General features: G+C 32.9%; 3 protein-coding genes, 1 long non-coding RNA gene and 1 pseudogene across 5 annotated transcripts in view; 1 reads left to right on the forward strand and 4 right to left on the reverse strand.

Annotated features, from left to right (window-relative positions):
- LOC132636943 (sucrose synthase) overlaps positions 1–152 on the reverse strand; it is a 6,899-nt gene extending 6,747 nt beyond the window's left edge. Inside the window, exon 1 of the mRNA XM_060354042.1 lies at positions 1–152. This exon is cut by the window's left edge and continues 6 nt beyond it. The gene's annotated coding sequence lies outside the window, so the exon portion shown is untranslated.
- A 10,324-nt stretch (positions 153–10,476) lies between these two features.
- On the reverse strand, positions 10,477–17,382 carry LOC132636944 (probable serine/threonine-protein kinase PBL17). Its single transcript, XM_060354043.1, has 6 exons — positions 16,301–17,382; positions 14,371–14,720; positions 12,345–12,480; positions 12,098–12,234; positions 11,736–11,859; positions 10,477–11,029 (listed from the first exon to the last, which is right to left on the reverse strand). The coding sequence occupies exons 1-6, from the start codon at positions 16,350–16,352 to the stop codon at positions 10,716–10,718; spliced, it is 1,113 nt and encodes a 370-aa protein (XP_060210026.1). The 5' UTR covers positions 16,353–17,382; the 3' UTR covers positions 10,477–10,715.
- Positions 17,383–19,761: 2,379 nt separating this feature from the next.
- LOC132636945 (lupeol synthase-like) lies at positions 19,762–31,841 on the reverse strand. Of its 2 annotated transcripts, none has more exons than XM_060354046.1 (18): positions 31,595–31,841; positions 30,726–30,911; positions 29,787–29,876; positions 28,245–28,442; positions 27,311–27,395; positions 27,022–27,188; positions 26,128–26,316; positions 25,692–25,805; positions 25,383–25,502; positions 25,154–25,276; positions 24,731–24,829; positions 24,555–24,611; positions 23,851–23,894; positions 23,032–23,175; positions 21,861–22,038; positions 21,687–21,767; positions 20,547–20,630; positions 19,762–20,437 (listed from the first exon to the last, which is right to left on the reverse strand). In XM_060354046.1, the coding sequence occupies exons 1-18, from the start codon at positions 31,790–31,792 to the stop codon at positions 20,318–20,320; spliced, it is 2,277 nt and encodes a 758-aa protein (XP_060210029.1). In that variant the 5' UTR covers positions 31,793–31,841; the 3' UTR covers positions 19,762–20,317. The 2 variants fall into 2 exon arrangements, with proteins under 2 accessions (XP_060210029.1, XP_060210027.1); XM_060354044.1 differs by having other exon boundaries at positions 19,763–20,437; positions 23,851–23,897.
- A 3,017-nt stretch (positions 31,842–34,858) lies between these two features.
- LOC132638815 (uncharacterized) lies at positions 34,859–35,714 on the forward strand. Its single transcript, XR_009581900.1, has 2 exons — positions 34,859–35,132; positions 35,282–35,714. It is a non-coding gene; the product is annotated as an uncharacterized LOC132638815 (long non-coding RNA).
- Positions 35,715–36,012: 298 nt separating this feature from the next.
- On the reverse strand, positions 36,013–50,748 carry LOC132638014 (lupeol synthase-like; annotated as a pseudogene).
- Between the last annotated feature and the right edge of the window lie 7,497 nt (positions 50,749–58,245).

Here is a 58,245-nt window from a genome sequence, read left to right on the forward strand (position 1 = left end):
GAGGAGAATGGGAGCAAATGCAAAGAGAAAGAACGAAACTAATGAACAGAGAAATGGAAATGAAAGAGTTTTGGTTGTGAATGGTGAAGAAAGCAAAGCTAGAGACCCCTTTTTATATGCAAAAAAGTGGAGCTTGTAGCAGTGTAATTATTAGGTGAAGTATTTAATTGTATCAGAAACAATATGCTATAATGGCTTCTGGTTTAGTTGGGTAAGAAAAAAAATAAGGTGTCTAATAGACTAATAGCAAATGGACGGTCAATTTTTGTTGAAATACACAAACACTATTTGGTACTCTATGGTAAGAATGAGGATAATACATATAGAGCCCGTTTGGATTGGTTTATAAGTTCCTTATAAGCTGTTTTCAACTTTTTTGAGTGTTTGACTGGCCAGCTTAAAGTCATTTTGTACTTAGAATAAGCTCAAAAAAATAATTAAGCTCATTTGACTTAGCTTATCTAAAACAGCTTATAAGCTGAAAACAGCTTATAAGCAAAAAAAAATAAGGTGTCTAATAGATTAATAGCAAATGGACGGTCAATTTTTGTTGAAATACACAAAAACTATTTGGTACTCTAGGGTAAGAATGAGCATAATACATATAGTCACTTTAACGTGGCCTTAAATGGCAACTAAACACTTTGATTTGATAATACACGGTTAGACACCTAAACTTATTCCTAATGTGTTTTGTGGACGCCCAATGCTAACATGACACATGTATTTTGAAGATCTCCAGATGACCATTAAAGTGTTCAACTGTCAATAGAAGTCAAGTTTAAGTGTCTATATATGTCTACTGATTATATGTTTCAAAAAACAAGTAGTAGAAGGCTTCTTTTTTATTTACATTTGGTATTTGTTATCCGCATTAAGATCTGATTAAATTTATATTCGTATCAGAAAATCTCACATTAAAGACAAACTGCTCTCAGAAAAGGTACTCAATATATAAAACTTCGCTCTCAGAAAAAGTACTCAATATATAAAACTTAACTTGAGATATCTGATTAAAAATAAAAATAAAAATACTTACCACTCAACCATATGTTACAATAAATAACTCTTGGTTTAGTACAGAAAAAAATAAGATGTGGAATAGTCAATGGGTGGTAAAATTTTGTTGAAATAGGCACGCACTATTTGGTAATCTATGGTGAGAAATTTGAATATTTGTATTGAAAGTCAAAACAAACAAAATGTCAACATGGCATCGGTGCTAATGAGGAATAGAAGATTGATAAAATAATTATGGCACAATTTCAGTTTACCAAAAGAACATAACCTTTGAGAGGAGATTGTGAAGGAAAAAAATTAAGATGGAAGAGTAGTAAGTGTAGAGCGTGATCTCGCTTATTTTTCTATACTAATAATTGTAGTATTACTTTTATAATTTCTTGTCCAATTTTTGTTAAAATCTTGTTTTTTTGTAGTACTTCGATTATCATATTATTTTATTATAATTAATGCTTCTTTTTTCTTTTAGGAGTCGTTTGGTGCATGGTATAAGTTGGGATATCCCGGCACTTTGTACCATGTTTGGTAAAAGATATGAACTTATCATGAGATAAATTTATACCTTGTACCAAACAAAGTATAAAATGCATCTCATCCCAAGAGATGGGTTATTCCCTCTTATTCCACTTATACTGGGATTATTTTATACCATCTTTTAGATGGTATAAAATAATCCCAATAGATTGGATAAATTAGTTCCGGGATTATAATCCCGGGATAATTTTGACTACCTACCAGACGACCCCTTAGAATGTTGTGACATGCTTTTTATAGTATTTTATCATGATGTCTTTACTTTTGCTATTTTTTTGTCCGATCTGCTGGGAAATATTTTTTCTTGCCTTGAGAATCTATCGGAACAGCCTCCCTACGTGTCAAGGTAGGGGTAAGGTTTATATACACTCTATCCACTTATGGGATTACATTGGGTATATTGTTGTTATTCTAAGAAAATTAATTTGATTTTTTATTTTATTCTTATAATACTCCCTCTGTTTCAATTTATGTAAACCTATTTTTTTAGTCCGTGTCAAAATGAATGACTTCTTTCCTAATTTGGAAACAAATTCACTTTACAAAATGATTTACAGCCACATATATATTCAAGACTTATTTTGAACTATAAATTTTAAAAGTTTTTACCCCTTTTTAAATATTATGCTCAGTTAAATGAATTCACATAAATTAAAATGGATGGAGTATTATATTTTGTAACCACGTAATTATATGATATATTTATTCCAGTTGGCAGCTGCTGGTTTATAGTACTTCTCGGTTTTCAACCAAAACCACTTTTCTTCCCTTCTGTATTTGACACTAATCCTGTTTAATAAATGGACACTTTATCCAATTTTCATATGCCATTTGATACATAGTATAAGCTGAAATATTTTGATACTAATTTTTTATATCATATTTAATAAAAAGTATAAATTTATTTTGAGATAAACTTATACTTTATATCAAATAATAAAGTATAAAATGCATTTCAATTTAAAAGATGAAATATCCCTTTTTATCCCAAGAGATAAGATAAATTAGTATCGAGATTATAATCCCGAGATAATTTTAGCTACCTACCAAACGATCACTATAGTATAAATATTCAAATTTTTCTTGATCTGGTTTTATATATTTTGTGCTCATCATTTGATTCTTCCACATTTTAATTATTTTATTATGTACATAAAAAAATGCCAATGAATTGAACTGAAGATCTACTGCTGTGACACGTACTAATATTGTTTTAGGATACTGTAGTATATTATTGTACTGTGTTTATTTGATATTCGATTTTCTAGAGGATCTTTTTATGTAATTATTTCTAAATTTGGTCCAAAAAGAAACTGAATTACCCACTATAGTTACGGCTTCATTTGCTGAAAACAGCAACATGGTTGAAGAATCATGTATTCTTTCAAACTTTGGAATAACTTTATCCACCAAAACAAGAAAGATGAAAAGAAATCACATTATTCTTTTTGCCTCAGGGTTGAATTCAAACTATGATCTCTTATAAATTTCATCATACTTATTGATCTTTCTATCATACATTCATACTCAAATTATAATTAAATTGCATAATCACATTACACTAAGGTCGAAAGACTATCTGGCTAATATTTTATTTGAAACTAATGGCTTGGTGTAAGGTAGGTGGAAGTACCCCTACCAAGGACCGTGATGGATGAATATGATCCCTTCATTTTGAGCTAGAAATTTCAAGTTAGAATCCTGAAAATGATGTTAAAAAAAAAAAAGAAAAAAAAAAGTACAGGTCGTCTTCTCCTTTACGCGATGAGAATCTGAATTAATCGAGGTCAAAAAATAAATATCAAATTACATCAGATGGAAAACAAAAAAGTTAGGAAGTAGCTTCATATCGAGTCCCTATCAAAACCTAATAAAGGAGAAATAGCCAATGAGAAAACAATAAGTCCAAATTTTCTCACTTTTTAGTTGGAGTCAAATTATAGGTATAGAAATGTAAAAAATGACTTACTAAAGAAACTAAAAATAAACACTGTTAATACTCCTGAAAGTGACCCTCTTCCAATGTATGTTTATCCCTATTGTCGTAATACTACTATGTTTTGGCATGATTCTCGGAAAGTTGTCTGGACTTTATAATGTTTTGTGAAGATAATGTATTATTATGTGATCTTCAAAGCTCTACAATAATTTATCGAGTCAAAGTTATATCATATATGCATTGATAAGATAATAAAATACTTATATTATTAGAACGTAAATAAAATTACAAATTTTATATAATAAGCAACAACAACATCAACATACCCAGTGTAATCACTAATCACACACATAGGTTTGGGTAAGGTAAGTTGTACGCAGATGAGTAAGGTAAGTTGTACGCAGACCTTATCTCTACCTTTGTGGGGAAGAGAAACTGTTTCTGATAGATCCTCAGCTTGGAAGAAAAGAAAAGAATTTGAAGCATGGTATCAAGTAAAAATATGACAGTAAAATAGCAAGATACGAAGCAAATAAAGTAACAAGTAGTAATACACATTGAATAAAAGAAAATACGTCGATTACTAACTAATATTACTAATAAGGAGAACACTAGGCTACCTACTAAAAAGCCTAATATTGGACTTCCACACTTTCCTATGGATTATCGCTCAACTTTACCTAAGTGTCGCGAAGTCACATAACTGTTTTTTTTTTTGTAACAACAATATTATTCAACTTTTCAAATTTCAAAAAAAAACAATCATCGGAAGGAAACAACGGATATATAATGGAACTAGATCGACATAATGTTATTTCCATGGTATTTCAGCAAAATTGAGTGAGTTTTTATGTTAGAAAAAAGTTGTTTAATAACTTCATGTGATACGTAAGTAAATTAGTTGAGCTGTTCTCGTTACAAATAGTTATCTCAACAATGATAAAAGTAAAATGACTAACAATCCGTAAAATTACCCTAATAAATGTTTGGTAAGCTAAATTATAAGATAAGTAACTTGATATAGTACATGTTCTATTATATCGATAGCATAATGACTTTTTTATATATAAACAATATAATTTCTACTGGGTCGAAGTACATGAACCAATTGTACGTTGAAACTATGTGTCGTCATTTTCAAGTAGCGAAAATAAGAAAATCTATGAGCTGAGAAGAGAAAACTACCTCACTTTGATTGCATACCACATGCTATGGAATTTAGCAATTCTTCCCAATTTTAAGTTGACTGTTTTATCGATCAAATACATTATCGTCTAACAAATTGACACTTCTTTAAGCCTTACGTTTTTGGCTATTCGCACGTTATTACGTATACTGTTCACAACACTCGTATTCTATCTAAATTTATAAATTTAAACAGCAAGGGATGCAGTGAGATGAATGTAATTCCGCTACGCTTAATTAGAAAGTCTCGATTTGAGTTTGGAATTGAAAAAATACTTGGTAGGGTGCATTTTATCCTTTAATACCACCAATATGACACAGGTCCAAATTAATCGAGTCAATAAATATCAAAAATCGGATGATTATACTAAAAGAGTTTAGATTTAGACCACAAACAAGAAATATTTTAAGTTGACAGGTGTTTTCATGTTGCTAAGTCTTAACTACCATTTAGTACCAACCAACAACTAAGATTTCTTTTCCTTTTACAAAATATTAACAACACTAACTTCTTATTGGTAAAATACTCACATTATCAAGCACCAACTACCAACTAAAAGTCCCCTTTGAATCTAACATGGATGAGCAAATGGATAAGGTTCCTGGATTTAGATATATAACCCAATTTCTTCCTACTAGGATTATTTTTGTTTGAAGAAAGGAATGATAAAATGTTAAACGAGGGATTACATCATCTACAATTATTTCCATCAAATTAGAAAAGATCCCTAATAATAGATGCACAAATTCGGCATAAATCTCTCCTTTAATTTAACATCTAAATATATAAATTTAAATAGCAAGAGACGTAGTGAGATGAATACAATTTCGCTATTCTTAATTAGAAGTCTCGATCTGAGCTTAGAATAAAAGAAAAACACTTGATAGAGAGTGTTTTATCCTTTAATACCGCCGTACACAGCACAAGTCTAGCTTAGTCAGGTCAGTGAGTTAATGATTAAACTAAAAGAGTTTATAAACTTAGATCACAGATAAGAAATATTTTAAGTTAACAGGTGCTTTCTTGTTGCTGAGTCTTAACTACCAAGTACCAACTAGAAACTAAGGTTTTCTTTTTCTTTTCCTTTTTTTTTTTTTTTTTTTTTTGCAAAATATTAGCAACACTAGCTTCTTGTTGGTAAAATACTCTCATTATCAAGCACCAATTACCAACTAAAAGCCCCACTTGGAGTCTGGAATGGGTGAATAAATGGATAAGGTTCCTAGATTTATATAAATAACCAAATTATTTCTACTAGCATTATTTTTGTTTGAAGAAAGGAATTATAAAAAATTAGAGGGACTACATCATCTACAATTCTTTCCATCAAATTAAGAAACATCTCTAATAATGGATGCACAAATTCGGCATAAAACTCTATTTTTTTTCAATTTACTCACTTAAGACGATGTAAATATCTACATTCAACATGAATTAATAATCTAAAAATTAAATAATTATACGTAGTAGCATGTTGGAGAAGTGAAATTGAACAAAATTCCTTACTCTTTGCTTGGCGGAAATTTCAGTACCATAATCAATCACATTCAACACTAATAATATTTGTCAACAGTAAATTAATTAAGCAAGCGTCATGTTCGATTATGACTCGGACTCCAACCACCTTCATCCGACTTTCACCTGTGGGATATTGGTGTAATCCGGCAATTAATATATAAGTAGAACAATTATATATGGTAGGCGAAAATTAAATAGCTCTATTTATTTTGTTGTTTTTGGTGAAACTTAAATGTTTTCATTTTTTTTTAACCTAGGTGTTACACCGTACACGTAGTATATAATAAGCGCTTTTTCAATTTTTGACATGCAATAATCACCGCAAACATCATTTGTCGAAGTCTGAGGGGCCGTCAATGATTTAGCACCAAGAATATCATAATACTATATTTACCGTCAGCTAAAATATATTGTTTCATGTGAAGAAAAAAATGTGTAAAGTTAGTTGGATACAGAAAGAGATGTTTTAATTTCCTAAATTGATATGATTGCGTGGTGTCAAATTGTCTCCCAAGTATTGACAATTTAACGCAAAAATAATAATTGCTACGTCTCAATTTCAAGTTAATTCGAAGCAGTTATTCGAATTCCCAATATCTATTTTACTTCATTTGTACTGATTTCATTCTAATACTCAATAACTTTAGAAGAGTTTATAATATTAGTGGTCGTTTGGTTTGAGGTCAAAATAGTCCCGGGATTACAATCCCGGGACTAATTTATACCATCTGTTGGTATTATTTTATACCATCTGAAAGATGGTATAAAATAATACCAGTATAAGTGGGTTAAGAAGGTATAAGTTGAGTTATTCCAGCACTAATTTTTATACCACGTTTGGTACAAGGTATAAAATAATCCCGGGATAAATCTATACCTTATACCAAACGTGGTATAAAAATTAGTACCGGTATAATCCATGTTATACATGATTTTATTTGTTCATAAGATGTGATTTTATTTGTTCATAAGTTTACTTCTTTAAATGTCAGTGCCTCTTATAAAAAAGGTCGAATTCATGATAACCCCTTGTGATTGTTAAGATTTTTCACTTAGACATCTCAACTAAACCATGTTCCATTTAGACACCTAAAATAAGGCCCGACTATGTCATTTAGACATTTTTTGATGACTTGACAAGTTGTGTGATTTTTACGCAAAACAGGGACATGGGAGGGCTAAAAAAACAGTTTTTTTTTTTTTTAGTTCTTTATATTTCCTCCTTTTGCATCTTTATTCTTTTTCTCTTTCTTCTTCAACTTAATATTATACCATTAACAAAAGTTCTACCATTGCTATCTTGCTCCACCGGGAAAAAAATGAACGGCCACCATTCCCTACGAACATTGTATAAAATCAATTTCAAGAATGAATTTAGGTTTTAAAAAGTCAACAAAAAAAAATCACTCACCCCCTTCTTCTCCGGCGACCCCTCTGCCCCCATCCTCACCTCATCTTCTATCCCACCAACCCCTTCCCCTTTTTGAAAATTTCAACCTAAAAAAAGAAAAACAGATCCGAAAATTTCAACCTTTAAAAAGAAAAATAATTCTAAAATTTCAGCCTAAAAAAGAAAACAGATCTGAAAATTTAAAAAAAAAATCGGCAAACCTATCATTTTGGCGAAAAAATATGTGGAATTTGTTTAGAAAATAATTTATTTTTATTTTTGCTGAAAATTTCTTTTTCTCATAATTCATTTTTAACTATTCGAACACAAATGTCACATGTAATTAGTTAATTGGCAACTTTTCCACGTCATCAGCCAGTGTATTACACACTCTTTACATATTTGACTGAGTCAGTGAAAAGTGTCTAAATGACACACTCAAGCCCTGGCTCAAGTGTTTAAATGAAACAAGATTTAGTTGAGGTGTTCAATTAAAAAATCTTGACACCCGCAAAGAGCTGTCGATGGGTTTGGCCAAAAGAAAATACTGCATATATAGATGTTCAGTTATACAGGTAATATGGCATGGTTTTCATTGTTTCAATTTATTTTGCTAATCAATATGTGCCTTACAATTTTGTCTATTAAATAAAGAATCTGATGTAGAAAATTTTATTTGAACAGTATTTCAAGTAAAATAATATTATTCATTAAAAAAATTAACTTCTTTTTCAATTTAAAATTTATGTCCAAACACAATTTAGCTCCCAAATATTCTTTCACATGTTTTTTTTTTCTTTTCTATTTTAACCAAATATTGTCCAAATGGATCCCTCCACATGAATCCCCCCAAAAATATTGAAAACCAAAAGTTGCGTAGTCCTAAAGCAAGAGCAGTTAAATACTATTATTGTTTTTTAAGTTAAATGTGTCTATCAATGTCCACCGAATTGTCAAGTAGGAGTAGTATACTACTATTCCCATATTATGATAATTTGGAGTGTAGGAGCGGTATACTATTCCCATATTATGATACATTGGAGCATATGCAGCTAATTAATTAATTAACCTATGATAAAAAGCAGTGAACTATTTTGATGGTTTGTGACCAGTTTTAGATGATGACTTGACCAATTGACATAACATAACCGTACCGTCCACTTCTTTTTACCTTTTCTTCAATTGTTTTTCTTTTAGGTGTTTATAATTTTTTGATAGGCAATACTCACCATGTTTATTTAAGTAAAGGTTCGTCTGATATTTTTTTGGTTTCATAAGAATTTATTCGACTTATTCACTAGTATTTCGTTCATTTTAAGTAAGTGTGTGACGCCGCATAAAAATTCAAAAGAAAGCAAAAAAAGGTTGCTTTTTCTTTTTTGGTACACAAAAAGTGATTTGAAGCATGTATCAATATTCATTTTGTTTCAATCCATCTAATAATTGTCTTAGCTTTGATAAGGTTTGTTAAGCCTCAATTATAAATCTTTGATGTGATGGTAGTGTGCCAAGAGAATTGGGTATCATAATACAATAACTTGAGTTGTCGAAGATAATAGAATTAAATCAACGATTATGGATAAGCACTACAACCCATTATAATTATTTCTTCATTTTTGGCCCTTCTAGACAAAATTGATTTTACAAAAATTGCTTCGTAAAGATACTCTTTTGTGTCCTCTTTTTTGGTATAATAATAATAATAATAATAATAATAATAAAAGAAGATATAAGGATTGAAGCAGCAACTTTGCTTTTCCTTAAAACGTTGTAGCAATTGCTCAAGTGCTCGTCATTGCCAATTGAAGTTGTATCATATCTTACAATGTTGGAAAGCTTTTGGCGATGGTTCTTCTTTTTATTTTTTATTTTGTTTTATTACATAGTGGGGTGGGAGAAGGGGAAATGGGAAAGGGGATTACAATGTGAGGATTCGAAACCTCACTAACAAGATGAAAGTTCAGGTAGCCAACCAATTGAGCTACTAGATCCCTACCGGAGATAGTTCTAGGGTTTGTCTGTTACAAAGAAAAAAAATTCACGAAAATTTCTTGTTATAAAATACTAAGTAGTTTTCTTACTCATTTTTTATGTTTGATAATTAGACAGAAATACTGTCTCACAAGAGCATTATAATTTAGATAAACACTACGTGACGGAGGATGAGGTGTGGGGTGAGTTGGGAGTGTGTGTTGGTGGGGGGGTGGGGGGTCGAGGACCGAAGGTGCTGGAAGTGAGGATGTTGGGAGTGGGAGTGGGGTTGGGGATGCGGAGGGAGGAGGAAGATAATCATTATGGAATTCCCTACTTTCATCAAGAAAATAATTTTTAAGCAGCTTGTTTTCTTACAGAATATTTTTCCTAATATTCTGATCAACCAAACATGAAAAAACTTCTCTTGCCCATAAGTTTGTAACTTTTAAGGGTAGTTTGGTTCCAAATAGAGTTACTCAGAGATTGATAATCTCACGATTATAATCTAAGATTTTTGTCTGCCGTCCTATATGAAATCATAACCAATTATGAGATAAATGTAATGCAAATTTTATTCCGTGAGTAGTGGATCCTAATTCCATTAACCAAGCGATAGGTAAAAGCCAAACAAGAGCTTTTTCCATCCCAAAAATAATTACATTACACACTTGCCTGGCCAGCGTGCGCATCTCAAATATCTGAATAACTACTCCATCATATCAACATCAACTAAGGTTCTTACCATCTGTTTAAAGTCTTGATTGAAACAGTTACTCAGTACGTTTACTCGTAAAATAGTTGAGCTATGCATAAGTTAGGCCAGACACCACTATCTTTAAAAACCCCACCACCCACCAACCCCCCCCCCCCCCCCCCCCCAAAAACACAAAAAGGAAGAGGAAGAAAATCAACACAGGCTAAAGAATAGAATTTCACAAAACAACTTTGTAGGTTCCCCTATGAGACTTCATTCAAGAAATAAAGATCTCCAAAGACTTAAAAGTTATAACAATGCCAATCTATTTGACATCAATGATCAGTGTCTCATTACTAAACTAATTCCTAAATAAACAAGAAACCAAAATAGATACAGAAGGACATTGTGTCTTCCAAAATTACAGTAAATATGTAATACAAATACAAATTCCTTCTTGTCATAGGCTTTGTGGTTGAAGGGCTTCAAGAATTTCAACCACTTGACTCATGACAGGCCTTCCTTTAGGGTTCTGACTGAGGCATTGATAGGCAAGAATGGCAACTTTTACAACAGTTTTAGAGGAATATTGCCCTTCGAGTCTTGGGTCGAGTATCTTAAAGAGCTTCTTATTATGATGCAAAAGCGGACGTGCCCACTCTACAAGGTTGTATTCCCGGCTAGGTCTAGTCTTGTCGATTGCTTTCCTTCCGATGAGCATCTCAAGCAAAACAACCCCAAAAGCATATACGTCACTTCTGGCTGTTAAATGTCCTGAATAATTCAATTTTGCATCTTAATTCACTGTGTTAATGAGCGACGGTGATTGCTAAATAAGAGGAAACAACAATAAACCGAAGAATCACAAGCCATATGCAAATATGAAGAGTGATTATTCAAAAGGCATTAAAACTTTGGCTTTATGGTACTTCATAGGCGATTCTTGTTATTAGATGGATGGCAAATGTGGATTTTCTTAAGATAGGAAAAAGCGCAATAAGGTTGAAGATGAATTGGCCAAAAAATGGGACTGACCATCCTTTTTGTTTGTCTGCAATTACAATCTACGTCTGTACCTACTGAAACAACAAAGCTAACTTAGGGGTCATTTGATAGGGTGAATAAGAATTCTACTAAATAGGGTGCATTAGTAATGCGAGGATTGGTTATGCTGACATTATTTTTTATCTACTCTTTGGCTTGTTGTATTAATGAATAAGGTGTATCAGAACAGGAGTAGTATTGAATAGGGTGTATTAGAATAGGTATAATACTGGTACTGCTAATGACATGATTTACTAAGTATAAGAATAGTATTGAATAGGGTGTATAACTAGGTACTCATACATAGGTTGAAAACACTACCAAACAAGGGTTTAAATAATAGTACCAAAGCTAATACCGGTATTATTTTCTCTAATACCTCCTACCAAAGGACCTGTTAGTGTAATATTTGGTCACAAGGTACTACTAGACTTACCAGTCATGACGTATTCTGGAGCGGCATAACCAAAAGTACCCATAACACGAGTCGATACATGGGTCTGACTTCCCATTGGCCCATCTTTTGCGAGTCCAAAGTCAGAAAGCTTTGCATTAAAATCCTGCAGATCCAAATTTAAACAAAGTCAGACGTTGAAAACCCCATTGATATTTGCCCACATCTTTCTCATAGACAAACAGAAGCTTGTTTATAGGGTAGCTGAATGAAACTCGTGAAGAACTATAATCATAATAATAACTATACAGAAGATGTGCAAGTAGTATATTGTTTTGACATGACCACATCCACATGGAGCACTTAAAAGAAGAAGAAAATGCATCAGCGAAACAAAAACTCACCGCATCTAACAAAATGTTCGAGGTCTTGAAGTCCCTATATATTACTGGCATTTCTGCTCCATGAAGAAAAGCAAGCCCTCTTGCAGCATCCAAAGCAATTTTCATTCTCCTTGACCATGTTAGAGTAGCACACATTCCTAAAGTACAAGACATCAATGAGATAAGTATTTGTTTCATTCCCTTTTACGCGCATCGAGATTATTTCCACCATTACCAGCACGGACTCGCGTTCATATAAAGTACTCACTTGGAAAAAGGTGCTTCTCAAGGCTGCCAGATTCCATATACTCATAAACCAATAGTCTATGGTCATCCTCACAGCAATATCCGATCAGCTTCACTAGATTTGGATGTCGAAGCTGCCCCAAATAGTTCATCTCCGCCTGAATAAAAAAAGAAGGTAAAAAAAGAGTTTTGCAATTTCCCTACCATATTCACGGCAAACTTTAATAGCGACATAAAATTTGAAGTAACATGTATTTTGGCAAATCTGGTCAAATGACACACTTTTTCATAAAAATCTGGTTCAGAAAATGTACACCCGTCAATAACTTCCTTTACGTACACTCTCTTCCATAGTTTCCAGAAGCATGCTTACCACTCAAATGAAATCCGGTTGACATGAAGTGATGATATCTCCCACTCAAGTTTCCATTGACTACCAGTAATTTGACATTTTCTATGCAAATAATTTCAACATTAATGACTTCATATGGAAAAGGAAAACGAAAAAGTTGACCAGCCTGTATAATTCACTAAAGAATCTTGAAATTTACTACATAGAGTAGTTACACAAATCGTTTAAGGTCATTGGCAAGTGAAGAAACGGGAAAGTTTTTGGAGAAAAGAAACCATCATTTTAACCAAGCCCAACTAATAAGATATTATTCATTCTGGACCAACTGTTGGGGCCATAGGTTTTGTCCCGAGGGCTTTAATCCAAAAGGCGTTTCAACAGTTGAATTCCTAACTCGCTCTTTATGGCCCCTGACTTTCTCCTCTCATTCCAATGTAGAATTGGCTAAAGCAGGTTCTACAGCAAACCTCCTTTTGTGGTCTACAGTTGTTACACTCACACTCCACTTTTTAGGGATTCAATGTCCTCATGATATTTGCCCCACCACCGTGCCAGAGGTAGCGGCTTTGATACCAGTTCTAACGGCTCTGGCCCAACTGCCAAGGTATTATCTGCTCCAACCCAACCTTTCGGGCCTCAGCATTTTGTGCTGAATTCAACAGTTGAATTCCTGAATCGCCATTTAAGGCCCTTACTTTTTCCCTCTCATTCTGATGTGTAATTAGCCTAAGGCAACTTCACATCAAACCTCCTTTCGAGTTCAATCACCAGTAGCCCGTGAGCTGTTACAATCATGCTCTAATGTGAACAGTGTAGAGAGCAGAAAAGAAAAGCCTTTGAAGTAGTGGAAAGCTCATTCCTTGACATCAAGTTCTCTAAACAGAATTTTCGAAATATGCAATTCACAGGATAGCTTACTAATATAAATGACTGGACTGACGTTCACAGGATAGCTTTCCGAAAGTATTTACATTATTACTTTCCATCAGACAGCACAATTTAAGGCCAAAAACTTTTGAAAGATTTGAAAATGTAAATCATAGCAAAATGGAAGGGTGCAGGCTCAATCAAGTAAGTCTTATGCTTCAAAATGAAATGTCATGAATCTCCCCAAAAGTTGGTGAATCTATATTGTTTTTGGCATAAATCAGGCATTATGTGTCCTTCACAACGGCACAATTGCTTCTCTTTTTTCTTCCATCTTTCCTTCATCACATGCTTTTGGGGCACGGTTGGTTGGAGGGAAGATGGCACAAGAAAAAGAGAGGGTGGCAGGTAACTCTTTCCAAGTACATACTAAACTATACCGGTGCATGTAAAAAAAAAAAAACAATAATCAAAGAATCTAATGACATTATTCAAAACAACATAATCCCTCTGTCTCAATTTATGTGACACTCTTTCCTTTTTAGTCAGTCCAAAAAGAATGACACCGTTCTATATTTAGTAACATTTCAACTTCAAATTTCTCATTTTACCCTTAATGAGATGATTTATAGTCACACAAACATCTATGGCTAATTTTAGACCACAAGTTTTAAAAGTCTTCCTTTCTTTCTTAAACTCCGTACCCAGTCAAACACCTTCACATAAATTGGGTCGGAGGGAGTACCATGTATAAATTTCACATAAAAATACAAACTAGAGCAAGAAAATGATCAAGGCTGTTAAACAAACAAGAAATCGAACCACCTACCAGCCACTCTCTATCACCCTGAAGACCTTCTGGATCAAGCTCCTTAATGGCAACATAAGTAGTCTCGTATCCCGGCCTGACATGTTCATCTATAACTCCTTTGTAGACAATGCCAAACCCACCTTCTCCCAAAACCTGAGCCGGTCGAAAGTGCTGGCTAGCCAATTTCATTTCTTCATACTTGAAGATATCAAGATCACTAATCCCTGGATTCTGCTGCAAGTCCTCGACAGTTTCAGGTATTACCATAATGCTGCTTCTTCGTCTAGAGTCATGTCCCTCGGGTGTATTTAACTTCGGTTGAATTAAAGGATTTCTCTTGGTAGGATATGAACCCACTCCACGGACAACTGCGAGTCGAAGAATTACAAGATAAAATTAATTTTGTTCTGTTAGCATATTAAATGGGCTGTTGCTCATACATATTTTTCACTTTATTTGGAAATTATGAAGTTGGAGTTGAAGATGGAGTTGTGTTTGGTTATACTTTTTGCAAAGGACAGAAGAGAGCACTTTTCCAAATTTGACTTCCAACTTCAAGTCGAATTTCGAAATTTTATAACCAAACCCTACTTCTGAAATAAAGTGAAAAATTTATTCCGGAAAAAAAAGAATAATTCCCATGGCCAAACGGACCTTAAAGTTTGATTCTCCCTATGCAAAGCAATGATAGGCTTGTTTTAACATGTTACTTTTGGAGATCATACATTTCAAAAGCTGTAGAATTTGTCACACTGTCATAGAATATGCATTGCCTAAATGCCTAGCATGTAAGATCACTATAAGTAAAAGCCAGTGGTAATAATTCAAAAGGCGGATGAAGGATTTGAAGTTTATGGTTTCCTACAGCGAAACACTTATAGATATTTAGTAGATTTCTTAATACATATACAAGTTTGGACAAAGGTACTAGGTTCACGTAAACCCATAGATTAAATTGTAGATCACATGGTTATCATTCAGTAAAAACTTGAATCTTTATCCATAGTTATAGACTTTATGATCAGTATCAAATTTAATAACTCAAAAAATAATGAAACTAAATGCTCAAGGTAATTAAGGTTAAAAAAATAGATTAGATCAATAACTTTATCATAGTGCATTACCAGCACTGCTAATACCAGTAACGCTAAGGGAACGTTTGGTATGAAGTATAAGCAAAAAAAGTCTTGAGATAAAAATTTGGTACCACCTTATCACTTGTTTGGTTGCTAATTCTGGGATAAGTTATCCCAGCATTAAAAATAGTACCGGGATAACTCATACCCATCAGAGGGTTGGAATAATAATCCTGGGATAAGATAAAACAGAGAAATTGACTAAAATAGCCCTGAGGGGAAATTTTAGGCATTTTAGGCTAAATAGGGTGGAAGGTATTTTTGTAAACAAACAACTTCTCAAAAATTAGGCAATGCATGTTATTTCTAATACAACATACCAAACAGTATATCGAAAATAATACCAGGATAACTAATCCCAACATTATTTGTCAAACGAACCCTAACTTCACTTCAAAAATTTCATTAAGAGCCCGTTTGGATTGGCTTATAAGTTGCTTATAAGCTGTTTTCAGCTTTTTTGAGTGTTTGGCTGGCCAGCTTAAAGTCATTTTGTGCTTAAAATAAGCTCAAAAAAATAATTGGGCCAATTTGACTTAGCTTATCTAAAGCAGCTTATAAGCCAAAAAAAATAAGTTAGACTACCAACTTTTTTTTTTTTTAGCTTACAGCTTATACGCATAAGCCCATCCAAACAGGCTCTAAGTAGCATCACAGGCAAAACATACCAGATATTAAACATACCATATGCCATGGACCCCAAAAAAATAGTTTTAATCTAGCACATTAAACAGTTTCCAATTATCAAAATCACAAAACTAATAAAAAAAAATTATTTAACACAAATAAATTTAAAAAAAAAAATTGCTTACTCCCTGGTCTTTGTCCTGCTATATCTTCTTCAACACTCTGGCAAGAACCCATGGAATCTAAGCTCCACTTTAACAATACATTCACATTTTAACAAAATCACATAAAAAGTAAAAAAGATTAGATTTTTAAACAACCCCACAGACACTACTTAGACTCTATTTTTAACTCTAAACACAAATATGCAACTTTCCAAACTTACAATAATTAGAAAAAACTGAGAAATCTACAGAGCAGAAATCCAAGAAAAAAAGAAAAAGAATGTATTTTTTAAAAGTATTTCTATTTGGGGTTAATTATTTTTCACTAAAGATTAGATTTTATTTTTTTTAACTATCATAACCTTTTTGTGCTCACCCAACACTTCTAGTTAGACCCCATTTTCAGTTTCCCCTAAAACTTCCAGAAAAAGCTATTTTTGGAAATTCCAGTAGCAAGAAAAACTGAGAAATGCACACAACAAAAATGCAAGAAAAAGGAAAAAGAAAGTGTTTTTGAAAGTATTTCTTTTTGGGGTTAATGAATTTTCACTAAAAATTAGATTTTTAAACAAATACAACCTTTTTTTGTTCACCAAACAGTTCTACTTAGACCCCATTTTCAGTTTCCACTAAAACTTCAAGAAAATGCTATTTTTGGAAATTCCAGTAGCAAGAAAAACTGAGAAATGCACACAGCAAAAATGCAAGAAAAAGGAAAAAGAAAGTTTTTTTTTTTAAGTATTTCTTGTTTGGGGTTAAAGATTATATTTTTAAACAATTACAACCTTTTTTCAGTTCCCAATAAAAAACCCCTAGAATCTAAAATGGTAAAAATGAAAGAGAAAAGAAAAAGAAAGTTTTTTTTTTTTTAAGTATTCTTTTTTGGGGTTAATGATTTTTCACTAAAGATTAGATTTTAAAACAAATTACAACCTTCTACTTAGACCCCATTTTCAGTTTTAGACTAAAACTCTCCAGAATATGCTATTTTGGGAAGTTCTAGTAGTAGCAAGAAAAACTGAGAAATGTACAGAGCAGAAATGCAATAAAAGAAGAAAAAGAATAGTAGTAGGAGTAGTACTTTTTGTTTTGTTTTGTTTTGTTTTGTTTTTGGTGTTAAAAAAGAGTGTTTAGTAAACATTTGGCCCTACGTATGATGAATGATGAGAGTCCGTGGTTGGTAAGAAAAACATGTTAGTCCCTCCGTTTTAATTTATTTGTCTGATTTTAATTTAATAAAAATTTAAGAAGATAATGATAAAAAACACCATAGGTATTATTTTTTTGTGATTTTTTTTGTTTGAAGTATCAGATATTTGTGTTTCCTACTTAAACTATCACCAATTATTTATTAAAACACACGTATCTGATGGTGTGTGGTGTAGATTCTCTTTTTTTGTTTGTTTATAAATGGTTTCAAATGGGATAGTTAAAGCAATTAATTGGAAAATTAAAAAAATTAAGCGATAATGATCAAAATCACATCTGAAGTATCATTTTTTGCGAGTTTCTAGCACCGTCAAGATACTAGTTGAAGTATGTTTTAATAAATAATTTGTGAGTTCAGGTAAAAAATACAAAATTCAGATGTGTTTTGAGAGATAGTTCATGTAGGAAACTTATAAAAAAAATGATACTTAAAGTGTATTTTTTATCATATTTTATTTTTAAAAATAAAAAAAGACTTTTTTAATCCTGTAGTTGTTAGGAGTAGATTGTAGTTGTTAGAAATAGAGGAGTTGTCAAGAAAATAATCTTTTTAAAACGGATTAAAGAAAAAAGCAAGATAAACAAATAAAAATCAAAGGCTATAATGATTAGTGCTGTCACATTGGCTTTTGCATCTCAGATTGTACAATTGCTTTCTCTCTTTATTTTTGTATTTTTTTTATTTTCTTCTGGCATTAAAGATGATGTGGATGTTTATTTATTTTATTAGAGAAAAAGACACATCAAAGATTATGCCGGAACACTACCTACCTCAGTGTCGATAGAAGTCTCCAATTCAATTCTTGAAAATAGAGTGAAGAAATAGCACGGTTTGCCCTTCAAATATGTTTACATTAGCGGGATATAATTTTTTTAAGGACATGGGGCATAAGTGTGGAATATGATGATGCGAATAGACAAATTTATACCCCACAAAAAAATTGTTTGTCATGAGGGACAAAAATTAAAGATCAACACAAAATAGGGATATATGTTTCAATATTTTTTATAGAAAGCATTTTACCTTTTAAAATGAAATTTCTCGGCGTAATCCGAATAATCGGCCTTAAATGAATATCAAATGCGGAATGAGATTTTTTTTTTTGATGACATAATTGGTCTTTTATGTTTGCATCTCAGGTTGTACCGTCCCTTTCTCCTATTCTTTCCCCTAAAAATCCAAAATGCCTTCGGATCTGTTATTAGGAAAGATGTCGACGTTCATTCGAGATATGACATAATTGATACTTTGTTTGGGAATAAGCCTAATACTATCCTGTAAATATAACACTAAGCATATTTAGTCCTTTAAATATTTGATAAGCTATGCTATCTTATGTTTTGATGATTTGACAAATCTTAAGGAATCAGATATGATTAGGTTCACCTGTTGAATTTGGTATATTTCATGTGTTGATATGTTAACATGCTTCTTGAAGAATCAGATACTATCAGTCACTTTACACAAGCTATAGGATATGAAGAACCACATATGTTTTCAGAGGGACCAAATTCAGCTATTACTTGGTCAATTGTACAACTGTAAAGCTGCTGACATTGTAGCAATGCAGCAATACATCAGCAGAGTGGCTTGACCAATGGTCCAAAGTTTATGGGCTGTCATCTTCACTCTTTCTTTCTACATATACAACATCATGTTGAAGTGAAAATTCTTCTTGCACAATCAAATTACTCATAACCTAAGTGCAAGTCTCCACCTCATGAGGTGCTCTCAAGAACAAAGCTCTAACGAACAGAAGGACCAGTTCTCACCACTGAAGATATTTTAAGTCCTTAGGTTTGTTTGAGTATTTGTCTTTTGTTCTATAAATTTGTAAAGCTACTCTTCTCTTTTAAGAAGTTGTTTGTAGGTATTTTGAATTCTCAGAAGTTGTTTGTAGCTTTTGAGTGGTATATTAGGCTAGAGTTAGTGTAGGTGTATTAGTTAAATTCTCAGAAGTTGTTTGAAGGAGGTTTACCTACTTAAGCTTCTGAGTGGTACATTAGGCCAGGGGTTAGTATAGGTGTATTAGTTCGCTTGGCTAGAGGTAGTCAAGAGTTGCTTACAATAAGGTGTATTGTAAGGGTTGAGGGATTATGTGAGTTAATTCCTAGGTTGCAAGAGTTGTAATCTGAAGTTGATCGGTGTTAGTGGAGTTGAAATCCTGCGTGGTAGGTCGTGGCTTTTAATACCTTGAGCACGGAATTTTCCACGGTAAAATCTTGTATGATTTACGTAATCCACTGCATCAGAGAACTGATAGACAACTAGGTCTCTCATATACTGTTTGGTGAATACACAACTTCTAACAATTTTACAACCAATGACAATTTTGATCTCCAATAATTTAAATTCTAATTCCATTAGATGACAATAACGTGAATGAAGAAATAAGGATTAGCAACTTGCAATTTAAGGGTGAAAATCAAGTTTATCTTGATAATGGAGTAGCTATTGTTGTATAGCTAGAATATATGTTACTCTCACCAATGGCAAATTCAGATTTTTTACCTTACGGGTGCTCAACTATTTTTAATTTAAAGATTATTTTTGAGATTGGGTGCTCAGTTAATATATTTTTGAATTACTAATATTTTTATATAAGTAATAGTGTTTTGACTCTAAGAATAGTGGCGCTTGAGAACTCATAACTTAAATCGTATGTCTGTCATTAACTCTCACACATATTATGACACATTTTCAAATATCTACGTGTATCAAGATATACATAAGAATAAAACGAAATAATTTGATATATTACATATTTTAAAAGTAAAACGACTCCTTATTTTATTGTGCATATTCATATTATTTGATAAGCAACCATATCAAATCCCCTTTAGTTTCATAAGACGTTTGTAATATTCACCAAGAGCCCATATTGGGAAGATATTCCTATATGATGAATAGTTCAAGGTGCAATTTTTCATAAATGCACCAGTTATTCCCTGTAAATCATTAAGAACAAAGAAAATTGTTGGTAATTATTTAGAAATCAATAAAAAAATGCATCAATGGAATTAAATTTTGTGCAAATCCTATCTTTTAATCTTTTACCTGTTGAGGAAAGTCACCATCTTCCATTTGTGAATTTATTAACAATCTTATTCCACGATGTATTGGTGTGGGATCAATTTCACACTGAAAAAACAAAAGAAGATATTATTGCAACATTAACAAACACAATATATTTCTTACCTTTTCATCTTGATGGAATAAATATATAGGTTTTATGCTTATTTTGAACTTAAATTGTACGTAACATATTTTGTGCAACTAAATGTTTTACTTTCCCTTTATTTATCATGATTATATGAGACAAACCAAAAGAAAACTTAATTTTCTTTGTCTTAATAATTCTTATGGATCAACTTGGACTACATGTGCATCTAAATTGTCTCCCACTTTTAGATATAGGCTACACCCAAAGTAAAGTTTGATTTACACAAATAGCTACTTTTGTGCCCTATACTTAGAAATTTGACATTTCTTTCAGAGTTAGACAAGTGGCCTAAAATTTGAAAGTGGTCACTATAAAATTCAAGATTAATATTAAGACCACGGGTTTTAATTTGAAAATGTGGACGACTTAATTATGAGAATAAGGGGTCGTTTGGTACGTAGAAAAAATTATCCCGGGATTATAATTCTGAGACTAATTTATCCCATCCTTTGGGACTAATTTAGATAAAATAATCCCAGAATTAATGAGATAAGATGGGATATTCCATCTTTAAGTTTGGGATGCACTTTATCCCACAAAAGTGGTCACCTGGTGTAATAACACAAATAATAACCCTCCAATATATATATATATATATATATATATTCAGTCTATTTTGTCCAAATTTAAACATGTTACTTCCTCCGTTTCATAAGAAGTGATTTTTTCAACTTATGCGCACTCCTTAAGAAAGTGCTCGCCCCTAGAAAATTGGAATGTTTTTACTAACTTACTCTTAATTAAATGCTTAGAAAAAAAAAACTACTTAATGATCCTTGATTATGTAAATAAAAGTAATTTTGAAAGAATAAGATTAATTTCTTCTTGAAATACTAAAATGTCACTTATTTTGAAACTAAATGAAAAGTCAAAAACAACATTTATTTAGAAACAGATGGAGTATAATATATTTATAGGCTAAATATGACATATCGGAAAAACATGTATGACTCCTTAGCACAACTCATACAAACCTGGCCAGCATTAATGAGAGTTAACAATGCCCATGAAGTTTGAACCAAATTTGATTGATCACCTTCGAGGTTCGTATAAACCTATTGCAAAATAGAAAAATAAAGTTAAAGATCGACTTTGATTTTATATACTGATAATGTAAATAATGGACAAATATATCACATATCTTTTACCTTGCATGTACTGGACAGATAACTCTCACCCCATCCACCATCTTGTAATTGCTTCGACAGCAAAAAGTCACATGCTTTTTGAAGTGCATGACAACTACGATATGTTTTTCCACAAGCTACTAATCCATCTACTGCATACCATGTTCCATATGTATAGCATATTCCCCAGCAACCATACCTTTCATGTTACATATTAAAAGTTTAACTTTTCTTTTTGGTATATAATCATTTCATATTCGTAATTTATTGATCTGACTAATTTGAATTCACACCGCGCAGGATCCGAAGTAAACTTTAACTAATGGGTTCAATAGAACTCAAATAACCTTGGCTAGAACCTTGAATCTGTGTTAAAAATCCACTAAATATGCACAACTGTCCTACAATTCGGAACTCATGTAAAGTTCAAATCATGAATCTGCTTCTAGCAACACGTAAGGTCCATTAAAGGGGAGGCCTTCCTACCAAGATGAAGTTTTTCAGTCTCAAGGCTCAAACTAAGTTTGATACCTTTTTTTAAGGGATTCTATTTATTCCATGAAAATTGGTTATTAACTCAGTTGATAGTTAAATGACTACAAACTCTACAAAAATTGGACCTTCTGAGTCAACTAAAATCGTCACAAAATACTTCTCGTGACCAAAGGCGGATTGAATATTTAAGCATAGCTTTATGGGTTAAATCTTTAAAGTTCTTAGTATTAAAATCATTATAATTTTAAAGTTATAGATTCATATCTATTATTTATTACATATACATAAATTTGTACTCTATGCTGAAAGTACTGGATATATATATATATATATATATATATATATATATATATATATATATGTATACATATATGTATAGATGTCGGGTTCATATATATATATATATAGTCACTGAAACTTATTATCGAGTACTTGAAAAATCTTTTTATACATACCATGAGCCATCAAGATTTTGTGTGTTTTCAAAATATTCTAAACCTTTTGTAATTGAAGCTTCAATCTCCTTCGTTCGATGTCCAGGTTGAAACTTTTTATATATATATATATATGAACCCGATATCGGCAAGCTGCATCCGCTCCTTCTCGTGACTAATTTATAGTCACTGAAACTTATTATCGAAGAGTTTAAAAAGTAAAGTACTCTCAAATAGTACTTGAAAAATCTTTTTATACATACCATGAGCCATCAAGATTTTGTGTGTTTTCAATATATTCTAAACCTTTGGTAATTGAAGCTTCAATCTCCTTCGTTCGATGTCCAGGTTGAAACTTTTTAAACAATGTTAGAGAATGAATTGCTGATGAAGTGCATTCCACATACCTATCCATAATAAATTAAACAATTAAAAAAAAAAGTTGTACATAATGGTGGTATAATTAATATTAGTGAGCACGAAATGTCAATATATGAATTGTTTCATTATTCGTTATTTTCGGGTCTTTTCGTTGCATTCACTTACAACAAGAAACAACCTATACCTGTCATGCTCCTTGGATTATTTACAAGTGGTATTCAAGCTCTTATTTTTGCAACTTTAGCCGCGGCTTATATAGGTGAATCCATGGAGGGCCATCATTGAAATATTGAAATAGTCTTTTTTAGCTTAGCCCAAAGCAATGTATAAATGTGTATGGTGGGTGGCTCAAGAGAATTACTTAACTTAGGGAATAGAATAGGGGAATCTAAATATACAACAATGTTATATACAATCTAGAGTGATAGCAAAAAAATTACGATGATATTAAAGTGTAAGGGGAAAAAGATCTAAAAAAAAAGATCTTTTTCCTAAAATTACCCTTTCTTCACTTAATATCATACTTCGTCTCAATGAATATTCACTTTAGATTGCTCAGTCCATCTCATTATTAATTCATTGTTAAAACAATTTCAATATAAGATTTTTTGTCAATAATTCTTGTTATATAGGCTTACGACGTGTAATTAAATTTACAAAATTAAACAGAATTGAAAAATAGGATCCACAAATATTCTTACTCTCGCTCAATTACGGCGTCCTCGAAAAGTTCTGTAGGATTGAACTTCTTATACCCACAAATTAAATAAGAGGAAACAAGTCAATACCAAACGAAAATCAACATATATAATACTAAAATTGCATAAGATTAGACAATATTAGCAATAATACTCACTCCGTCCATTTTTATTTGTATATTTTTGACTTGACACACTCCTTAAAAAGTATTAATTATTAAAATAATAAATTTACTATATCACTCTTTGAATTATAATAAATTCAATATTTGGGAAATAAATAGTACTAATAATAAGGGTAAAATACTTATAAAAAGAGAAATTATCTCTTGATTTTCCAACTGAACAAGTAAAGGACATCTATTTTTAGTATTGTGGACAAGTAAAAGTGGATCGAGGAAGTAACAAAACTTCTATTTCCCCCGTCCCATATTAATTGTCAACATCCCATACAAATATTCATCGCAATATACTTGTTAATTTACAAAATCAAGATAGAATTTTTTTTTTTTCGTTTTTCCCTTAACATTAATCTCTTTTTAAAAGTAAACAGTATGAATAAGACATACTCCAGTATAATAGTGTACATTTATTGAAAAGAGTTAAGGGTAAATTAGCAAGAAAAACATTTCTTATTTATGATTTCTTAGGAGGCGTGTAAAAGGTTCATTATCAATTTTGAATATAAAAAAATTTATATTATTCACCTCCAACCACCGATATGCACGTTGAGGTTCCCATGCTGGAAAGCCCCCATTTTCACTCTGCATTGGCATTATATGATCAAGAAAGAAAAAAGCTAATTAAATTTGCACTTTTCGTTCTTGAGATACGAACAAGTTTTATTTTAATCATTGTGATATCTGATTAAGCTAACATTTACCTGCAGTGACAAAATAATATTTACAGCATCAAATAAGCGACTCGTCTCAATTTTTTCCCCAACAAGTTCTGTTGACATTTGTGAAAGTGAAAGTGCACACTGCAAAATAAGCACAGGAATATCATTGTAATAAATTATCTAGCAAAATAAAATTAACTCTAACGAAAGAAAAATATATAAGTTTAAAAAGAAAAAGCAAGAGAGTGAAACTTTTTAATTTTTCACCAAGAAAGGATATAGTGAAATGGATGGGATCCCTCCACCCTTAACCAAAGGTTTCAGGTTCGACTCCTCGGAATGAAAAACTTCTTGAAAGAGAGTGTTTTACCCCACACAAGTTCGCATTAATCGTGTCAGTGAGTAGGGGATAATGAATGGTCTAAAAAAAAGTTTTTTTTTTTTTTCAATTGTTCAAAAATTTACCTTTAGTCCTTCAGAAGTGCAGTCAGGAACTTGCCAACCATGATCTTGCATGGAAAATGTCCAGGAACCTTTAGTTATGTGCCTATACATTTTTTTGAAGTCCCCAGAAGGATTGTCTTGGACCTTGAAATATAGGGCATTGGATAAAATAAATAAATATGATATGTGTTATCACACATTGTTAGAAGGAAATATTTAGCTAATTAGAAATTGTTTTATATAATTGAACCTGTGATGCTTTAAGAAAGCTGTGTGCTTTCTTGATGGTTTGTCCAAACTCTTGAGCAATATCACTTGATAAAATTGCTTGGATTGAAAAAACTGCTTCCCACAGTTGACAACCAAAGGACTACAACAATAATATATTGTTTAATGGCGAGAGTTTAATTTTTATACATCGATATATCAACAAATTTATATATTCGTAAACAACTTATTATAATAGATTAAACTATAGATATAAATAAAAAGATTTTACACTATCAACATACAGAATTTGATTTTATAAATGAGTAACAAGATATAAAAAGAAATAAACCTGAAATTTTAAGCCATCTTCTGCTATCCAATAATAATCTGGTAAACGAGCAAGGTGGCGTTTATATGCTTCTGAATTTGGATCTTCCACCCAACAAGCAAGGAGACACAAGACCTGCATCAGTAAAAGTAATTAATTCCATGAATTTTTGTGTTTTTGTTTTATTCTAATATTAGCTAATTTTGTTCTACTTTATGTGTGTCATAGGATTTAATTTATGTATACTGACCGTATAAACAATTTTGCACTATCAGAATATGATATTATAGCTAGTAATCTGCTTTATTTTTCAGATTATTGGTCCCACTATTTACTTACAATTACCTTCATTTATGATCTTTCAGATAAACTGATAATGTAAAAGCTATTTTATAGTGTTATTAGTGTACAGAAGTTAACTCTTGTGAAAATAGCTGGTTTTGAGATGACTTGGTACCTTTTCCACACAGCCTATGCATAGGTATCTGCTATTCTCGTCCTCATAGTGAATATGTTCCATTGCTAGTTTCAATGCCTTTTCCCTCAATGCTTTGAATGGCCATCTTGTCAAAATTGGTTCCGCAACATGATGGAGGAATCCCCACAATGTATCTTGTATCAATGGATGTGGATAGTAAAGATCCTCCTTTAATTGCCATATACAACAAATGGTTAGCACATTTTATGAATTGTCCAAAATGTTATTAAAGCACAAAAAAAGCGAGCCTCCCTAAAGGTAGGGGTAAGGTCTGAGTACATTCTATCCTTCCCAGACTCACTTTGTAGGATTAGATATGTTGTTATTTGTTGTTGTTGTTGTTGTAAAAAAAAAAGCAGTTTGGCACACGAAGTATCCCACGTTCATACAGAGCTAGTCTATCCTGACACAAACATCCCACGGCTCAAGCATGTTACTTATAGGTTACACAGAGATAAATTACGATTGCGCCAAGGCTTAGGTCTGGGAAAAGACCGCACCTCATGGGGTGTAATGTAGGCAACCTACACCGACACAAGCGCTCGGGTCGGGGAAGGACCACATTCCATGATGTGTGATTAGACAATCTACCCTGATGTAAACATCAAGGTCATTTCACAGTTCGAACTCGTAACCTATATATAGGTCAGACGGAGATAACTTTATCATTGCTCCACGGATCGAGTCTGGGGAAGAACAACATCTCATAGAATGTAATATAGGCAGCCTAAAAACATCAGTGGCTGATTTCAAATAAGCTACACGAAGATAATTTTACCATTGTTTCAAGGTTTCCATTCATTTATAGAAGTGCGCACAAAGAAGGAAAAATATAATGAAATGATAAGAAATGAAAAATGATATCCTACTAACCTTAGCACAAGTACTCCTTGCTTTATTCCAATTAATTTCGTGATAAGGTTGAGAATGAATCTCCTCTCTCAAAGATTGCACCAAACTGGTTATAGTACCTACGAACCTTTTTCCATATAAATATGACATGGGCATATATACTAAGCGACAATAACACATCATTTTTCCTGCATTGAAGAAAAAATAAGTTAATTTGTTTGAATTTCTTTCTTAAAAAATTAACGTTTCATGGCTCATTCTTTCTTTTTGCTTGTGTACATGTATGTGCAAGATTTATGAAAATGGCAACCTGGATGAATAGGAAATTGTGTAGGGAGGAGCCAAAACTCTGGTGGCATTGGGTTGCAACCTTCCCACTCATATACTCCAAGCACCTGCCAAGAATATATGGTTTTACTAGATAATTAAGTTCTTTTTTTCCCAAAAATTTGTTAAAATAGGATGTTAAATAGGCATGTCAGATTAAATTTGGATGGATCAAAATAGGCGGGTTAATATCCCGCTTAAATGTACATGGACGGCTGAGAAGGGAACAGTCAAGATGGGCTAAACATGATCATAACCCAATTCACCAAACTCTTATCAAGCTTTAATATCTTTTTTGTTCTCATAAATTGCTTATTTACAAAATGAAAAAAGAAACTTGTTCTTTCTTTATTATAGCTATATATAACACGTATCAAACAAAAAAACATTTTTTTAAAAATTATCTTGACATGATTTTTCATGGATCAGTTTGGACTATATATTTAGCAAAAAACCAGCCAGCTTCTAGATGTGCTAAATTGGACAGGTCAATAAGAAATGCATTAAATGACCCGCCCAAACTTAAGCAATAGTTGAGCGTGTCATTCTTTCGAGCTAGTTTTGTCACCCCCATTTAAAAGCATCTAGACAAAATCAAGAACATCTCATTTATTAACTTAGATCATGAGGTTAAGTTAACAACACCAGATAATTAATCATAGAATGTCTGATATTATAACTTAGAAAATAAAGTAAATAAGCTTATCGTGATTCGGAACTTATATGTCTAAGGTTCGATGTTGAAATAATTTCAGAGGTTTTCCCTGATTTTGTCTATGTGAACAGACAATTTAAAATACCTTGACTTTTTTAGAACAGGTCAGCTAAAATTCACCAATAATATAAATAATTAATAGATCGTCAATATACATAAGGTAAATCATGAGAAATAAGAATGAGAGTGATCCAATCCATACCGCCAACCAAAATTTTCCCCAAGAAGGAGTAGCTATAGCACCACCATGATCAACTATCCATTTACGGCCTTTAGCCACTGCATTTTCTTCACCATCTTCTGGTCCTTCACCAAGTAATCTCAATGCTATGTAACTAAGTATTGAACCAAACATTGTGCTGTGACCCTCTATATGAAATCCCCACCCTCCATCTTCAGTCTGTTCACTTAAAAGATAATTAAAGATGGCTATTCATAACTAGTGAAAATAGTGACCTTGAAAATAAAGTTAATAACCTTCTATAACATGTTAAATTGCATTAATTGTGTAATAATTGATTGCATAAACGGTCTTTTTATGCCACTCTTTTATTTCTTGTCCCCCGTTAGCAACGGATTAAATTTGTCAGCAAAAAAGAATTCATTCAATTACTTTGAGAAGCTGACGAGGGACATAACTTTGAAGAGTGGCATAAAAAAGGCTAGACGGTGCAAATAATCCTAAAAAAATTATCTCTAAACTGTAAGTTAATATAAATGAAATCATTGATAATTTAGCAGACGCGCAAAATGTTTTTCAACTATATAGGAGCCGTTCGGCCATAATGATTATTCATTTTTTTGGATTTCTTTTTCACTTTATTTGAAAATTAGCATTTGGCTATGAAAATTTCAAATACAATTTGGAGAAGACCTCAAAACCTGTTTTCAATTTATTCCATCTCACTTTTTTATTTTTATTTTTTCAAATTTGACCCCATTTTTTTTTTATATACAAATGACACCGTTTCAATTTGATCAAGTGTGCCACCGGTGTGGATTTTAGGTCTGCTCAGGTCAGATCTTTTTAATTGAGTTTTTATTTATCAGATAGATAAAAAAAGAGAAAAATATATTAATCATGACTTTTTTGTAGTAAAAAAAACTATATGGGATCCAATTTATGATATTATGTGATTATCTATCATGAGATATTACTTTTTTAGAGCAGATTTGGTTGTATGTTTCAGGTAAATTAATCAAGTTGGGTGATTTTGCTAGTTCTTTAGACATTGGGTATAAGTCATGTTTAATGCTTTTTAGAAAAAGTACATTCAAACAACCAAATATTCTTTACAAAAACATAAGCAAATACAACTCCATCTTGAACTCCAACTTCAAAAGTTCAAAAAAAAGTGAAAAAATATTTGGTTTCTATGGTCAAACGCCTACTAAATGTCTCTTCCTTCTATGGAAGTTTTACAATTTTCTCTTCTAATCTATTTGTTTCAATTCATTCAAGTGTTTTACTTTTCTTTTTAGTTTGTTTAAAAAAGAATGTCGTTTTTGAATAGTTAGTGTTGTTTTATTGCATGTTTAAGACCACAAAATTCAAAAATATTTTAATATATTACATACGTTTCTAGTTTAACACCATAAAATTTAAAATCTTCCATATTTTCTTAGATTTTATAACTAATCAAATTAAGATATATAAAGTAAAAAAGAGACTGTAATTCATTGTACCGTAAGCATTTTACAAAATGACTATAGCTAGAGAAAAGAGACAGAAGTGGAAAATAACCTGATGATTGTAAAGGTAGCGTTTAATCTCCTTTTGATGTTCTTGTGATAAAACAGTATTAAGAGCACCTGTAACATACAATGCCATAACCTGCACATTTACAAAATTAATTCGGTATCCATATTATGATCCAAACTGATTTGGATTCGCGCAGAGAAGTTTCACTTTTGGGGTTAAAACATTGTAAAACTTTTGTCAGCTGTCCCTATTTGAATTAGTTGTTTAGTGAATGATCCTTATTTTATTTCTTTTGCAACTTATGGGCCTATTAGACCACAATTTAAAATTCTCTTTTGAGCAAATTGAAAATCTTATGCAAAAATGTTAGATCATGGTCTAATGTATTGCCTATATGGTTGAGCAATACATGAGCAAATATTAGGCTCGAGTCTAACGTTATCTGGAAGGGTAATTTCTCAAGGGCTATATTTGCACAATTAACTTTTAAAATAAGGATAAACTCTAAATGGTAGTCTAGAAAAGGGTCATTTGCATAGATCAGTCAACATTCTCTGCCAAAGAGATTCTGTTTCCAGGGCTCCAATCTGAAACCTCTAGTTAAGGATGGTGGCAGAGAAGGATTCAGGATTTAATTCATAGGTTCAGCCTTAAAAGTTCATAACATTGAACTTATTATATTATTATTATGGATTCATTCATATTTATTATTTGTTGCAATTTTAGTGAATTTTTTATACACATTTTTTTTCAACATAAAAAATACTGAGTTCAGATTAATGAATCCGGTATTATAAGGTTGCATGCGCCCCTGGATGAAGCAGTGCACCACTCCACCGTAAATTTACCACCACTTTTATTGGCAATATATTCCCTTTGACATTACATTATTTTGTCTTTGTGATTGTTCAATTTAGCTATATCCAAATTGATACATTAGACTTTGATAATTAATTCCAAAGGAGAAGGAATATAATTTACCAAAGGTTGTATAAAGAACAAAGGTCCAGCAGATTCAGCAGGCCAGTGACCATCATGAGCTTGAATTGATGAATAGAAATTAATAGCTCTTCTTAGTGTAATCTTCGCTGCTTCTTTTGTTATATCTTCTGATTCTTCCAATTTCATTGCTGGTGGAATAGGTTCATATGAATTCTCTTTTCTTAGCTGCACAAGTATATCATGAATACATGAAGGTAATAGTTAGTCACTGTTCACAATATATTTTGCTGTATATAAAGGGTATAGCAAAAAAATATATAAGGAAATAAAGGTTGTTATTATCTATACAAACTCTATTTTTTTTTTAATTTTATTGAGACACAAACTCTAATTGATTGAGTATTCTAAGAGAAATTTTGATGATAGGGCGAGATCAAGATTAACGTGATCATCTTGCTTGAAACAGAAGCGGATCCGATACTTAAATTTAATTGGTTCAACTTTTAAAATTTTCAGTATTGAATTCATTGTGATGTTAAAATTATCGGTTCTGATCTAATATTTATTGAGATTTTAGTTTTTACATGTAAAATTATACTCCGTGCTAAAAGTTATTGGTTCAGATGAATTTGTAGCCGAGTTAGACTACATTAACCCCTGGCTAGAAATTAAGTATTGACTAATTTGTGACGGAAATGAGGGTACTCGCTAGTCATGCTCAAGACGTTATATAAAGGGAAAAGGATATAATATACCCCTCTACTTTAGTTTATTGGTTAAATATACCTTTCGTTAGTCAAAGTAATCGAATATACCCTTCCGTTAGCCAAAGTACACAAATATACTCTGAATGGATGGAAAATCTTGTAAAAATTAAATTCTAAATTGGCCTCTGCCTGTCTTATTACCTGCATACGCATGAACAAGTCAGCACTTTGTTTGTGAACAAATCTATGCCTTTTGAATTCTTGACGCATCATCTCAATTTGAGCAATTTCTTGAGGAGTTCCAGCTTTTTCATCAAATTCCCAGTGCTGTCTTCCTATGTGATTGTTTGTAGTTGTCAGCCATGGCCCTTCCCCTTCTGCTATCTTCAACTTCCACATTCTCTCTCAACTTGTGAGTATAAATTTTAACTTTTCTAACAAGGAAGCCAACGAGAGACTTTTTATTAGATTACTTTACTTGTACTATAAATAAGAGCCAGGAGAAGCAGCTTATGTTCAAATCACCCACGTGGTCTTGATTTTTTCTGGCCCCGCTTAATAAGATTTTTAAAAGATAGCCTCTACTTAAAAAAAATTAGCTAGGCAAAGTTTTTATTGTTCATTGGGCATAAGTTGTAAGTCATAAATTCAGTATATTTCAAGATAGTAAACCTGCTCAATTGACCACCAATTCTATTTTATCGGTAAAAGTTAGAACTTATGGTTGATCGATAACAAAAGTTATTCCTAATGAATTTTTTCAAGTTAAAATAATTTTTAATTTTTTTTGTTAAGCTGGACAAAAATCAAGACCAGACACACTCAACCCGACACACTTTTAGAAGTATATGTCTTGAAAGCATTCAATGGGAAAATGATAAAAATAAGGACAATGAAATAACTTCCTCCACAAAACACAAATCCTTCCCTTGATACCAGGAAATGGTGAGTAGTTATTATTCTTTCACATATATTATCCGAAAGAACGTCGTACTTTTAGGGACACGACGTGTTACTTCTTGTATGTTGAACATGTCTGCTTCGTCTTGGCATTAAATTCAGGTTTTGAGGGCATTTAAGGCAATTGCTGTTAACTGGAACAATTTTGACTAAAAAAGAATCTTACTGTGGCTCCTTTATAAAATATCTCTGTCAGGCGTTACTCCTAATACGCCAGTGACTATAGCTTCACATCTAAGGGGTTATTTGGTAAGAAGGATATGATGAGCTGGATTATTAATCCAATGCGATTGAAATTAATTTTATGTTTGGTTGGTGGGATAACTTTTTTGATATCTTATCTAATCTCATGTAGATGAGATAAAAGGTGGGATAAGGTGGGATTACTAATCCCACATAGATTAGTAATTTCATTTTATCCCACCCAATTCCATCTACATGGGATAACTTATCCTCCTATCAAACGACCCCTAAGGGTACCCTACTGTCTAATGCCAAGTGTCATCGAAAAGTTTGACTATGTGTCTCATACAACTAGCATCGCAAGGACCTTTTTTTTTTCAACAAGAAAGCGCACAAGATAAATCTTGCTTCAGTGTACTAGCCTGTAAACCACACAAGCGAGATAAACCGCATTGTCCAAGTTCCGTAAAACGAACTCGACCGAGAAAGCATACAGGGGTATTTGGATCTGAGACCCCCATTTGATAGATCACCTTTTCAACCAATTCGATAAGGCTCTTTTTATAAGATAAGACAGCAAACCTACCTCTTACACTTTTGAATCCAGAAATTTGTGATCCACAAGTAGAACATGAGCTGCTTCTTGTTTGCCTTTTAAAAAATTTCTCTCTCTTATGTTTTAAAAATTTCTATTATATTTCAACTTCTACACAGCATAGCGTGAATGAATAGATTATGTCACGAATTTCTATAAAATTGCGTTCCTTTACAGTTTTGGATATCGATACAAAAAAAAAAAAAAAGATTTCTCATGCTTGATATTTATTGTGTGTGTGTGTGTTTTTTTTTGTTTTTGTTTGTGTGATACAAAAAAAGTGAACCTTACATTTTACACTTTTAAATTCAAAAATTCTGGATTTACATTTTAGTCTCATAAAAATAAGTCTCACACAAGTAATATTAATTATGTGACATAGCGTATTTAAACTTTAAAGGGCTCAACCGATTAAAATGTTGATAGTTCTCTTGGTCTGAAATAGGCACTCCGTCATTCCCCGATTTCATTACGGGATCATACTTTTGAAGTGGAAACAGATTCCACGGAGGTAATTCATCTCCTTGATCAGTTTCATCCTATTTACAACTCCAATTCGCATTCTTGCAGGTATCTATTGAAGAAGTTGGAGACTCCAGCAGTACGACATACTTCAGGCAAGGGAACAAGGTGGCAGACTCGTTGGCTCGACATGGAGTGCAACAACCTTTTGGAACTCATCCTCTCTTAGTATTATCCCCTATCGAAGATATATTACCACTTTTGCAAGCCGATAAAGATGGCGTAGTATCTACTAAAGTAGTAAACCAATCTACATGTAATAATTTAGCTACTCTTGGCAATCTGTGTGTAACCTCTACTATCGATGGAGCTCCCGGATGTCCATCTAATGTAATTCTCTAGTAATAATAATAGTATTTCCTTTATCCAAAAAAAAAAAAAAAAGAGAGAAACAGGCACTCCTTCCGTATTGTTTTTCTTTTTCTCCATTCTTTTTGTAGCAAATGATACAGAATCAGAGAAAAAATAAAACTTGCACGCATCAAGCAAATATTATATGAAAAAAAATAAAACTTGCACGCAACAAGCGAATATTATACGGAAGAAGTATAAAGATGAAGAAAGATTGTGAAAGGACATACTTTAATTTGAAAACGATAATTATTTTGTATACTTCATCTCTTCTTATTTACGTGACACGTTCTTTTTAGTCTTTTCTAAAAAAATATCACATTTCTATATCTAAAAATAATATAAAATTAAAATTTAGATTTTACCCTAAATGAGATGATTTATGGCTACAAAATGTCTAAGGCTTGTTTAGACAAAAATCTTTATGGGGATTTTACATAAATGACTATATTTTGGGGATTTAAAATTTGTCATAGCTACATTTTCTGTCACGACCCAACCCACGGGTCGTGCGGACACCTACCATATTACTAGCCTAGTAGGCAAACCCTTACCAACTAAACCCAACATTTAAAACTATTACGACAGCCATCCTTAAAATTATAGTATTAAGGTAAAACTTCATACAAACAGTTTCAAAATACAATAAATCTGAAAAGAAATTTCCCGGGATCTAGTCTAGACAGGTACAAGAGCTCCTATAGTACAGGAAGACAAAATAAATGACACAGCCTATGCCTGGAGTGAGATGAGCGAGGCTCTAGGAGAATGCCTAATAAATCCACACGTCGAAACTTCACTAAAACCTGCAACATATCTACACCCAAATATGGCGTAGCAAGAGTAGTATCAGTACACCACACGTACTGCTAAGCATCATAGGTCGACTAAGATTAGTTCACGCAACACAATATAAAGTCAATAAGATAAGCAGATAAGTCAATGAAACTCAAGTTCTAAATTAAGGTTATTACATCCCCGTAGTTGGCCTTCCCACTCTCGCTATTCAATTCTTTTAATTCCAAGAATTACGGGCGATCTACTTACTCACAGTCGTTCCCTCCCTTCCATCCAACCTATTCCCTCATGTCTGCATACTCATCGTATACTCTAGCTTCTACCCTTTATGTTCGTAAAGTTCACCTACACAAATTACTTACTACAATCACGATTTCATTACGGGATCATACTTTTGAAGTGGAAACAGATTCCACGGAGGTAATTCATCTCCTTGATCAGTTTCATCCTATTTACAACTCCACTTTACATTCTTGCAGGTATCTATTGAAGAAGGTGGAGACTCCAGCAGTACGACATAGCTTCAGGCAAGGGAACAAGGTGGCAGACTCGTTGGCTCGACATGGAGTGCAACAACCTTTTGGAACTCATCCTCTCTTAGTATTATCCCCTATCGAAGATATATTACCACTTTTGCAAGCCGATAAAGATGGCGTAGTATCTATTAAAGTAGTAAACCAATCTACATGTAATAGTTTAGCTATTCTTGGCAATCTGTGTGTAACCTCTACTATCGATGGAGCTCCCGAACGACCATCTAATGTAATTCTCTAGTATTAATAATTTAATTATCCAACCGGTTGTCGGTCCGGTCCGGTCCTGTTACGACCGGTTAACGGACTTAATCTCAGGTTGTACCGTCCCTTTCTCCTTTTCTTTCCCCTAAAAATCCAAAATGCACTTTGGATCCCTTTATAAGTATTTGTTTTTTTTTTGTTATTAGCAAAGATGTCGACGTATATTGGAGATAATAACATAATTGATACTTTATGTTTGGGATTTAGTCTAATACCGTCCTGTAAATATAACACTAAGCATATTTAGTCCTCTAAATTTTTGATATGCTATGCTATCTTATGTTTTGATAATTTGACCAACTTTAACGAACCATATATGATTAGATTCACCTGTTGAAGTTGGTCAACCTCTTGATATCTCATGTACCGATATGTTAACATGCTTCTTGAAGAATCAGATACTATCAGTCACTCTACACAAGCTGCAGGATAGAAGGACCACATTAGAGGTGTACGTGGATCAGGTTGGTTGGGTTTTTTCAAATGCCAAACCAATTCAATTGCATCAGGTTTTTAAATTTATAAACCAAACCAAACCAACAAAAGTCGGGTTTTTCAACCTCGGATTTTTTGGGGTTATTCTGGTAAAGTCTTCATATAAAACATATAATTTTTACTTCAAAGATGTATTTAGTCCTAGTAAGTTACGACTATCTAAAATGTGAGATGAGAGATAACATTGTACTAAAATATTCAACCAAAAAAAAAAAAGTAACCAAATTGAATAAAATAAAATAATCATAATCTAAAAGTACTAAGTCATACTCTAATAAATATGGCTAATGATAAGACATATAGAAAACGATCATAATCTAAAATTACTAAGTCATGCTAAAATAAGTATGGGTAATAAGTATTAGTGTCACGACCCGACTCGGGGCCGCGACGAGCACCCGGTGCTAGCCCACCCGAGCTCCTTCTTAGCTTACTCTTATACTTACATCTAGGTGAGCCACATAATTATACATACATTTCCATTCATTCGTCAACGAGTCCCAATTGGACAACAGTACATTTATATCACCATAGGCATCTATGCCACATCAATGTACATGGGCCAACGTGGCCGACAAAATGATACGCAAAACATAGGCCGACAAGACCGGACATGTCTAACCATATACACATGACTACGAGCCTCTAGGAAGAGTATAACACATCACATGAGCGGGACAGGACCCCGCTATGCCCATAATTATATACACAAAAGAATAAGTACCCAAAAGCTATGGCTCCGAAGGAAATGGAGCTCCGCTATGTAATCTCTGAATAAACAGCTATGGATCAAGTCTGTCTCCCTGTGCACCTGCGGGCATGACGCAACGTCCACAAACAAAAGGACGTCAGTACGAAGAATGTACTGAGTATGTAAAGCATGATTAACATCAATATAGAAGCATCATAGACAATGTATGAAGTGGCATAGGAGGGAAAACAATCGTATCATCGTTATGGCACTTACCTGCCTTTCATAGGAACTTTCCATTCCTCATGCGTATTTCATAATAGTGCTCGTGTTCGTATACATGCCCCTATTCGCATTCATATACATAGTCTTTTCACATTCATATTCATATTATATACATAGCCATACACTTATATACATACATAGTGTACCCGACCATAAGGTTCGGTGTTTCGTACATACTTGGCCAACCAAGGCTCAATGTTATTTCTACCTGGCCCTACCAAGGCTTCAGGGTTATCCGTACCATCTGCAGAGGTGTGGGCGCGTTTCGTAATCGTATACATACTTTATACATAGTCATATACATATAGTCTTACCCGGCATCATAAGCTCGGGGTCTTATCATAGCCCTTCATAGGCATACATATACATATATCATAGCTCGTAAGCATCTCTAATCTCATTTTACTCTCATCATCATTACCATCCTCATCGTTATCGTTACATATACATTATGGACATACTCGTCATACGAGAAACATAGTATAATCATAGTACATATCAAGGGTCGTGAGCTTATGAGCTCGGAATGTCAACCATGTGAAGACAACATACTCATATAGAGGAATTAGGAATTTGGCCAAGAACCATGCCTTATGAAAGAAGGGTTAGACTTACATACCTTTCCGTCGAACTATTCTACACTTGCACGTTCCCTTCCAATGCTAGCGTTTATACCTTCATTAATATCATAAGGCTTAATACCTAGATGGACCCTTAAACTTGACATGTTTTGTAAGATAGGCATATAAACTTATAAGGTGACCAGATAGACACTTAAACTTACTCAAAGTGTATTTTTCAAGTTTTTCAGTTGTTTTGAAAACAAAAACTATATTTTTCAAACATTCACAATTTTCATGGCCAAACAAGCCCTAAATATATCACAAAATATTTTTTTTAAATGCAAAAATAAGGCAAACGCATATACATGAGACTATAAATGTGCACTTAAACCAATAAATACTCGCTAATCGTAATTTTGCAGCTTTCAATTAACTCGGATTTTTTTTTTACACTTGAATAATTAAAAAACAATAACTTTAACCAATACAAATCCTTAAAAAAAGAAATTTCAAATTAAGAAATTTCTAAGTTCAGTATTTCAAGTGTAAAAGAAATTTCAAATTAAGAAAACTGTAAAGCCGAGAAGAAAATCCTTAAAAAAAAGAAATTTCTTAATTTGAAATTTCTTTTTTTAAGGATTTTTATTGGTTAAAGTTATTGTTTTTTAATTATTCAAGTGTAAAAAAAAATCTGAGTTAATTGAAAGCTGCAAAATTGCGATTAGCGAGTATTTATTGGTTTAAGTGCACATTTATAGTCTCATGTATATGCGTTTGCCTTATTTTTGCATTTTAAAAAAAATATTGTGTGATATATTTAGGGCTTGTTTGGCCATGAAAATTGTGAGTGTTTGAAAAATATAGTTTTTGTTTTCAAAACAACTGAAAAACTTGAAAAATACACTTTGAGTAAGTTTAAGTGTCTATCTGGTCACCTTATAAGTTTATATGTCTATCTTACAAAACATGCCAAGTTTAAGGGTCCATCTGAGTATTAAGCCATATCATAACAATGGCCATTAGTCATTCACATTATCCACATTATCTAGATTCCTCAATTTGCCTCTAATTCACCCACATTCATGGTCATAACACCCATCTTCGTCCATTCGTCTAAAGTGTTTAGTTCATGATCTCATTACCATTTATAACACATTCATATCACAACACAACAACATTCATAACTCAATTCAAACTATTTCTCAAAATGTCACTATTCATCATTCATGACCTAGTTGACCACATTTTCTACAATCCATGTATTTTAATTCTCCAATACCTTAAACATCTTGTAAAAATCATGAATCTTACCTTAGAAGTTGTAGGAACAAGCTTTGGTTGATAATACTCTTCTTTGAGCAAAACCCTAGTTTTTCTCCATTTGGATTTCTTGACTTGGATGATCCTTGATGATTCCCTTATCCTTGATTCACTTGTCTTAATGTTATTGATGGATTATAATCCTTGAAAACTCATATAATAAATGTAGAGAGAAGTGGTGTAATGTTGTAATGAAATAAAATAAGTCTTGATCCTCATATTTAATGAATTGGAAAATCTGTGTTGGGTGAACAGTGGTCGTCCATGGAGATTTATGGACCGTATTCCACTATACGGCTCGTCCTCCATGGGCGTATTTAACCATTTCCAGAACCAGAAGCTGGGCTACCTTCATGGTGGTTTACGACCATGGTTTACGGGCCGTAAATCACTTTACGGTCTGTCCACCAGGTCGTATTTAACCATTTCCTCGGCTGGCAGAAAGTTAAAGTTTGGCATGCCAGTTTACGACCTGGCAGTTTACGGACCGTATACCAGTTTACGGTCCGTATTTGCACTTTACGACCACTGGTAGAAAGCTGAAGCTTTTGCATGGCAGTTTACGACTGCCAGTTTACGAACCGTATTGCACTTTACGGTCCGTATTTTGCAATATACGACCACTGGGCAGTTTTGCCAACTTTCAATTTTTCTCATTTCTCGACTTTTCATTCTAATCATCCACATCCCTTTACATACATTTCCCATGAAACATTATACACTCGCACTCCTCACACACATCATTAGTTCATTTACTTGCGTACCAACGGGAAATTTTCCGAGGTGTAACATTCTACCCCCCTTAGGAACATTCGTCCTCGAATGTTAAAGGCTTGGGGAATTCTATAAAAATTTCGCCAGAGTTTCCTTTATAAAGTGGCAATACCATATTGTCACAACAACCCACAATAGCAATGCCTCACAGGACAATAATACGACAGCAATAGAAATTTGGCCACACACGACCTAAATGCATAAAAAGGAATCATACATACCTTATGATTTTGACGTCTCATCTTGGACTTCTTCCAAGGGCTGAAATAAATGTGGGTATTTGGATCTCATATTCTCTTCTGCTTCCCATGTCATTTCCTCTCGATTGTCATTTCTCCACAGAACTTTAATTGAGGCCACTTCTTTGTTTCTAAGCCTCCGTACTTGCCTATCTAATATGGCAATGGGTATTTCATCATAAGTTAACTTTTCTGTCACTTGAATATCATTCACTGGGACGATCCTCGTAGGATTTCCAACACACTTCCGAAGCATCGAGACATGAAATACTGGATGGACTGACTCCAAATCTGGAGGTAGATCTAGCTCATAGGCCACTTTGCCTATTTTGCGCACAATTTCGTATGGCCCAATATACCGGGGACTGAGCTTCCCCTTTTTGCCAAATCTCATCACGCCCTTCATCGGCGACACTTTCAAGAATACCCAATCTTTCACTTCGAACTCTAAGTCTCTTCGACGATTATCCGCATAGGATTTCTGACGACTTTGAGCCGCTAGCAACCGATCTTGTATGAGCTTAACTTTCTCTATTGCTTGCTGGACCAAGTCTGGCCCTATCAACTTAGCTTCTCCGGTTTCAAACCACCCAATTGGGGATCTACACTTTCGCCCATATAGAGCCTCATACGGTGCCATTTGAATGCTAGAATGATAACTGTTATTGTAAGCAAACTCAATGAGTGGCAAATGGTCATCCCAATTTCCTCCAAAATCTATCATACATGCCCGTAACATATCTTCAAGAGTCTGAATGGTACGTTCAGCTTGCCCATCGGTCTGTGGGTGAAATGCCATGCTTAGGCGCACTTGGGTCCCTAAACCTTCTTGGAAATACCCCCAAAACTTGGCTGTAAACTGAGTTCCTCTATCGGAGATAATAGATACCGGAACGCCATGGAGTCTCACTATCTCTTTAAGATAAAGCTTTGCATAATCTTCTGCCACATAGGTTGTCCTGACCGGTAAGAAATGAGCTGACTTTGTGAGTCTATCCACAATCACCCATATGGAATCATACTTACGTCGAGAACGGGGTAACTCTGTAATGAAATCCATATTAATCACATCCCACTTCCAAGTTGGGATTTCTATAGCTTGCAATAAGCCACCCGGCTTTTGGTGTTCTATCTTCACTTGTTGGCAATTAGGACATTGAGCTACAAATTCCGCTACGTCTTTCTTCATTCCCATTCCACCAATATATAGTCTTAAGATCATGATACATTTTCGTCGCTCCGGGGTGAACGGAGTAACGGGACAATGAGCTTCTCTCAAAATCTGATGGCGTAGACCTGCCACATCGGGAACACATAACCTGCCTCGACATCGGAGAACTCCGTCTTCCGAAACGTCAAATGATGACTCCTCCTTCTGAGGAAGTGTATCTCTGTACTGCATTAGCATGGGATCCTCAAATTGTCGCTCTTTTACTTCCGCTACGAACGATGAAACTGCTGAATCCTGAATAGTAGCTCCGCTGCTACCTGAGTCCACCACTCGGACTCCTAGGCTAGCTAACTGCTGAAGATCACGGGCCATCTCTTTCTTTTCTGGTCGTACATCACTTAGACTTCCCATCGACCTACGGCTAAGAGCATCAGCCACAACATTTGCCTTTCCGGGGTGGTACAGGATTTCAACATCATAGTCTTTTAGCAACTCTAGCCATCGTCGTTGCCGCAAATTCAACTCTTTCTGCTTGAAGATGTACTGGAGACTCTTATGATCTGTATAAATATCCACGTGGACACCATATAAGTAATGTCTCCATATCTTTAAAGCATGGACCACCGCGGCCAATTCTAAGTCATGGGTAGGATAATTCTGCTCATGTTTCCGTAATTGTCTAGAAGCATACGCAATCACCTTACCATTTTGCATCAATACAAAGCCTAGCCCGACGCCTGAAGCATCACAATAAATAACATATCCTTCCAATCCCTCTGGAAGTGTCAAGACTGGGGCTGAAGTCAGTCGGTCTTTCAACTCTTGGAAACTAAGCTCGCAAGCATCTGTCCATTGAAACTTAGCTGACTTCTGAGTCAACTTGGTGAGCGGTGCAGAAATAGAAGAGAAATCCTCAACAAATCTTTTGTAAGAACCTGCTAAGCCCAAAAAGCTACGAACCTCCATAGGGGTCGTGGGCCTTGGCCTCGAAAAATTCTGTAGGATTAAACTTCTGATACCCACAAATTAATTAAGAGGAGATAAGTCAATACCAAACGAAAATCAACATATATAATAAATTGTATAACACTAGAGTACAATAGCAATAATAATTAGAGTTAATTTAAAAAAGAACACCTAAACTTTCACCATCTTATCACTTATGTATTAATATTTTAAAATACACCAAGTAGTTGAGTAGATGGTGATAGTTCATGAAAAATAAGGGAAAGCTAATGATTGGCCTAGTCGGCTTCGACGTGTATACATTGATGGTGATAGTTCAGCTAGAAAAATGCAATAATTGATAGTTAAGGTGTGAAACTCGCGGAAAAATAATAATTTCAGGTGCGTTTTTTTACCATTAACTCTAATAATTACTAGTATTATTATCAGTTTTGCATATACAGGAATGTATATTATTCACCTCCAACCAGCGATACGCACGTTGAGGTTCCCATCCTGGAAAACCCCCATTTTCACCCTGCATTGGGCAATATATGATTTCAGAAAGAAAGAAAGAAAAAGTAATTTCCTTTTTTGTTGCAATTTTAGTCCTTCATACCAATAAATTCTTATTTTAGTCCTTGTAATATCTGGTTAAGCATAAACTTCAATTCATTGAAATGTTCACTTTTGATCTCTCTACTTCTGAATCTTTACAACTCTATCAATTTTTTTTTTTGGGTAACTATAACTTTAGCAAATTATTCACTGTTAAACCGTTTAATCATTCACGTGTTGTGTTAAAACTAAAATGTTACTCTATATTTCATATTTGAGGGTAATATAGTTTTAAAAATAATCTAAAATGTAACATTTTTTTATATAAGGGGATCAAAAGCAATATATTATAACAAATTGAAGGTTAAATATGATTAGCTAAATACCGCAAGGGGGGAAGCCAAAATTTATTAATAACAGAGGGGTCAAAAATGTAGTTATATATTCTACATATTTTTTTCCAGAAGATTTAAACTTTAATGTGTTTAGTTTGATATATCACAAAGATCAGATATTAGAATTTGCACAATTAAGGGATCAAAAATAATATTAACCAAAGAAAGATTATATTTGTCGTTCGTGGCATATATGAACATTAATCTCTTGAACTTACCTGCAGTGACAAAATAATATTTACAGCATCAAATGAGCGATGATTCTCAATTTTTCCGCCAACAAGTTCTGTTGGCATTTGTGAAAGTAAAAGTGCACACTGCAAAATAAGGAAAGGAATATTATTGTAATGAACTATCTAGAAAATGTAATTTAACTCTTAACAAAAGAAACAGAGTGCAATTTTTTTTTTGGTATTCTTTTGTCTTGTGTCCTCCGGCCAAACTTAATTACTGACAGTTGCCCAAATATACAAGACCTATACACTGATATGATATGATATCATAGTATATGTATATTATACATATATTACAAGTATATTATATGTATATTTGAGTATACATATACAAAATCTATATATTTGCGGGCTATTTTGTAAACTAGATCACCCAAAGGTGTTCGCTATAATTATCTTAATTATTTTCACCTAGCAAGGTGTAGTGGGATGGATAGGATCTCTCCACCCTTAACCAAATGTTTCGGGTTCGAGTCTTGGGAATGAAAAACTTCTTGACTGAGAGTGTTCTACCGCTTGGGTCTACCCAACACAAAATTAAATTAATCAAGTCAATGAGTTGCGGTTACTGTATGGTTAAAAAAAGTTTCAATTGTTCAACATTTTACCTTTAGTCCTTCAGAAGTGCAGTCAGGAACTTGCCAACCATGATCTTGCATGGAAAATGTCCAAGAACCTTTAGTTATGTGCCTATACATTTTTTTGAAGTCCCCAGAAGGGTTGTCTTGGACCTTGAAATATAGGGCATTGGATAAAATAAATAAATATGATATGTGTTATCACACATTGTTAGAAGGAAATATTTAGCTAATTAGAAATTGTTTTATATAATTGAACCTGTGATGCTTTAAGAAAGCTGTGTGCTTTTTTGATGGTTTGTCCAAACTCTTGAGCAATATCACTTGATAAAATTGCTTGGATTGAAAAAACTGCATCCCACAGTTGACAACCAAAGGACTACAACAATAATATATTGGTTAATGGCGAGAGTTTAATTTTTATACATATATATATCAACAAATTTATATATTCGTAAACAACTTATTATAATAGATTACACTATAGATATAAATAAAAAGATTTTACACTATCAATATACAGAATTTGATTTTATAAATGAGTAACAAGATATAAAAAGAAATAAACCTGAAATTTTAAGCCATCTTCTGCTATCCAATAATAATCTGGTAAACGAGCAAGGTGGCGTTTATATGCTTCTGAATTTGGATCTTCCACCCAACAAGCAAGGAGACACAAGACCTGCATCAATAAAAGTAATTAATTCCATGATTTTTTTGTTCTGTGTTTTCAATTTTAAGAATTTTGCTCTACTTTATGCTTGTGAAAGGATTTAATTTATGTATACTAATCGTACAAAAATTTTGCACTACCAGACATGATATTATAACAAGTAACATGCTTTATTTTTCAGATTGTTGGTCGCATTATTTACGAAAAATTACCTTTATTTATTATTATCTTTCAGATAAACTGATAATGTAAAGCTATTTTGAACTAGTGTTATTAGTGTAGTACAGAACTATTGCGAAAATAGCTGATTTTGAGACTGACTTATTGGTACCTTTTCCACACAGCCAATGCATAGGTATCTGCTATTCTCGTCCTCATAGTGAATATGTTTCATTGCTAGTTTCAATGCCTTTTCCCTCAATGCTTTGAATGGCCATCTTGTCAAAATTGGTTCAGCAACATGATGAAGGAATCCCCACAATGCATCTTGTATCAATGGATGTGGATAGTAAAGATCCTCCTTTAATTGTCATATATAACAAATGGTTAACATCTCATGAATTGTCCCAAAATATTTTAGAAGCATAAAGTAGGACAGCCCGATGTATGCCCCTGAGATAAGGTATGCATTTAGTGCGTTATCTAACTATAAGAGCAGGAGCAGCAAGCACTCTTTCACATGAAAGAATCTTTCTTCGTCTTTCTCAACGCAACGGGCATACCTAACATCTCATCGAGCCTAGAAGAAGTATTCTGTACTCATGCAAGGTTCGGAGAACGGTCGTATCCCATAAGGGTGTAATGTAGGCAGTCTACTCTGACGCAAATATAAGTGACTGATTTCACAGCTCGAATTTGTCATCTATAGGTCACATAGAGACAATTTTACCATTGCTCCAACATTTGAGTCCGGAGAAGGACCCTGAAGTGTAATGTAGGCAGTCTACCCGACTCAAACATCAATAGTTAATTCCACAACTCGAACTCATTACTTATAGGCCATACAAAGACAATTTTACTGTTGCTACAGGTTGGAGCTAGGGGTCCCTTCGGCGGAAAATTACACTGTTCATACATGGTTTAAATTATTTTTTATTTATATATAGTAGATGTCGAACCCTTTATGATTTCGTCGTATATTTATTTCTTCATATTTTGAAACCATTAGTGAAAATCCAACTCCGCCACTGGCTACAAGGCTCCGCCCTGGGTAAGGACCGCACCCCACGAGGTGAAAGGTAGCTAGGCAGCCTACTCTAACGTATATATCAGTGACTGACTCCACAACTCGAATTTGTGACCTATAGAGCACACGAAGCAATTTTACTGTTGCTCCTAGGCTCGGGTCCTAAAAAGGACCGCACCGTATGAGGTGCCCCTAATGCAAAATCAGCTACTCCTGTGATCTATAGGTCAGATAGAGACAACTTTTATCTTGCCCCATAGTTTCCCTTCATTTTTAGAAGATTAAAAGCAGAAGAAACTTTAAAATGATATAGATTGAAAAAGGATAACCTTAGCACAAGTACTCCTTGCTTTATTCCAATTAATTTCGCGATAAGGTTGAGTATGAATTTCGTCTTCAAAGATTGCACCAAAGTGGTTATAGTTCCCACGAACCTTTTTCCATATAAATATGACATGGGCATATATACCAAACGAAAATAACATAACATTTTCCCTGCATTAAAGAAAAAAAAAAAGTTAATTTGCGTGAAACTTCTTCTTGAATAACTAATGTTTCAAGTGTTTTTTTTTTTTTTTTGGTGTGGGTGTGCAAGATTTATGAAAATGGAAACCTGGATGAATAGGAAACTGTGTAGGGAGCAGCCAAAATTCTGGTGGCATTGGGTTGCAGCCTTCCCACTCATATAATCCAAGCACCTGCCAGCAATATATGTTAAACTAGACTAGATAATTAAGTCCCCCCCCCCCCCCCCCCCTTTCCTTTTCTTTCAAAATTTGTCTAAGATCCCGGAGGCTTAAAAACAGGGTGTCGAATGGGTAGATTGGACTAAATTTAGACGAAACAAAAGGGGCTAGAATTAATATCCCTTCTAAATGTTACTTGAGTTTAGGAGGACTAGATCAACATTAGGTAAACAATGGGTTATCGCGCAACCCACCCAACTTTATTAACTTTTAATTTACTTGGTTGTTTTATTATAATTTATTTAGTTAACAAAAAAAACTAAGATAACTTCTTGTATGTATTATGGTTATACGACACTTATCAAGCAAAAAAAGTTTTAAAAATTTACCATGTTTAAGTGATTTAATATAGTGAAAATAATCATTAATTACATATGGGTAAGTGATACAAGTGTATGTACAAACACATGTCATGCATCTATTCATTTGGTGTAAACACCTGGTGCGAGTAAGTTATTATTGCAAGGTTCCTTGTGGGTCAATTCGAGCTACATATTTAGCTCAAATCACCTCAACTTTTAGATTGGTTGAATCAAACAGTTCAAAAAGAGTTGACTTAATCCTACACTTGAATAGGTTAGGAGAATCATGTTTTCATGACCTAGTTTTGTGATCCCTATCTAAAAGTATCTACTCAAAATCAAGTCCATTTCATTTATTAACTTATATCATGAACTGATCAAGTCAACAACAGGTAATTAGTCATAGAATGTTTGATGTGGTAACTTACAAAATAAAGTAAATAATCTGCTTTATTTAACTGATAATATAAATATCTTTATGCCGTCAATCTATATAAGTTAATTCATGAGAAATATGTTACGAGAATTAAGAATGAGAGTGATCCGATCCATACCGCCAACCAAAATTTTCCCCAAGAAGGAGTAGCTATAGCACCACCATGATCAATTATCCATTGACGACCTTTAGCCACTGCATTTTCTTCACCATCTTCTGGTCCTTCTCCAAGTAATCTCAATGCTATGTAACTAAGTACTGAACCAAACATTGTGCTATGACCCTCTATATGAAATCCCCACCCTCCATCTTCGTTCTTTCATTTAAAAGATAATTAAAGATAGTCATTCATAATTAGTAAAAATAGTGACCTTGAAATAAAGTTAATAACCTTCTATCACTACTAGAAATAGAGGTTTTTCCCACTGACATTCGGTGGCAAATTTGTCTTATAAAATATGATTTTTTTCATTTCATTCCTACTGAACTAGCTCACTGTGAAACAAATTCTCATTCAAATGCTAAAAATTTCTTAATTTTTCCATGTGAAAACACTACTATTTAATTCCTCCCCCCCCCCCCCCCCCCCCCCCGACATTCAGCATTTTTCGATGGAAAATTTCAGTAGTAAAATAGCGATTGTTTAGTAGTGTATATCATGTTAAATTGCATTGATTTTGTAAAATTCCAGGTTAAATTTGTCAGCAATAGGAATTCAGCCAATTACTTTGAGACGCGAAATTTATCTCGCTATGCTAATGAGGAAGAGTACTGGCATAAAAAATGAAATCCTTTCACCACTTAGGAGACGCACAAAAAATTTCCCAAATATAAGTGTCTTTGTCCTTCCATGGAAGTTTTTTTACTCTATCTGTTTCAATTTATGCGTTTTACTTTCATTTTGAGTCAGTTTAAAAAAAAGAATGTCACTTGTTATATTTATTTACTCTTTAATCCCAATATTTTATGTTAAGGCCATAAAACTCAAAGAACATTTTAGTATATCACATGCACCTTTAATTTAATACCACAAGATTTAAAATCTTTCTTACTTTCTTAAATTTTATGTCTAATCAAATTAAAACACATAAAATAAAACGAAAATGGTAATTCTTTGTACCGAAAGCTTTTTACAGAAAACTAGGTGTGACATTATCAAAATTTATGAAAAAGCCAGAAGTGGAAGATAACCTGATGATTGTAAAGGTAGCGTTTAATCTCCTTTTGATGTTCTTGTGATAAAACAGTATTAAGAGCACCTGTAACATACAATGCCATAACCTGCACATTTACAAAATTAGTTTGATACGAGAGTTTTTTTTTTTTAGGGTCCGTCTGATTTAGATTCACGTAGAGAAGTCTCAATTTAGGAGTTAAAACAATCGTGAAACTTTTGCCTGCTGTCCTAGCTATTTGGATCACTGTTTGCTATTTAGCGAATGACCCTCTTTTTATTTATCCTACAACTTATGACCTTTTAGACCACATTCTAAAAATCTCTTTTGAGCAAGTTGAAAATCTTATGCAAAAATGTTAAATCATAGTTTAAAATTTTGTAAGTTATAGCAAACATTAGACAGTCTAATGTTATGTCCGTATAATTGAGCAATATATAAACAAACGTTAGGCTTGAGTCTAACGTTATCCGGAAGGATAATTTCTCAAAAGCTATATTTGCACAACTTCTAAAGTTAGGGATAAAATCTAAATAGAAGCCTAGAAAAGGGTCATTTGTGTAAATCAGCCGACACAATTACCAAAGACGACTCTATTCTCAGAGTTGGAATTCGAAATCTCTAGTTAAGAGCATAGGCAGAGGCGAATCTAACATTTAAATTCATTGTGTTCAACCTTTCATGTTCTTAACGTTGAACTTAGTATATAACTAAAAGTATGAGTTCAAACCTACTATTTATTACAATTTTAGTGAAATTCACACACAAATTTTTTACCACATCAAATGTACTGGATTCAATGAACCTGGTCTTATAAAGCTGCATCCGTAGGAGTACTTACCGCTCCGCCACAACTTTTATCGGTCGATATATTCCTTTTGACAGTACACTATTTTGTCTTTGTGTGATTGTTCAGTTTAGATATATCCAAATTGATACATTAGACTTCGATAATTAATTTCAAACGAGAACATAATTTACCAATGGTTGTATAAAGAACAAAGGGCCAGCAGATTCAGCAGGCCAGTGACCATCATGTGCTTGAATTGATGAATAGAAATTAATAGCTCTTCTTAGAGTAATCTTTACTGCTTCTTCTGTTATATCTTCTGATTCTTCCAATTTCACTGCTGGTGGGGTTGGTCCATATGAATTCTCCTTTCTTAGCTGCATATTTCATAGAACACACAAGTAATAAGTCAGTCACTATTCACAATTTTTTCCTGAGTAAAGAGTAAGTAAGACAAATTATATAAGGAAATATAGGATATCAAATTGATTTTAGTACTTATAATATTTTTTAAAAAGTTTACTTCCAAGTGAATTAGAAATTGTGATAGAGGGGTCAGGCTAAGATGATATTTTCTATTACAAGAAAAATATAGATTTGTGACGGATTTCATCGATATGAACCAATTTTTGATGGACATAGAAATTTGTCATAATTTCATATAAATTTGTAACAAAAATGACGGTCCATCATAGTTGGTCACAGATATTGAGATAGCTATATGAATCTTTTGAATCCCCAAGCCATCATGCTCGTAAAATTATACCGAACCCATTTTAAACAAGCATCACTCCACGGGCCTGGTGATCAGGGTTTGAATGTCTTAACTTTCTGCGAGCCCTCGTCTGGGCAGGGAATGTTTCGACATTGAGTGGGTAAATTCATACATATATATATAGTGGTCATATAACTATGATTTTCTTTTCACCAAAGTCACATAAATATATTTTTAACAAAAAAAATCATAAAGCTTTCACCGTACTAACACAAAAGTCACAATTATCCAAAACCCCAACCTTCCGATGAGTGATAATATTTTATTTTATAATGTTAACTCTTTTTTTTATATTTCTAATCTTTTGTGTTAGTAGAGTGAAAGTTCTGTGATTTTTCTGCTAAATTACAGTTACATGATTTTACTGGGAAAAACCCATAATTATGTGACTATATATGTGTGTGTATATACACACTTTATAATAGAGTTGAAGCTATTACGTACTTTATAATAATTCTAGTACTAAAAACTTAACGGTTGAACTCGTAAAATTAAATTCTAAATTGGCCTTTGCCCGTCTTATTACCTGCATTCGCATGAACAAGTCAGCACTTTGTTTGTGAACAAATCTATGCTTTTTGAATTCTTGACGCATCATCTCAATTTGAGCAATTTCTTGAGGAGTTCCAGCTTTTTCATCAAATTCCCAGTGCTGTCTTCCTATGTGATTGTTTGTAGTTGTCAGCCATGGCCCTTCCCCTTCTGCTATCTTCAATTTCCACATTCTCTCTTGTATAAAATTTTAAATTTTCTAACAAGGAAGCCAAAAGAGATTTTTTATTATATTACTTAACTTATTACTTACATATACTATATATAAGAGCCAGAAACAGCTTATGTTCTTAGTGGTCTTGATTATATTACTTTAATTTACTTATTACTTATACTTAGCTACGCAAAGCTTTTGTTGCCCGTCGAGCATAGGTTGTAGACATAAATTTAGTTTTGCCTATAACTCATAAGTTCAGGATATTTCAAAACAGTCAACCTCATCAATTGACACCAAGTTCTGGCTTATAGTAAAAAACTAGAACTTATGATTGATCGGCAACAAAAGTTCTTCCCAGTGATTTTTTTCAGGTTAAGACAATTTTTTAAAATTTTTGTTAAGCGAGACAAAAATTCGAGACCAGACACTTTTAGGAGCCGTTTGGACATGGTTTGAAATCATGGTTTCAAACCATGTTTGAGCATGCAATTTGGATATCTTAAATTGTATCTTCTCTTATAGACATAAAAACCTGCAAGTTGTGAAAACTATCAAAATATTCGCAATTCTTATACAATCTTACCAAATGAGCAAGTCATACTTCATAGCAAAATTAATATGCTACTAGAAGGTTTTTCTAAAAAATACAACATCAATTGATCAAACTTTAATTCAATAAAAATGAAAATTTAACATGAATAGTAATGAGGTTGGTATACATAAATAAAGATAGACATAAATAAAGATTGGTGGAAGTTAATGAGGTTGATAAGTGGTTGGTGGGAGTATTTGTTAAAAACATCTACTAACTTATGGGTGTTTTTTACAAAATATAAACTTATGAGTCAAATTTTGATATTTAAAATTTTTAAAACTCAAATCATGCCTTTTTGGATGATTTGGGTTTCAAATTATGGTTTGAAACTATGAGATAAAATGCATGTTCAAATACTGATTTTATCTCATGGTTTCAAAATATGATTTTAAACCGCATGTCCAAATGCCTACTTAGAAGTATATGCTTGGAAGCATTCGATGGAAAAATGATATTCATCCATCAGGGGAAAAAAGGACAATGAAATAATTTCCTCCACAAAACACAAATCATTCCCTTGATATCAGGAAATGGTTGGAATATAGCTATTATTCTTTCACATATATTATTAGAAAGAACGTCGACTTTTAGGGACGCCACACGTTATTTCTTGTAGGTTGAAATGTCTGCTTCGTCTTAGCATTAAATTCAAAGTTTTGAGGGCATTAAGGCAATTGCTGTTAACAGGGACAATTTCGACTAAAAACGAATCTTACTGCAGCTCCTTCATAAAATATCTATGTCAAGTTTTACTCCTAATGCGCCAATCACTCTAGCTTCACCCCGAAAGGTAACCTACTGTCTAATGCCAAGTGCCATCGAAAAGTTTGACAATGTGTCACATATAACTAGCATCGCAAGGCTTTTTTTTTTTTTTTTTTTTTGGATAAGAAAATCTGCAGCTGCTATTCTTTGTATACTCACAAGGTAAACCTCACTTTAGTGTGATAGTCCGCAAATCACACATGAGAGATAAATCGCACTATTCAAGCCCGTGAGACGAACTCGAGTGAGAATGCATGCAGTGGTATTCGGATCTGAGACCTCCCTTTTGAGAGATCACCTTCTCAATCAATTAGATAAGGCTCTTTTTGTAAGACAAGATAGTAAACTCACATCTTACACTTTTGGATCCACAAGTTGAACATGAGCTGCTTCTTGTTTGCTTTTTAAACATTTTATCTCTCTTATGTTTTAAATATTTATATTATAAGTCAATCTATATATAATATAAAGTTAGACATATATAAGGTGATGTGACACCTCTCTATGACCAGCATTCATATTTATTTATTTTCTCTTTTTTTGGCTTTTCTATAATTGTTTTTGTTTTTCTTACTACTTTTATGTATTTTTGCAATAACATGAAAGGGCTCAATAATTAATACTCCACCTTTCCTTCTCTTAAAGTGTCACTGATGACATTTAAGGATCGGCCATTTCTCTTCTCTCCATTTTCTCCAAGTTCTAATTTAGATTAGGGACACATGACATAGGTTAAAATTAATGACTAAGATTGAATTGACTAAAATAAGACCTTAATCATGATTTAGTAAATAATATCTTGTCCAAAAATATATTAAAATCTTTTCTCTCTCATCCTACTTTTCTTTTCCTACGTACATCTATTTACTTCCTTTTTGAATTGATAACTTACATTCTATCTCCAATTTCTTTTTGAGTTAATTAATCTTTTAATTGCAGTTTTCCTTTGGATCTTATCTTTAAAATTAATTTTAAAAATGGAAAAAGGAGAAATTGGCTACCAGCACAAATCATGCTCCGTATCAATATTAGAATTTCAAGCAAATTTGTTAAATTTAAATATTTAATGATAAAAAAAATATAATATTTTATTGGTTATTTTCGTACACCTAATAATTTTGCTTCCCGTTAAATTGTTTGTTCTTTCCTGTTCCTAACTATATTGGTACTTTTCCTATTCTCTAACTAAATTATAATTAATGTGTAATTTAAGCTAACTTTAAAGAAAAAGATTCAAAGGAAAAATGCAATAAAAAGTTTAACTCAATAAGAAATTGGGGACATAATGTAAGTTATCAATTCAAAAAGGAAGCATAGATACTGTACGTAGGAAAAGAAAAGGAGGAAGATAGAGAAAAGATTTTAATATATTTATGGACAAGATATTATTTACTAAACCATGATTAAGGCCTTATTTTAGTCAATTTAATCTTAGCCATTAATTTTAACCTATGTCATGTGTCCCTAATCTAAACTAGAACTTGGGGAAAATGGAGAGAAGAGAAATGGAGAGAAGCTCGATATTTAACAGCCCACTACACTCTTGGTTAATTTAACCTTCCCCAAAAGTCACTTCTAATTGCATTTAATTTAGCCTTTCAAAAAGAAATATCATTCGCATTTGGTTTATTTTGCATTTTTCTCTTCTTTCATTCACTATATTGAATAGCCCACTCCTTCTCCCTTTTAAAAGTAACCTCCTCAACATGAGTAACCTATTCTTTTCAGTTAGGACTAATTTATTTATCCATGAATTACAAATATTTAAAAGACTCCTATTACTTAATTGCTGAATTTGAAGGGATTTTGCACAATTAAACCTTAATATATATATATATATATATATATATGACATCTCTCTTTGGTCAGCTTTTGTATTTATCTTTTTTTGTCATTTTTTTGCTTTTTTCCACTTTAAAATGATGAATAAAAATGTATTTTATTGCATTTAAGCAAAAATTGAAGGGTCATTTCTTCTCTTATATTAAACCAGACCAATGTTATCTTAATTCCTCTTTATTAGGGATGTTTAGGTTTCCCCTTCTTCCTACGTAGACTCTCATTGGTACTGATGCTATTTACTAAATTTAGTAAAATTTTCCGACGATGCAGTGTCACGTGACACCCCTCGACATAAGGTAAATCTGGCCCTGGAAATACAAGTTAAATATAAACCAATAATTCTGATATGAATAATAATGGAGTAAAAATAATATTATTTTGTCCTATTCACGTTGGCTTTTCATACTCGACTTGTTTGCAATATTTGAACAAGTCATTACCACATTAGGAAATTCTCTCATAAAATATTGAACAATATGATTTCAATTACTTCTCATTTTTCTTCTTATCTTCAACTTCCATCTTTTTTATAACTATCAACAAAAATATAATTAAAAAAACTAAAATCTTCACTAAATAAGTATTAATAAAAGCTTCAATGTTCATAGTTTGATGTGTGTACAATAATGATTCTTCACGACTCTTCAATGTATAGTTACTTCTATTCATCTGTCTTGATATTCCAAGAGTCGTTAATGCAAAACTACAACGTGTCATGATAGTGAAATACAATCATACATTTGAAATCTTTCAGTTGCTTGTTTTGATTGCATGCGTCAATGTCAGTCTATTCACTTCTCATGTGTGTAGAAAGAGAAAGCTTTTGGGGCAAACATTGTCTATCATATGACCAATTTAGTAAAATTAGACTGAAGTTACGTTCGTACGACATCGACTGCTTAACCAAAATACAGAACCAAAAACCTAGTAAATAAATTTAATGACACCATTTGGTACAGTGAACTGTGCAGTTCATTTGGTTAGGCCCCTCAATTTTAAGCTTGAGGTTGCAAGTTCGAATCTTTGCAGCTCCATTTCATGCTTAATTTTTTTCTCCTCGTTTGTTTCAAACAAATACATGTACTGTTAACTGTTATTATCAAAACAATGAACCAATTAGTCCAAAATTGAGTCAGTGGTCTAATTTGAGAATAAACTATTTGTTTTCCTTTACTTTTCTTTTTACCTTCTTTCTTGGAGTGTTGTTTAATTCCTATATATGAAAAGTACGACTATTTAATATTATTTCTAATGAGGTTATTTTGAATACATTTACGAAATATCGAAACTCATTGAGAGAGTTGTAGTAATATACATGAATTGTTACTCTCTCTCTCCCCCCCCCCCCCCCCCTCTCTCTCTCTCTCTCTCTCTCTCTATATATATATATATATATATATATAATAAAATGTGACACTGCTTGCCAAAAATCCTGCGTACGCCATTGTGTATGTCAGTACTTCAAGCTTTAATAGTCATGGTTAAAATATGGTGGTAAGGATTATGATTCCACCATGATCGTACATATTCAAGTCCTCTTTTTTTCGAATTTTTTTGTTATTAATTAGTGCCGCCTAAAATAAAAATTTAAATTTAATCATTTTTCACTCAAGTAAAAAGTACGGTAATGTCTTTGCTTTAATTTGTTATATCCGAAAAGAATATGTGGTGAGAATAAATGAAAAAATGAGTAGCTAGCGTGTGAGAATAGAAAACTCCCTTAGAAAAGTACTCCTATGTTTTTTTTAATTATAGAAAATTTACAGGGTATTATGTGTCCATGAAATACCTAAGACTATAATTAATAAAAATACTAAGAAACTTAGTAGAGCAAGGTAAAAAAAATATGATGGTGAAACGAAATTAACTAAGAATACTAAAAGCCTGATGTTATGATGACATTTACTTCCATTTACCGTCACTAATAAATACTACCATATTTTTACAAATCAGCATTTAGATAGGAATGGACGTACAAAAAAAATTCCATCCAATTAAAAGAACTGTTCATTAACGTTTTATTTTTTCTTTATGTATTTTTATCTTTAGACATTTAATTTATAAATTTTTTTTGTATTTTCTCTCGATTTACTCCAAGACATTGGTATTGGCATATTATTTATATTTTATACATTTATTTTATTTAATTAATATTATAAATTTTTTAACTAAATTTATAAATGAAATAACTCACTGCGCTGATTTGTTAACTAGTTATAACATAGCGTGAATGAATAAATTATGTGTCAAATTTCCATAAAAAAATGCTTCCCTTTACAGTTTTGGATATAGATATGACAATATTATGTCTCACAATTGATATTTATAGTGTGAGACTTTTTTTGTGAGATAAAAAATTGGACCTAACATATTGTACTTTTGCGTCCACAAATTTGAGATTTACATTTTAGCTTCACAAAACCGACCCCACCCTCCAACCACTTAATCTTCACCACCCCTACGCACACCACCACCCACCCCAACACCACCCACCCATTACCCACCTTCTCCCAAATTTTTTGTTTCATATATTTTATTTAACTTTTATAAAAATGAATATTTTATTATTATTCACCCCATCACCATTCACTATACCTCACCACCACCCACCCTCACCCCTAGCTACCACCCACGCCACACCAAATTTAACCACCCAAATTTTTCATTTTTCTAAATATTTGATAAAGGTAAAATTAAATATGAAGTAGAAAATTTAGGGGGGGGGGGGGGGGGGGGGGGGGGGGGGGTCGTAGAAAACCACAACATTAAGAAAAATATTTTTTTACTGGTGGGGTGTTTGGGGAGGAGGGGGGGGGGGGGGGGGGGGGGGGGGGGTTGGTGGTGTAAAAAACCAAACAAAACAACTTTTTAAAACTTTTTTAAGAAAAAAAAATTGGATGGGGGTGGAGGTCCAACGAGACCGGGAGTAGGGGGACGGGTGGTGTAGAAAACCCAAAAAAAAAATTAAAAATTAAAAACAAAATTGGGGTGGGGGTGGTGGAGGTGTGTGGGGTTGTTGAGGTTTGGTGGTTGGCGGTTGGTGGTTGGTGAAATGTCAATTGTGGACTTATTTTCTCTACTTTGATTAGGAAAGTCATTTTTCCCCATTTTTGAGGAACTTGTTTTCCTAAAAAAAATATTTTCCAAAAATTTTGATCAAACAAACATGAAAATATTTTCCTTTCATACCGAAGACACCCTAATTCTAGGTGGTGATAATCCATTACCGAACAGTGTCTAATATTAGCCCAACCCCTCTTTTCTTAAGTGAAATATAAATAGTATTTTTTACTTGGCATAGCTTACTATGTTACATATTTATGGAACATAACTATACTTTTTAATAATTAAGTTTAGTAGCTATAATATTATATTTTTACAACTTATAGCTACCCACTTTTCTATCAATTAACTTAGCACTCCCCACACTCCTATTTTTTAGCTGCACACTTTCTCTCTCTCCTCTTTTCCTAAATATACACGTTTCAAACTCCCCATCTCCCCTAATTTCGTGCTTTTCAAATCAGTTTCTGATTTTTTTCACTCTTTTTTTTTTACTCTGTATTAATTGCTCATTAATTTCAACCTTTTACCCCCAACATTCAAGTCTATTTCCTAAAATATGTAAGATTCTCTGTTATTTTTGTGTTTTAAACGACGAATATATATTTGAATTCATCTGTTGAAATACCGAATTCAAGTGAAATTCATAATTGAGGTAACAACGTTTTCACTGCAACTTTTCTTATTTTTCTGAAATTTTGAAAAATATAGTCAAAATATATGAAAAATATATCTGAAATATAGTCAACAGAAACCAGAATAAGTAATATTGAACATACTAATCAAAATATAATTAAAAAATATAGTCAAAATATAGTCATAATTGAGGTAGCAACGTTTTCACTGCAATTTTTTTTCCCAAATTTTTGTAAATATATGAAAAATATATTTTAAATATAGTCAACAGAAACCAGAATAAGTAATATTGAACATAATAATCAAAATACAATTAAAAATATAGCCAATATATATATATATGAAAAACAACTAAAAAGTTTAGAAAAATAAAAAAAATAAAAAAGTTGCAATTACATGGTGAAACGTGTAATTCAGTTGATGAACAAATCAAGCTTTGCATGATTTATGGAACATTAAAAAGAGATTCTTTTTAGTATATTTTGGGAAAAAATATGAAGAAAGTTTTTGAATTCAAATTTTATGTGAATGATTAGATGTTGAATGAGATATGTGATTAGATATGGAAGAGAATAAGATTTGCGTGATTTATGGGACATTAAAAACAGATTTCTGTTTAGTTTGAAACAGATTTTTTCCTTAAATAGAGGCATTATTTGCTCAACAGTTCCGTGTATTTAGTCTATATTTATGCGACGCGTCCAGG

Source organism: Lycium barbarum, chromosome 4 (genome assembly GCF_019175385.1).
Source record: "Lycium barbarum isolate Lr01 chromosome 4, ASM1917538v2, whole genome shotgun sequence".
Lineage (NCBI taxonomy): Eukaryota > Viridiplantae > Streptophyta > Magnoliopsida > Solanales > Solanaceae > Lycium > Lycium barbarum.

Bases quoted from the DNA above. Each gene is read 5' to 3' on its own strand.
- LOC132636944 (XM_060354043.1), bottom strand. From the start codon at position 16,352: ATGGGTTCTTGCCAGAGTGTTGAAGAAGATATAGCAGGACAAAGACCA. The intron at 12,235-12,344 runs GTGAGTACTTTA...CTTGTACTTTAG, and splicing joins TGAGAAGCACCTTTTTCCAA to GAATGTGTGCTACTCTAACA. The intron at 11,030-11,735 runs GTAAGTCTAGTA...TGAATTATTCAG, and splicing joins TCCAGAATACGTCATGACTG to GACATTTAACAGCCAGAAGT.
- LOC132636945 (XM_060354044.1), bottom strand. From the start codon at position 31,792: ATGTGGAAGTTGAAGATAGCAGAAGGGGAAGGGCCATGGCTGACAACT. The intron at 27,189-27,310 runs GTTGCCATTTTC...TCTTCAATGCAG, and splicing joins ACAATTTCCTATTCATCCAG to GAAAAATGATGTGTTATTGT. The intron at 22,039-23,031 runs GTATGTATAAAA...GTAACATGAAAG, and splicing joins CAAAATCTTGATGGCTCATG to GTATGGTTGCTGGGGAATAT.